Raw genomic sequence first — 72,089 nt, forward strand, 5'->3', positions numbered from 1 at the left:
TAGTTGGTGGTGTTTAATAGTGGTATAGAGGTGGAGGGTTAGTTGGTGGTGTTTAATAGTGGTATAGAGGTGGAGGGTTAGTTGGTGGTGTTTAATAGTGGTATAGAGGGGAGGGTTAGTTGGTATGAAATAGTGGCATAGAGGTGGAGGGTTAGTTGGTGGTGTTTAATAGTGGTATAGAGGTGGAGGGTTAGTTGGTGGTATAGTGTTTAATAGTGGTATAGAGGTGGAGGGTTAGTTGGTGGTGTTTAATAGTGGTATAGAGGTGGAGGGTTAGTTGGTGGTGTTTAATACTGGTATAGAGGTGGAGGGTTAGTTGGTGGTGTTTAATAGTGGTATAGAGGTGGAGGGTTAGTAGAGGTGGTGTTGGTGTGTTTAATAGTGGTATAGAGGTGGAGGGTTAGTTGGTGGTGTTTAATAGTGGTATAGAGGTGGAGGGTTAGGGTGGTGTTTAATACTGGTATAGAGGTGGAGGGTTAGTTGGTGGTGTTTAATACTGGTATAGAGGTGGAGGGTTAGTTGGTGGTGTTTAATAGTGGTATAGAGGTGGAGGGTTAGTTGGTGGTGTTTAATAGTGGTATAGAGGTTAGTTGGTAGTTAGTTGGTGGTTAGTTGGTTTTTAATAGTGGTATAGAGGTGGAGGGTTAGTTGGTGGTGTTTAATAGTGGTATAGGGGGAGGGTTATTGGTGGTGTTTAATAGAGGTGGAGGGTTAGTTGGTGGTGTTTAATACTGGGTATAGAGTGGAGGGTTAGTTGGTGGTGTTTAATACTGGTATAGAGGTGGAGGGTTAGTTGGTGGTGTTTAATAGTGGTATAGAGGTGGAGGGTTAGTTGGTGGTGTTTAATAGTGGTATAGAGGTGGAGGGTTAGTTGGTGGTGTTTAATAGTGGTATAGAGGTGGAGGGTTAGTTGGTGGTGTTTAATAGTGGTATAGAGGTGGAGGGTTAGTTGGTGGTGTTTAATAGTGGTATAGAGGTGGAGGGTTAGTTGGTGGTGTTTAATAGTGGTATAGAGGTGGAGGGTTAGTTGGTGGTGTTTAATAGTGGTATAGAGTGTGGAGTATAGAGGTTTAGTTGGTGGTGTTTAATAGGTATAGAGGTGGAGGTTAGTTGGTGGTGTTTAATAGTGGTATAGAGGTGGAGGGTTAGTTGGTGGTGTTTAATAGTGGTATAGAGGTGGAGGGTTAGTTGGTGGTGTTTAATAGTGGTATAGAGGTGGAGGGTTAGTTGGTGGTGTTTAATAGTGGTATAGAGGTGGAGGGTTAGTTAGTTGGTGGTGTTTAATACTGGTATAGAGGTGGAGGGTTAGTTGGTGGTGTTTAATAGTGGTATAGAGGTGGAGGGTTAGTTGGTGGTGTTTAATAGTGGTATAGAGGTGGAGGGTTAGTTGGTGGTGTTTAATACTGGTATAGTTTAGTTGGTGGTGTTTAATACTGGTATAGAGGTGGAGGGTTAGTTGGTGGTGTTTAATAGTGGTATAGAGGTGGAGGGTTAGTTGGTGGTGTTTAATAGTGGTATAGAGTAGAGGTGGAGGGTTGTTGGTGGTGTTTAATAGTGGTATAGAGGGGGAGGGTTAGTTGGTGGTGTTTAATAGTGGTATAGAGGTGGAGGGTTAGTTGGTGGTGTTTAATACTGGTATAGAGGTGGAGTCGTTAGTTGGTGGTGTTTAATAGTGATATAGAGTTGGAGGGTTAGTTGGTGGTGTTTAATAGTGGTATAGAGGTGGAGGGTTAGTTGGTGGTGTTTAATACTGGTATAGAGGTGGAGGGTTAGTTGGTGGTGTTTAATAGTGGTATAGAGGTGGAGGGTTAGTTGGTGGTGTTTAATAGTGGTATAGAGGTGGAGGGTTAGTTGGTGGTGTTTAATACTGGTATAGAGGTGGAGGGTTAGTTGGTGGTGTTTAATAGTGGTATAGAGGTGGAGTCGTTAGTTGGTGGTGTTTAATACTGGTATAGAGGTGGAGTCGTTAGTTGGTGGTGTTTAATACTGGTATAGAGGTGGAGTCGTTAGTTGGTGGTGTTTAATACTGGTATAGAGGTGGACGGTTAGTTGGTGGTATAGAGGTGGAGTCGTTAGTTGGTGGTGTTTAATACTGGTATAGAGGTGGACGGTTAGTTGGTGGTGTTTAATACTGGTATAGAGGTGGACGGTTAGTTGGTGGTGTTTAATACTGGTATAGAGGTGGAGGGTTAGTTGGTGGTGTTTAATAGTGGTATAGAGGTGGAGGGTTAGTTGGTGGTGTTTAATAGTGGTATAGAGGTGGAGGGTTAGTTGGTGGTGTTTAATAGTGGTATAGAGGTGGAGGGTTAGTTGGTGGTGTTTAATAGTGGTATAGAGGTGGAGGGTTAGTTGGTGGTGTTTAATAGTGGTATAGAGGTGGAGGGTTAGTTGGTGGTGTTTAATAGTGGTATAGAGGTGGAGGGTTAGTTGGTGGTGTTTAATACTGGTATAGAGGTGGAGTCGTTAGTTGGTGGTGTTTAATACTGGTATAGAGGTGGAGGGTTAGTTGGTGGTGTTTAATACTGGTATAGAGGTGGAGTCGTTAGTTGGTGGTGTTTAATACTGGTATAGAGGTGGACGGTTAGTTGGTGGTATAGAGGTGGAGTCGTTAGTTGGTGGTGTTTAATACTGGTATAGAGGTGGACGGTTAGTTGGTGGTGTTTAATACTGGTATAGAGGTGGACGGTTAGTTGGTGGTGTTTAATACTGGTATAGAGGTGGAGGGTTAGTTGGTGGTGTTTAATAGTGGTATAGAGGTGGAGGGTTAGTTGGTGGTGTTTAATAGTGGTATAGAGGTGGAGGGTTATTTGGTGGTGTTTAATAGTGGTATAGAGGTGGAGGGTTAGTTGGTGGTGTTTAATAGTGGTATAGAGGTGGAGGGTTAGTTGGTGGTGTTTAATAGTGGTATAGAGGTGGAGGGTTAGTTGGTGGTGTTTAATACTGGTATAGAGGTGGAGGGTTAGTTGGTGGTGTTTAATACTGGTATAGAGGTGGAGGGTTAGTTGGTGGTGTTTAATACTGGTATAGAGGTGGAGGGTTAGTTGGTGGTGTTTAATAGTGGTATAGAGGTGGAGGGTTAGTTGGTGGTATAGAGGTGGAGGGTTAGTTGGTGGTGTTTAATACTGGTATAGAGGTGGAGGGTTAGTTGGTGGTGTTTAATAGTGGTATAGAGGTGGAGGGTTAGTTGGTGGTGTTTAATACTGGTATAGAGGTGGAGGGTTAGTTGGTGGTGTTTAATACTGGTATAGAGGTGGAGGGTTAGTTGGTGGTGTTTAATACTGGTATAGAGGTGGAGGGTTAGTTGGTGGTGTTTAATAGTGGTATAGAGGTGGAGGGTTAGTTGGTGGTGTTTAATAGTGGTATAGAGGTGGAGGGTTAGTTGGTGGTGTTTAATAGTGGTATAGAGGTGGAGGGTTAGTTGGTGGTGTTTAATAGTGGTATAGAGGTGGAGGGTTAGTTGGTGGTGTTTAATACTGGTATAGAGGTGGAGGGTTAGTTGGTGGTGTTTAATACTGGTATAGAGGTGGAGGGTTAGTTGGTGGTGTTTAATACTGGTATAGAGGTGGAGGGTTAGTTGGTGGTGTTTAATAGGGGTATAGAGGGGGAGGGTTAGTTGGTATGAAATAGTGGCATAGAGGTGGAGGGTTAGTTGGTGGAGTTTAATAGGGGTATAGAGGTGGACGGTTAGTTGGTGGTATAGAGGTGGAGTCGTTAGTTGGTGGTGTTTAATAGTGGTATAGAGGTGGAGGGTTAGTTGGTGGTGTTTAATAGTGGTATAGAGGTGGAGTTTAATAGTGGTATAGAGGTGGAGGGTTAGTTGGTGGTGTTTAATAGTGGTATAGAGGTGGAGGGTTAGTTGGTGGTGTTTAATAGTGGTATAGAGGTGGAGGGTTAGTTGGTGGTGTTTAATACTGGTATAGAGGTGGAGGGTTAGTTGGTGGTGTTTAATACTGGTATAGAGGTGGAGGGTTAGTTGGTGGTGTTTAATAGTGGTATAGAGGTGGAGGGTTAGTTGGTGGTGTTTAATAGGGGTATAGAGGGGGAGGGTTAGTTGGTATGAAATAGTGGCATAGAGGTGGAGGGTTAGTTGGTGGAGTTTAATAGGGGTATAGAGGTGGACGGTTAGTTGGTGGTATAGAGGTGGAGTCGTTAGTTGGTGGTGTTTAATAGTGGTATAGAGGTGGAGGGTTAGTTGGTGGTGTTTAATAGTGGTATAGAGGTGGAGGGTTAGTTGGTGGAGTTTAATAGTGGTATAGAGGTGGAGGGTTAGTTGGTGGTGTTTAATAGTGGTATAGAGGTGGAGGGTTAGTTGGTGGTGTTTAATTTTTAATTTTTAATTTTTAATTTCACCTTTATTTAACCAGGTAGACTAGTTGAGAACAAGTTCTCATTTGCAACTGCGACCTGGCCAAGATAAAGCGTAGCAATTTCAAATCAAATCAAATCCAATTCATTTATATAGCCCTTCGTACATCAGCTGATATCTCAAAGTGCTGTACAGAAACCCAGCCTAAAACCCCAAACAGCAAGCAATGCAGGTGTAGAAGCACGGTGGCTAGGAAAAACTCCCTAGAAAGGTCAAAACCTAGGAAGAAACCTAGAGAGGAACCAGGCTATGTGGGGTGGCCAGTCCTCTTCTGGCTGTGCCGGGTGGAGATTATAACAGAACATGGCTAAGATGTTCAAATGTTCATAAATGACCAGCATGGTCCAATAATAATAAGGCAGAACAGTTGAAACTGGAGCAGCAGCACGGCCAGGTGGACTGGGGACAGCAAGGAGTCATCATGTCAGGTAGTCCTGAGGCATGGTCATAGGGCTCAGGTCCTCCGAGAGAGAGAAAGAAAGAGAGAAAGAGAGAATTAGAGAGAGCACACTTAAATTCACACAGGACACCGAATAGGACAGGAGAATTATTCCAGATATAACAAACTGACCCTAGCCCCCCGACACATAAACTACTGCAGCATTAAATACTGGAGGCTGAGACAGGAGGGGTCAGGAGATACTGTGGCCCCATCCGAGGACACCCCCCGACAGGGCCAAACAGGAAGGATATAACCCCACCCACTTTGCCAAAGCACAGACCCCACACCACTAGAGGGATATCTTCAACCACCAACTTACCATCCTGAGACAAGGCTGAGTATAGCCCACAAAGATCTCCCCCACGGCACAACCCAAGGGGGGGACACCAACCCAGACAGGATGATCACATCAGTGACTCAACCCACTCAGGTGACGCACCCCTCCCATGGACAGCAATTTGACACATACAACAACAGAGTTACACATGGAATAAACAAAACATACAGTCAATAATACAGTAGAACAAAATAAAACAAAAAAAGTATATATACAGTGAGTGCAAATGAGGTAAGTTAAGGAAATAAATAGGCCATGGTGGCGAAGTAATTACAATATAGCAATTAAACACTGGAATGGTAGATCGGCAGAAGATGAATGTGCAGGTAGAGATACTGGGGTGCAAAGGAGCAAAATAAATAAATAAATACCAGTATAGGGATGAGGTAGGTAGATAGATGGGCTGTTTACAGATAGGCTAAGTACAGGTGCAGTGATCTGTAAAATGCTCTGACAGCTGGTGCTTAAAGCTAGTGAGGGAGATGTGAGTCTCCAGCTTCAGAGATTTTTGCAATTCGTTCCAGTCATGGGCAGCAGAGAACTGTAAGGGAAGACGACCAAAGGAGGAATTGGCTTTGGGGGTGACCAGTGAGATATACCTGCTGGAGCGCGTGCTACGAGTGGGTGCTGCTATGGCGACCAGTGAGCTGAGATAAGGCGGGTCTTTACCTAGCAGAGACTTGTAGATAACCTGTAGCCAGTGGGTTTGGCAACGAGTATGAAGCAAGGGCCAACCAACGAGAGCATACAGGTCGCAATGGTGGGTAGTGTATGGTGCTTTGGTGACAAAACGGATGGCACTGTGATAGACTGCATCCAGTTTGTTGAGTAGAGTGTTGGAGGCTATTTTATAGATGACATCACCGAAGTCGAGGATCGGTAGGATGGTCAGTTTTACGAGGGTATGTTTGGCAGCATGAGTGAAGGATGCTTTGTTGCGATATAGGAAGCCGATTCTAGATTTAATTTTGGATTGGAGATGCTTAATGGTTCATTGGTGGTGCAATTGTTATCCTTTCCCCCCTTTGTTTTTGCATCACAAAATGTAACATGATCGACCAAGCACATTAGGTGGCGGTATGCACAAACAAAATGTGCAAGCGCCATAATACCAAAGAAGAAGAGGAAGCTCAAGAGTATCCTGTTGAGTCCTTCTCAGAAGAGTTTTGAAATCTGCCACACCTCCTTCGAATCAGCTGTTGTTTACTCGGAGAAGAAAAACATGCACATATTTAATAACGATGTGTTACTTTTAATTGTATCTATAAAATGTCTAGCACAACTATCTAAATGTCTTTTTACCTTGTTACATATTTAATTTGGGATTCCACCCTTGTAAACACAGTTTGCGTGATGGGAGAGAAGTGAATAAAGAGTAATTTCATACAAGCTTATTTGTTTCCACATTTCCTCTCCTCGGTTACCTTTGACCCTTTTCAAAAGATGTTGAGAGGACGGATGAGTTGGCAAACCAGTTGAGATTCTCCCTAAGTGTGACCACATAACAGTGACAGCAGCAAAGGGTTGTGCGCCCTAGTAGACAAGGCATTGGCTTTGGATGGACAGTTGAAAAACATATATTTCCATTTCTAAAATCCTGTTTTTGCTTTGTCATTATTGGGTATTGTGTGTAGATTGATGATTAAAAAAAATATTTAATCAATTTTAGAATAAGGGTGCTATGTAACAACATGTGGAAAAAGTCAAGGGGTCTGAATACTTTCTGAATGCACTGTAAAATGGATATTCGTGCTCCACTGGGTAGAAGTTAGGCCAAATGTAAGATTAAAGTCATTATGATAGATGGGACAGAGCCCTCCAAAGAAAGGTTGGTGGACCAAGATTCAATTTAGGAAGGAAGAGGTGGTGTTTGCTTTGTTGCATGTAGGACATTGTACATTGAACTGGTCATTGAATCTGGTTGACAAGCATGCAAATGGTTTCTGTCTGATTGATGAAACAGTGAAGAAATCATTTGTTGATGCGTTGTTGTAAGTACCGGTAGTGGGCTCACGAGTGGCGCAGCGGTCTAAGGCGCTACGTCTCAGTGCAAGATGCGTCACTATAGACCTTGGTTTGATTGAGGTTGAGTTTATTTTATTTTTACAGGGACAGTGCACATTAATCAACGTTTCAGTAAAAATGCCGGTTTTAGCCAGCCGGCTAATTTTCAACCGCAGTCCCTGGGCAGGTTATTAAAAATAATTACAATATAGACAATCATTGAGCAGTGAGCACACGCAGAGCAACATAGGACAAGCAAGACATAGCATACAGACAGAGCAACATAGGACAAAAAGCAGCAAGACAACATTCAGAAAAGCAACAAAGTGTTTCCACACCTCACAAGCTACAGACAACAGACAACATGGAAAGCGGCAATACACAGCTAGGGATTATGATCACAGATCTGATTGACCTTTAGCCATGTATTCATACATTTTGTGAAAGTGTGATAGGTGGTGCAGTTATGTGTGTCTGATGGCAGTGTATTCCAGACATGGGAAGCTCTCACAGAGAAAGCGGATTTACTAAAGGTGCTTTTCCTTAAGGGAACTATACAGTCACCTCTTATGGCAGACCTTGTGGATCTGCTGTCATATGTTTGGGTTTTCTGTTTAACAAAAACACTGAGTGGAGGGGGAGCCAGGCCATTTAGGATCTTGAATACAAGACATGCGTCGGTGTATTGCACAAGATTTTCCCAACTCAGGAGCTCATGCTTTCTGAGGATGTAACAGTGATGATGGCTATTGGGCTTCCTATCAAGCACTTGCTTCCAGGCTGTATCACAACCGGCCGTGATTGGGAGTCCCATAGGGTGGTGCGCAATTGGCCCAGCGTCGTCTGGGTAAGGGTTTGGCCGGGGTAGGCTGTCATTGTAAATACGAATTTGTTCTTATCTGACTTGCCTAGTTAAATAAAGGTACAATAAAAAAAAAAAGATGTGGAAGAGAGGGAAAGATTGATGTGTTGGGTTATTGAGGTTGGACAGGGATGGGGAGGTTTTGATAGAAGGGCTATTTTTTGTCTTAGTAGTACAGGATTAGATAGGAGGTTTTAGTTTCTCTCAATGTTTATTTTCTTTATATTCATTTAGTCTATAAACTGTGATTGACTACACGCCCCAATGCAGTAGGAAGCGCTGTGCACCGCTAACGTTTGTTTACGGCCCGCCATAATATTATAGTTTGAAGAAGAAACAAAGCAGTGCGCTGCTATTCTAGACATTATTGTAATCCTACTGAACTTCCTTAGCCGTCATCTGATTGTCGAGTTGGGAGAAAAAGACAACATAGCCATGGCGGCAGAGATTCATTCGAGGCCTCAAAGCTCAAGACCAGTTCTTCTAAATAAAATCGAAGGACACTCGGACGCGGTCAATGCTGCAGTTTTGATACCGAAAGAGGACGGAGTGATCACGGTTAGCGAGGACAGGTAGGTTGTCTGACTAAATTAGCTGTTTTCCAGACCATTATCTAGCTCTTAGCCAGATAACGGTAGCGTTAGCTAGCTAGCCTGCTTACTGTTATTTTTTTCCACCTTTATTTAATTTAACCAGGTAGGCCAGTTGAGAACAAGTTCTCATTTACAATCAAGATAAAGCTAAGCAGTGCGACAAAAACAACACAGAGTTACACACAAACAAACGTACAGTCAATAACACCATTTGCCATGGGGACCAGACGGTGTTATTCTAAATTCACCGTCTGGAACATCATGACAGTGTTTGATTCATGAAATGGTCCTCTACAAGCCGGAATGTTGAATACAGTTATATTTGAACAGCTACAGGAAAATATTTAGTCGACTTTTTAGAACACCGGTATGGAAGTTTAAATGTATATCACCTGGTACGTGCGCAAAACCATGTAAACACCTGCAAGACAATAGATATCCTATTAAACTAGAGGGGCTAGCTACAAAGATTTTTATAACTAACCCAGAGCTTGTCTTTCCAATGGGAACAAATTGATCATAGTGGACAGAACAAGCAAGGAGGTAGGCAGGGCCAAGCAGGAGCTAGTGTTTTAGCCTTTATTTTCATATTTCAATTAGGGAACGCGCACTTAACAGAGTATGCGTTCCCTAACGCAATTTTTTAGAAACTTTGGGAAAGTCTACAAAACGCAGTCCACTGTTTGGAGATGAAATGATTCATTGAATGTCGGGGAAAATCCATCTTGTTCCATCTTCTCCCACTGCCAGTCACTGGGCTTCCTCTCATCACCATATTTGGTAGTGAGTGGAAACGCCAACAGGATGCTTCACATTTATACGTCCAGTGAAATATCTGGCTCATTGTTCTGTGTTAGCTTTGTCATAAACCCTCAAATGTGGGAAATACACATGCGGAGATCATCCTTTCACCTACTATGCGTCTCATAAAGACAAGGCGATTGGAACCAAAAATCTCCAATTTGGACTCCAGACCAAAGGGCAAATTTCCACCAGTCTAATGCCCATTGCTTGTGTTTCTTGGCCCAAGCAAGTCGCTTCTTCTTATTGGTGTCCTTTTTGTAGTGATTTCTTTGCAGCAATTTGCCCACGAAGGCCTGATTCTCACAGTCTCCTCTGAACAGTTGATGTTGAGATGTCTGTTGCTTGAAATCTGAAGCATTTATTTGGGCTGCAATTTTTGGGGCTGGTAACTTGTCCTCTGCAGCAGAGGTAACCCTGGTTTTTCCTTTCCTGTGGCGGTTCTCATTAGAGCCAGTTTCATCATAGCTCTTGATGGTTTTTGCGACTGCACTTGAAGAAACTCTCAAAGTTTTTGAAGTGTTCCGGATTAACTGACCTTCATGTCTTACAGTAATGATGGACTGTGGTTTCTCTTTGCTTATTTGAGCTGTTCTTGGTATTTTACCAAATAGGGCTACTTTCTGTATGCCGTCTCTACCTTGTCACAACACAACTGACTGGCTCAAACGCATTAAGAAGGAAAGAAATTCCACAAATTAACTTTTAACAAGGCACACCTGTTAATTGAAATTAATTCATGAAGCTTGTTGAGAGAATGCCAAGAGTGTGCAAAGCTGTCAAGGAAAAGGGTGGCTATTTGAAGAATCTCAAATATAAAATATATTTTGAATGGTTTACACTTCTTTTTGGTTACTACATGATTCCATATGTGTTATTTCATAGTTTTGATAAACAATATAGAATAATATTATTCTACAATATAATAATATTCTACAATGTAGAATAATAGTAAAAATAAAGAAAAACCCTTAAATGAGTAGATGTTCTGAAACTTTTGACCGGTATTGTATTTTATATACATTTTCTGTATAAATGGCCTCTAAAATAAATGTAAACAGACCATACATGTCTTAGATGTATTTTTCTTGGAAAGCTTTTAGTGCTATTATATGATGGATACAATATCAGTTCAACTTGTCTATCATCATCTGATTTGAGCCATTGTATGACTGTATTCAAACAATGCAGTTAATCCACAATCATTCCTCTAAAATTGACTGGTTAGCTAGCTAACACACATATAGTGCAGATCAATTCTTATTAAGTTAGTGTAAAACACTGAAAGTTATCACAGCACTGTCAAACCATGACCAACTCCCTGAGCAATATGGCTGACCTTTGGACCATCATATGAAGGTTCATGTCCATTTTTGGTATTCTAAATCCTAATTCTATGTGCAAGACTTGGGTTAGTATGCATGGTTCGCATGCGTATACTTCCGTCTTGTGTGTGTGTGCCTTCAGTCATGAGCAAAATACATCTTGATTACCAAACACATAGACCCGCGTTTTGAAGTCTGTTTAAAAATATTTTGTCTCAAAATACCAACTGAGGGACCAACACCACAGACAGTCAGCAGAGTAAGTTTAAATAGAATTGTATTCTACATTCGTTACAGACTAGGGACATTTAGGATTTGTAAATGTTGTCTACATAATTTGAAGACATCGCCACGTTTCGTGACAAGGTTATCATCAAACTAACCAAACAGCTAACTGTCCTCTGCCTAAATAACCTGTAAACCAATGATTTATATGTACACTAAACAATGGCTCATTGTGTGACGAATCAACTTCGCTCCTAGAGGCAACTGCTTAAACAGTTTACTGCTTTTGTAGGTGTTAGCAATAGCAACTATTTATTTGATTGATTTGGCAAGTTAGCTAGTTAGTAGGTTTGGAATGCATATCCTCAGGGCATAACAATGTGTGTAACGCTAGCTAGCTGCACAATCCTGGCACTGACATCAGGATATTGTTGATTTGTGTGCTAGTTGGTATATATTTGGCTACCTGTTACCTTCGCTACATACTAGGACTGGGATTTGCCAGGGACCTCATGATACAATATTATCATGATTAGAGGTCGACCGATTAATCGGAATGGCCGATTAATTAGGGCCGATTTCAAGTTTTCATAACAATCGGAAATCTGTATTTTTGGACACCGATTTGGCCGTTACATTTTTTAAATTATTTATTTTTTACACCTTTTATTTAATCTTTTTAACTAGGCAAGTCAGTTAAGAACACATTCTTATTTTCAATGACGGCCTAGGAACGGTGGGTTAACTGCCTTGTTCAGGGGCAGAACGACAGATTTTTACCTTGTCAGCTCGGGGATTCAATCTTGCAACCTTACAGTTAACTAGTCCAACGTAAGTTGCTAGCTAGCATTAAACTTATCTTATAAAAAACAATCAATCATAATCACTAGTTAACTACACATGGTTGATGATATTACTAGTTTATCTAGCGTGTCCTGCGTTGTATATAATCGATGCAGTGCGTATTCGTGAAAAAGGACTGTAGGTGCTCCAATGTGTACCTAACCATATACATCAATGCCTTTTCTTAAAATCAATACACAGAAGTGTATATTTTTAAACCTGCATATTTAGCTAAAATAAATCCAGGTTAGCAGGCAATATTAACCAGATGAAATTGTGTCACTTCTCTTGCTTTCATTGCATGCAGAGTCAGTGTATATGCAACAGTTTGGGCCGCCTAATTTGCCAGAATTTTACGTAATTTTGACATAACATTGAAAGTTGTGCAATGTAACAGGAATATTTAAACTTATGGATGCCACTCGTTAGATAAAATACGTAACAGTTCTGTATTTCACTGAAAGAATAAACGTCTTGTTTTCGAGATGGTAGTTTCCGGATTCGACCATATTAATGACCTAAGGCTCATATTTCTGTGTGTTATGTTATAACTAAGTCTTTAATGAAATACAAATGGTATAGAGAGAAATAGTCATATAATTCCTATAATAACTACAACCTAAAATTTCTTACCTGGGAATATTGAAGACTCCTGTTAAAAGGAACCACCAGCTTTCATATGTTCTCATGTTCTGAGCAAGGAACTGAAACGTTAGCTTTCTTACATGGCACATATTGCACTTTTACTTTCTTCTCCAACACTTTGTTTTTGCATTATTTAAACCAAATTGAACATGTTTCATTATTTATTTGAGGCTAAATTGATTTTATTGATGTATTATATTAAGTTAAAATAAGTGTTCATTCAGTGTTGTTGTAATTGTCATTATTAAAAATAAATATAAGTATCGGCTTTTTTTGGTCCCCCAAATATCGGTATCGGCGTTGAAAAATCCTAATCGGTCGACCTCTAATCACGATACATGGGTTACGCGATTCTCACGATTCTATATGTATTTCGATTCGATGTTCCTAACATATTGCTCACCGTATGTCTGCTGCAGAGGGACGAGAGAGCCATGAGAGAATGAGTTTTGATCAGCTATGGGAATAAAAGTCCTGAAAACAAATTGGCTGCCTATTTAAAAAGATGGAGAGCAAGCTATGAAGGAAAAATACTAAAGTTTTGGTGCAGGTACAGCAAACTAGCATAAAAACACTACCTCATACCCAATGGTCACCATTATTTGAGACATTATCTTAGGGCTATGCCTTATGTGAATCAATTGACAAGTGTTACTGCAACCCCAATTGCAGTTAAATTTTTATTTTGTTTTCAGTCATTTTGTACACCTCCTAACCACACAATTTAGACACAAAAGAGATGTAGGCCATTAACACCCAACTCCAAAAAGTATTCATAAATGGTGAGGAAGAGTAGCATGGACACTTCTCTAAAACGGGAGGCCTTCTGCTTCTGGTCAACTTTAGGGCACCAGGCAGGTGTAGATCAGAGCAAATTAATGTGTCGGTCATGCTTGGTCAATTGTACATTGAGGAGCAATATCCTGAGCAAGGTATAGAGAGAATTTAAATCTCTGGAGCGATACCCTTCTTTGTCCCCAGTAGGATAAGCTTCTCATGGTTGACTAGAAAAGGAACATTTTTGAGGAAGGGAGAATCCAGTAGTATGAGAAGTTCTTTTTTTTTTATATATATATATATATATATATATATCTTGTGACTGGACTGTCGTAATGGCACTGTACTCTCCTTTTGTCTCACAATGATCTTGTGGCTTGAGAATTTCATGGTGTTCTAAAACTGTATTATATTGCAATAGAGGAGCTGACAGTCTTACAGACATTTTTCTCCCAAGTAGCCCAAGTTCTAGTACTGTAATCCTTATTCACATTTGAGACTATCATGCTGCACCTTCAGGAGCAGTGCCAAGAGGGGCACTTGAATATGACATTTCCTGTGTCCTATGTCCAGAACTATCCGGGTATGGCTGAAGAGAGACAGTGGACAGTACTGGCCCAGCATCTACCACACGGTCTCCTGTAAGTACCACAAGCGATTAGAAGTAGGCCTCAGCTGAAACATCCACTAACGTTAGATGCTAAAAAATACAGTGCCCTGCAAAAGTATTCATCCCCATTGCTGTTTTTCCTATTTTTGTTGCATTACAATCTGTAATTTGAATAGATTTTTATTTGGATTTCATGTAATGAACATACACACAATAGTCTAAATTGTTGAAGTGAATTGGGGAAAAAAATATCAACAAAATAAAAAAACGAAGTGTTGTGTACATATGTATTCACCCCCTTTGCTATGAAGCCCCTAAATAAGTTTAGTTAAAGAAAGTCCACCTGTGTGTAATCTAAGTGTCACATGATCTCAGTGTATATATACACCTGTTCTGAAAGGCCCCAGAGTCTCCAACACTACTAAGCAAGGGGCACCATGAAGACCAAGGAGCTCTCCAAACAGGTCAGGAACAAAATTGTGGAGAAGTACAGATCAGAGTTGGGTTATAAAAAAAATATCAGAAACTTTGAACATCCCACAGAGCACCATTAAATCCATTATTAAAAAATGGAAAGAATATGGCACCACAACAAACCTGCCAAGAGAGGGCCACCCACCAAAACTTACAGACCAGGCAAGGAGGGCATTAATCAGAGAGGCAACGAAGACACAAAAGATAACCCTGAAGGGGCTGAAAAGCTCCACAGTGGAGATTGGGGTATCTGTCCATAGGACCACTTTAAGCCATACACTCCACAGAGCTGGGCTTTACGGAAGAGTGGCCAGAAAAAAGCTAATTGTTTAAAGGAAAAAAGGGAGCCAACACATTTGGTGTTTGCCAAAAGGCATGTGGGAGACTACCCAAACTTATGGAAGAAGGTACTCTGGTCAGATGAGACTAAAATTGAGCTTTTTGGCCATCAAGGAAAACGCTATGTCTGGTGCAAACCCAACACCTCTCATCACCCCGAGAATACCATCCCCATAGTGAAGCATGGTGGTGGCAGCATCATGCTGTGGGGATGTTTTTCATCGGCAGGGACTGGGAAACTGGTCAGAATTGAAGGAATGACGGATGGCGCTAAATACGCGAAATTCTTCAGAGAAACCTGTTTCGGTCTTCGAGATTTGAGACTGGAACGGAGGTTCACCTTCCAGCAAAACAATGACCCTAAGCATACTGCTAAAGCAACAATTGAGTGGTTTAAGGGGAAACATTTAAATGTCATGGAATGGCCGAGTCAAAGCCCAGACCTCAATCCAATTGAGAATCTGTGGTGTGACTTAAAGATTGCTGTACACCAGCGGAACCCACCCAACTTGAAGGAGCTGGAGCAGTTTTGTCTTTAAGAATGGGCAAACAATCCCAGTGGCTAGATGTGCCATGCTTATAGAGACATACCCCAAGAGACTTATAGCTGTAATTGCTGCAAAAGGTGGCTCTACAAAGTATTGACTTTTTCTTTTGGGGGGGGGGGGGTGAATAGTTATGCATGCTCAAGTTTGAAGTTTTGTCTTATTTCTTGTTTGTTTCACAATAAAACATATTTTGCATCTTCAAAGTGGTAGGGATGTTGTGTAAATCAAATTATACAGGCCCCCCCAAAGATATATTTTATTTCCAGGTTGAATGGCAACAAAATAGGAAAAATGACAAGGGGGTGAATACTTTCGCAAGCCTCTGTAGCTGAAGCGTATACTATCGAATCAAAACATTGGCCATACACAAGACATATTTTTCACCTCTGTACTAGCGCCATGCTCCTGTATGTCATACCATCACGACAGCAGGCGCATCTTCATTGGGCAGGACAACGGAGCCATTGTGGTGAGTGAGATGAAGCCTTTAAGATGACCTCATGTGTAAACCCCAGTCTCTGTGTTTTGAGTGGACCCATAACATTCCAATCTGGTTCACACTGACCCCGTTTCTAATGTTTCCCTGCTTTGAATGAGAAACAAGCTACAAGTATGAAGTTACATGGAATAAGAGTGGGACGGGTAACTGATTTTTACTATTGTTTGGTGGTGCTAACAGGAATTCCTTCTGTCTGAAGATTTCAACAAGATGAACCATGTGAAGACCTATCCTGGTGAGATCTTAGTGGGGGTTTTCTGCCTTTACAAAGTCAATGAAAACTAAGAAGCTTTGGTGACGTAGACATGATATGATCTCTAGTGTTCAGTAATGGAGTCTTGTGTAACAGTATATATCAGTGATAATGGCTCTTTAGTGTACATTAGTGTGTATGTGTGTCTACTGAGCTGTGTTCTGAAGCACTGCCCAGTCCCATGAGAAATCATCTGGTCCCTACCCAGCATGCCTCTGGGGAAATGTCCGAACAGGAAATGGAGACCGACGTCATTGCTGCTTAGAATACATGCATGCACACACTCACAGACCCAGACCCACAGTGAAAGAGGATAAGTCATTATTGTTCAAGCAATCCCAACTTGATGATGATGATGATCCACCACCACCTCATATTGTCTGACTATTATTATGTTATTACAGTCACCTTCCCCCAGGCTCAGAGAATATATGGTCTCTGTGACTAACAGCCTAGCCATGCAGTCTGTACCCTTCTCTCATCACTGGAAAATCCCTGCTTAGAGAAACTTGAGTTTTTTTTTAAGCATTAAATGCCAAAAAACATGTCTCTGGAAGTTTGTAGCAGTTCTCATCCAGCAGTGAAAATGGGCCCAGAACAGAATATCTCCATTAAGTGATCTATAGTCTTTCTACTCGCTAAAACCTTTTGCAGAAAGAGAAAGTTGAGTGAAGAATGAATTCAACATTTGTGTGTATTTAACCCATTGTGGCTGTGTGTGTCCAGCCCATCAGAACCGCGTGTCAGACATGGTGTTTTCTCTGGAGAGCGAGTGGGTGGTGAGCACCGGACACGACAAGAGTGTGAGCTGGATGTGCACCCAGAGCGGCAGTATGCTGGGGCGCCACTACTTCGGCTCCTGGGCCTCCTGTCTACAGTATCCTTCTCTGTTTGCGTGAGAGCTGGACAGGGGTCAGTTTATTGTTAATGTTCATATTCCTAAGAATGACTTTGGTCGAAGGTAACTTCCTATCTGTCCTATGTGCTCTTCCTGTGTATCTTCCTTGACTCTGTGTCTAGGTATGACAACGACACCCAGCATGCCTTTGTAGGGGACTACTCAGGACAGATCACCTTGCTGAAACTGGAGAGACAGACCTACTCCACCATCACCACACTGAAGGGCCACGAAGGTAACGCACACACCACAGGAGGTTTGTGGCACCTTAATTGGGGAGGATGGGCTCGTTATAATGAGTGGAATGGTATCAAATACATCACATGCATGCTTTTCAGGCATTTGATGCCATTTGCTCCATTCCGGACATTATTATGAGCCGTTTGCCACTCAGCAGCCTCCTGTGACACACAGGGACACACGGACAGCCTATGGACAATATGGAAACGGACGCTATAAATTGCTCGGATGCCATCTCTAACTGGCAATCATTTAAAAAGAGGAAATGTTGCTGGCAGATTGTATGGCGCTATACTGTATTGTCATACAGTGCGGTAACAGTTTTGTACTTGTATATACAGTGGGGCAAAAAAGTATTTAGTCAGCCACCAATTGCAAGTTCTCCCACTTAAAAAGATGAGAGGCCTGTAATTTTCATCATGGGTACACTTCAACTATGACAAACAAAATTATATATTTTTTTCTCCAGAAAATCACATTGTAGCACATCTGGGACATCATGTCTCGCTCCATCCACCAACGCAAAGTTGCACCACAGACTGTCCAGGAGTTGGCGGATGCTTTAGTCCAGGTCTGGGAGGAGATCCCTCAGGAGACCATCCGCCACCTCCTCAGAAGCATGCCCAGGCGTTGTAGGGAGGTCATACAGGCACGTGGAGGCCACACACACTACTGAGCCTCATTTTGACTTGTTATAATTAAGGACATTACATCAAAGTTGGATCAGCCTGTAGTGTGGTTTTCCACTTTAATTTTGAGTGTGACTTCAAATCCAGACCTCCATGGGTTGATAAATTTGATTTCCATTGATAATTTTTGTGTGATTTTGTTGTCAGCACATTCAAATATGTAAAGAAAAAAGTATTTAATAAGAATATTTCATTCATTCAGATCTAGGATGTGTTATTTTAGTGTTCCCTTTATTTTTTTTGAGCAGTGTATATATTGTGTGTGTGTGTGATTGCACATTGTTGTTTTATGAAAATTGTGTGTGTGTACCAGTCAGGTTTGGACACACCTGCTCATTCAAGGGTTTTTCTTTATTTTTACTATTTTCTACATTGTAGAATAATAGTGAAGACATCAAAACTATGAAATAACATGTAGTAATCAAAAAAGTGTTAAACAAATCAAAATAGATTTGAGATTCTTCAACGTAGCCACCCTTTGCCTTGACATTTTTTACATACTCTTGGCATTCTCTCAACCAGCCTCGCCTGGAATGCTTTTCCAACATTTGCTGAGAAGTTGTTGGCTGCTTTTCTTTCAATCTGTGGTCCAACTCACCCAAACCATCTCAATTGGGTTGAGGTCGGGTGATTGTGGAGGCCAGGTCATCTGATGCAGCACTCCATCACTCTCCTTCTTGGTCAAATAGCCCTTACACAGCCTGGAGGTGTGGGTCATTGTCTTGTTGAAAAACAAATGTTGGTCCCACTTAGCGCAAACCAGATGGGATGGTGTACCGCTGCAGAATGCTGTGGTAGCGATGCTGGTTTTAGTGTGCCTTGAATTCTAAATTACAGACAGTGTCACCAGCAAAGCACCATCACACCACCTCCTCCATGCTTCACGGAGGAGGGCCGTATTTGGTAAAAGACTAAGTCCATATAATGGCAAGAACAGCTCAAATAAGCAAAGAGAAACGACAGTACATTCCTTTTAAGACTTCAAGGTCAGTCAATATGGAACATTTCAAGAACTTTTAAAGTTTTTTTCAAGTGCAGTCGCAAAAACCATCAAGTGCGATGATGAAACTGGCTCTCATTTCCCTTTGACTCACTCCAACCTTCCAAAGTCAATCAAATTTTATTTGTCAAATGCTAATTCAGAAAGTTTTCAGATCCCTTCCCCCTTTCCACATTTTGTTACAGCCTTATTCTAAAATGGATTAAATAACATTTTCCCTGACAATACCCCATAATGACAAAGTGAAAACAGGTTTTTAGGAATGTTTTGCAAACGTATTTAAAAAATAAAAAACAGACCTTATGAGACTCGAAATGGAGCTCAGGTGCATCCTGTTTCCATTTCTCATCCTTAATGTTTCTACAACTTGATTGGAGTCCACCTGTGGTAAATTGAATTGATTGGACATGATTTGGAAAGGCACACGTCTCACAGTTGACAGTGCATGTCAGAGTAAAAACTAAGCCTTGAGGTCGAAGGAATTGTCTGTAGAGCTCCAAGACAGGATTGTGTCGAGGCACAAATCTGGGGAAGGATACCAACAAATGTATAGTATTGATGGACCCCAAGAACACTGTGGCCTCCATCACTCTTAAATGGAAGACGTTTGGAACCACAAAGACTCTTCTGAGAGTTGACCGCCCGGCCAAACTGAGCAATCGGGTGAGAAGGTCCTTGGTCAGAGAGCTAACCAAGAATCCGATGATCACTCTGACAGCGCTCCATAGTTCCTCTCTGGCAATGGGAGAACCTTCCAGAAGGACAAACGTCTTTGCTGCACTCCACCAGTCAGGCAGACCTTTATGGTAGAGTGGCCAGTTGGAAGCCACTCTTCAGTAAAAGGCACATGACAGGAAATTGGCACCATTCCTACAGTGAAGCATGGTGGTGTTTTTCAGCGGAAGGGACCCGGAGACAGGATCAAGGGAAAGATGAAGGGAGCAAAGTACAGAGATTCTTGATGAAAACCTTCTCAGGACCTCAGACTGGGGCAAAGGTGAGCCCGATCGAACATCTCTGGAGAGACCTGAAAATAGCTGTGCAATGGCGCGCCCCATCCAACCTGACAGAGCTTGAGAGGAATGGGAGAAACTCCCCAAATACAGGTGTGTCTTGCATGTGGAGTCATACCCAAGAAGACTCAACGCTGTAATCACTGTCAAAGGTGCTTCAACAAAGTACTGAGTAAAGGGTCTGCATACTTATGTAAATGTCTTTTCTTTTTTTTTTGCAACAAAAAAAAGTAAACACGTTTTTGCTTTGTCATTGTGGGATATTGTGTGTAGATTGAGGGGGGAAAACTATTTAATCCATTTTAGAATAAAGCTGTAATGTAACAAAATGTGGAACAAGTCAAAGGGTCTGAGTACTTTCTGAATGCACTGTATGTGACTGGGTACCTGTACTGATTCGATATGCAGGGGTATGAGGTAATTGATGTAGATATGTACATATAGGTAAGGATAAAGTAACTAGGCAACAGGATAGATAATTAAGCAAAGGGGTATGAAGGGCTGTTTATATATGGTCAATATACCACGGCTAAGGGTTGTTCTTATGCACAACACTGAGTGCCTGGATACAGCCCTTAGCTGTGGTAGTGTATTGGCCAACAATCCCCAGAGGTGCCTTATTGCTGCTATTATTATTATTATTATTACCAAAGTAATTAGAAGAGTAAAAAAATATGTTTTGTCATACCCATGGTATACAGTCTGATATATCACTGCTTTCAGCATCCAGGAGCCAAACTACTTGGTTTATAATAAACATTATACCATGGCATTGTTGAATACTCATTTCTGATTGGCTTGAAGGGCATTCTTTGTAGCGTGCATTATTTCTCTATAATGCACATGTTCTATGTTTGAGCTGCTTTAGAAAGCAAAAGTCGAACTGAACATTTATTGGTGTTGTTGAATTTGATTTTCATACTAGCAGTAGGGCTGATAGTTGCATGTTTCGCTAACCAAACCATGTTTGTTTGGTCACCAAGGCAACTAGCTACTGTACTAAACTTGCTAGCTACTTAGTGGATGTTGAACACATTTCTAGTGGCAGATGTGTTAAATTATTTATATTTTTATTGAACCTTTATTTAACTAGTCAGTTAACAAATTGTAAATTCTTATTTACAATGACGGCCTACCCCTGCCAAACCCGGACGATGCTGGGCCAATTGTACATCGCCCTATGGGACCACCAATCACGGCCGGATGTGACACAGCCTGGATTCGAACCAGGGACCGTAGTGATGCCTCTTGCATTGAGATGGAGTGCTTTAGACCGATGCTCCAGTCGGGAACCCAAAGGGTCCATGCAGATAGTAGCAATTGGTTAACTTTTTAGCAATCTTATGCCGTTGGGTTAGAAACTGTTAAGGGTCCTGTTGGTTCCTGACTTGGTGCATCGGTAGAGTTTTTCTGTGCGATAGCAGTGGCTCAGTCTTATGACTTGGGTGGTTGGCATTTTAGAACATTTTTAGGGTTTTCATCAGACACCACCTGGTGTAGAGGGCCTGGATGGCAGGAAGCTCAGTGATGTACTGGGCTGTACGCACTACCCTCTGTAGCGTCTTGCGGTTGGATGCCAAGCAGTTATCATACCAAGCGGTCACACTACCAACCACCCGTCTGTTGTCATAACTTCCTGGTCTCTCTCTCTCCCCCCCCAGGTAGTATTGGAGCTCTGTGGTGGGATCCTGTTCAGAGGCTTTTGTTCTCAGGAGCGTCTGACCACAGTGTCATCATGTGGGATATCGGGGGCCGCAAGGGACGAACACTACTGCTCCAGGGACACCAGTAAGAGGGAGGGAGTGTGTATGTGTGTGTGTCAGCCAGTGCATATGTTTATCAGTAGCAGGGCTCTGTAGGTCAGTACCAGTTGTCGCAGGGAGCTGTTCACTTCCTAATGTTTTATTTTGATGTTTTACCATCTGAGAGCTCCTCAGATGGCGTAACTATCAGACCAATTTACGCCTGGAATTCTTTGGAAGATCACTCTATTTTCCACCCCCCCAGTGAACGAGTGCAGGCGGTGCGATACCTGCAGCTGACCAGACAGCTGGTGTCCTGTTCTGCAGATGGCGGCGTCACAGTGTGGAACATGGACACTCCCAGGGAAGAGGTAGGTACAGTGCATTCGGAAAGTATTCAGACCCCTTGACTTTTTCAACATTTTGTAAAGTTACAGCCTTATTCTAAAATTGATTGAAGTTTTTTTTTCCACTTATCAATTTAAACACTACTCCATAATGACAAAGGGAAAAACAGGTTTTTAGAAATGTTTGCAAATTTATTCTAAATACAAAACTCATATCACTTTTACGTAAGTATTCAGGCTCTTTACTTACTTTACAAGCTTGGCACACCTGTATTTGGGGAGTTTATCCCATTCGTCTCTGCAGATCCTCTCAAACTCTGTCAGGTTGGATGAACAATGTCACTGCACAGCTATTTTCAGGTCTCTCCGGAGATGTTCGATCGGATTCAAGTCCGGGCTCTGGCTGGGGCTCTCAAGGACATTCAGAGACTTGTCCCGAAGCAAGTCCTGCGTTGTCAAGGCTGTGCTTTGGGTCGTTGTCCTGTTGGAAGGTGACCCTTCACTCCAGTCTGAGGTCCTGAGCATTCTGGAGCAGGTTTTCATCAAGGAGCTCTCTACTTTGCTCCGTACATCTTTCCCTTGACCCTGGCTAGTCTCCCAGTCCCTGCCACTGAAAAACTTCCTCACAGTATGATGCTGCCACCACCACATTTCTCCGTAGGGATGGTGCCAGGTTTCCTCCAGACCTGATGCTTGGCATTCAGGCCAAATAGTTTAATCTTGGTTTCATCAGACCAGAGAATCTTGTTTCTCATGGTCTGAACTCCAAGTAGGCTGTCTTGCCTTTTACTGAGGATTAGCTTCCGTCTGGCCAGTACCATAAAGGCCTGATTGGTGGAATGCTGCAGAGATGGTTCTACTTCTGGAAGGTTTTCCCATCTCCCCAGAGGAACTCTGGAGCTATTTCGGAGTGACCTTCGGGTTCTTGTTCACCTCCCTGACCAAGGCCCTTCCCCCCCCGATTGCTCAGTTTGGCCGGGCAGGCCAGCTCTAGGAAGAGTCTTGGTGTTTCCAAACGTCTTTCATTTAAGAGAGATTGAGGCCACTGTTCTTGGGGTACTTCAGTACTGTATCATTTTTTTGGTACCCTTCCCCAGATCTGTCTCGACACAATCCTGTCTTGGAGCTCTACGGACAATTCCTTCGACCTCATGGCTTGGTTTTTGCTCTGACATGCACTGTCAACTGTGAGACCTTATATAGACAAATATGTGCCTTTCCAAATCATGTCCAATTAACTCAATTTACCACAGGTGGACTCCAATCAAGTTGTAGTAACATCTCAAGGATTATCAATGGAAACAGGATGCACCTGAGCTCAATTTCAAGTCTCACAGCAAAGGGTCTGAATCCTTATGTAAATAAGGTATCTCTGTTTTTATTTTCAATTTAAAAAAATTTGCTTTGTCATTATGGCGTATTATGTGTCGATTGAGGGGGGGGGGGGACAATTACATTTTTAGAATAAGGCTGTAACGTAACAATGCAGGAAAAAGTAAAGGGGTCTGAACTTTCAGAATGCACTGTAAATCAGGAGCCAGGAATACATCTCAATGCCTCACTTCACCTTTTCCTTAAAAAATAGAGGTGGGTAACCTTTTTGGCACATGTTGTAGTTTTCCCACCCCTGCCTTAGATGCTGCTGAACTCACAATCTCCTTGTTAAGGAGCGACGTCAACTCTCTACTGCCCTTTGGTGTTGAAAGTTGAACATTGCTACAAAGTAACATCACTCCCCCTCTACTCTGTAACTTTCTCTTCCTGCTTGACTCTCTACAGGCTCCTCAGTGGTTGGACAGTGACTCATGTCAGAAGTGTGAGCAGCCTTTTTTCTGGAACGTCAAACAGATGTGGGACTCAAAGACCATTGGGCTTAGGCAGGTGAGAGGGCAGGCAGCCTCTGGTATAGTCCAGAGCCTTGTATTGAGAATATAATACAAGGCTCTGGCATAGCCATTACTGTTGTAAGAATAACCTTGTAACTGTATAATAGTAATGGTAGAAATATAGAAACTAGGGAGTGATCAGTTAATTTTCTTTGACCCTTGGCTAATGCTGATGTGGGACTCTAAGACCATTGGGCTTCGGCAGGTGAGAGGGCAGGCAGCCCCTGGTGTAGCCATTACTGTAATACAAATATCCTTGTGACTATTGTAATAGTAGTGGTAGAAATATAGATATAGGCACATAGAAATACAGGAACTAGGAGTGATCGGTCTTTATTATTTGACCCTTGACGAACCCTCGTGTTTCCTGTTTTAGCACCACTGCAGGAAGTGTGGCAAAGCGGTGTGTGGGAAGTGTAGTTCCAAGAGCACTACATACCCTGTGATGGGCTTTGAGTTCCAGGTGCGCGTGTGTGACACCTGCTACGACACCGTCAAGGACGAGGAGTGAGTATGATCGACGAGTAATAGAACATAATTGTGATAAAACATCTCAAAACAATCTGAGTCGCTCTCATCCAGAGCGACTGTCTGCTAGATGACTTAAATGTAATGTCACTATAATAATACTGTAATGGAGTATAATAAAAATGTGACTCAGATTTACATTTGTCTTCTTCATCCCACCCCCTCATTTCCTCACGTACCACGTTGTCTCATCTTCCAGTCGTACTGCATTAGCAACGTTCCATGAGGGGAAGCACAACATAGCCTTTATGGACATGGACCCTTCCAGAGGCCTGATGGTGACCTGTGGCAGCGACCGTGTCGTCAAGGTCAGACATACTATCAGCCTTGATCAGTAACTAGTGGTCAGATACCGTCCCTGATGAGTGTGTTTTAGACTCAATACTACTGAATGTTTTTTAAAAATATGCTTGGAAAGCGGAAAGAACGTTCTAGAACGTCAAAGTTAACATTACTGGAGACCTTGCAGTTTTGGAGACAGCATCGCCTTTGATAGCAAAGAGATTTACAGTGGCTAATTGAACAGTAAGTAAGTGAATTGTTTCGCCCCAAAGTTAGCCAAGAATATTAGCTTGTCAGAATTTTTTTTGCAGTTAGTTAGCAATCGCCTCTACACTATTTTGCTTGCTACAGTAGCACTGACATGTCAATAACCTGCCTCCAAAAATGTTGAGGTGATGGTTGTTCACATTTTACCATTGTGATGTGCATCAATGCGTGTCTACTTTCTATGCGAATGACTCATCTTTACATATTCATCTTACTTTACTGAATCCCTGATTGGCTCTTTCTTTCCACAGATATGGGACATGACGCAAGTGGTTGGCTGCAGCATAGCAACAGGCTTCTCCCCACGTTGATTAACCCCATCGGCCCTCAAACTCTGTCCTCTACTCTACTGACAGGTGTCTCTGTCATTGGGACCTCCTGTCTCCTCATCTTTCTGGCTCCTTTTCTGTCCGGCTGCTTCTGTTCACTCATCTCCCACTGGTCGTTTGGATGAAGATACGAATGCGTGTGTTGTGTTGTGTAAGTGGGTGGGTACTAGTGTTGGTAACCCTTTGCTTGATTTGGTGTCAGTTTTGTACGTGAGAATTTGAGTCTCAAATGTGTCTCAGGTCTAACTTCCAGTGTGTACCCGTTCTGCGGAGTGCCAAGCACAATGTTCTGTTCTAATGTGTGAATGGAAGGGAGCAGTGTTTGTGTTTACGTGTGTTCCACCTCTGTCTGGTTTCTTTGACATAGTGGGTCAGCTCTAATTCCTTTTGCACTGTAACATTGGACTGCTAGACCCGATAATCCACAAAGCCCTGCCCAACAGACACACACAGGGCTCTCCTATTGGCTGCTTACTTCAACTTTCTACATTTTAAATATTGCAAATGCTAACCATGACAACATAGCTTTTGTATACCCATATGCATAGTGTGTACAGTATGAGATGCAGTGTGCTTATCGCTCTATATCCCTCACTGATCATGAGGTCAGTTTCTCTCTTTCCTCGCTAGTTGTTCTTTCCCTCTCTCTTTCTTTCTCTTCACTAGTTGGCCTTAAACTCACTCGTTTGTCTCAGGAGGAGGAGATGGAAGAGTCATTAGAGGGCATGGCTGTATGTGCCGTCACCATGGCAACCCTGGCCGAGCTGTAGCCACAGCTGTTCTCCCACAGACCTTGTCCAACTTCATCTCAGACACCTAAAACATCTTTCATCAATTTACACAACTGTACAGATATCACTTCTAGTCCTGATAACCAAGACCCCATACTCTGTTGCCTTTGCGATTAGTTAAGATGAATTTGCGTATAATGAAAAACAAGTGTAAGCTTTTGAACAAGAGGTTTTTATTTGGCTTTTGCTCTCTTTACAGGCACATAGGTATTGCAATGGTACTGAATTAAAGTCAATGTAGCGCTAAAGTTCCCATGCACTGATGTTTTACGCTGTTTAATCTCTCACTGTGGGATTGTGGGTAAAATTAGAAGCTGCTTGTGTTTCCTCTAAGGCCTTAAGAGAGCGGGATGGACCAAGCCTTCTAGAACCTTCAAAACTCTCACGACTGTTCTTACACACACTACTTTGTAGCATAGTTGCATTTTTCTCTCAACACTCACCCATGAATACTAAGCATTCAACACTATTTACTAGTTCCTCTGTCACTCTCCCTCTCTGTTTTGTTTCCAGAGCCCTGTAAGGTTCTCAACTGCACTGATTTGCTTCGTTACGGCTTGAGTTGCATAATGTCCTTAAACTGGTATATATTTGGCTAATTTTATGCTAGGTTAGACTAACGCTTGCCTTAAGGTAAAACGGAACATGACGTTGGAGTAACGTATGTAGTCCCATTCCAGTTTTGATCACCTACTGTATAATATTTCTATTTGTAGCAAAGTGTTTGATTGTTTCTTGATGTTTACTTCATGTATAGGTAGGATGGTGGTGAGGTCACACAGACAGGATGATGTTTTGATGTCACTGAGAAATCTTTCACAGATGTGCTTGCAATGTTATATGAGAAACGTGATGACATCTCTGGGAGACCTGTTTATGTCACAGATAGGTGTTGACATAAATTCATATTGTGGACATCACAGAGATACAGGGGTGTGCATGTTTCAGAGAGGAGTTAATATCACACAGAGCATGCTAATGTCTCAGAGGGACATGGCGAGGTCACAGAAGCTGCAGGCAGCCTAGCGGTTAAGAGCATTGGGCCAGTAACCGGGAAGTTGCTGGTTCGAATCCCTGATTCGACTAGGTGAACAAAGCACATAACCCTAATTGCTCCTGTAAGTTGCTCTGGGTGAGAGCGTCTGCTAAATGTAAAGTACAGTCATCAGGGATGTGCAGTGTTCTTGGGAAGCACTTTTGCTACAGCACAATCAAGGCTCAAGATCAGCTTTTTAAAAATTGTGTTCGATCGAAAGAAATCTCTCTGTAAGAGAATATCTGTGACCGTTAACTGGAGTCCCAGTGATTTCTGTTCCCAACTATAGATGAATTCCAACTAGATCGATTCCTTTGAGTAATCGAGAGCCACTAACGTTTAGAGGCTAACATTTGTGATTCCCTCCACAAATGATTGTTCCCACCACAATTGTGATCAATACAATTCTATAGTTATGTTGGTTTGTAATAAGTCCGTTTTATGGGGTCGATCCCATGAAGAAGAATTTATATACTTTTTACTGGTTCTTATATGTAATTTGACTAAACTCTATCCACGTTTTCACACATGTATAAAATAGTAAGATCTCAAACTGGAGCCATATCTAGCAGAGGGGTCTAGTGGGAGGAGCTATAGGAGGACCGGTTCAAGGGATGGATGGAACGGAGTCGCATCGTGGTTTCCATATCTTTGTTTGATACCGTTCCATTTATGCCATTACATTGAACCCTTCATCCTATAGCTCCTCCCACCAGCAGCCTCTGAATTCTACAGTATACATTCTCTACTACTTTGTTAACCTCTTTGTTGCTGTCTGTCATTTTATCATGTCATACTGCTTGTAAAATAATCTTGTTCCGACATTGTTGTATATCTCTAATAATTGTATTTTTAAAGAGAAACTCCTGTTGATAATGTTGACCGTACTGACTTTAGTCTCCCTGTGGCACTCTGTTCTGTCACGGTGAGGAAATAAATAAAAGCTTAATAAAGATATCCATTCAGACATGTTATTAAGTCTAACGCTTGTGTTGGATGCCTCCCCCATCTGCAATATAGTAACACTCAGAAAATACTTTACATCAGTTGGGTTTTACATCAGTGTATTTTTTTTATTCAAGGATGAAATCACAAAATACATGACTGCCTCATCAATAAGCATATTTATATCTCATTACTTCCTCAAAGTGTTAAGTGCCCCTTAAACATCAAGTGTTACTTAAATATATCTTCGCTGTATTGGCCATGTCCGGTACAGCGGTGGGAACCTCTGGTCTGAATAGGTCAAATCTCCATCTACCTGCTGATAGTGAGAGTTTTCTTCACGCCTGGGCTCAGTATAACCACCCAGAGGGGTCTATTATAATGCAAGTTCAATGATTTAAACAGCTAACTTGCCAAAATATTCAGACTATTATACTTTTGTAGATAAGCATGAAATGAGGATGGTGTAATTGACTGAACAACCAAAATCACATATCTAAGTTTACCTTTTAATTTATGTTTCTGGTTGTTAATCAAAGTTAGCTGGCTAACTCATGAATCCTGCTCTGTCGTTTTACCCTCATGATGTGATTTTGATAATGCACACCAATGCATTTAATCAGTTATGTACACAAGCGCTGTAGACTTTTCATGGATCAACAGACAACTTCATGAGGTTGTAATACTGAAGAAGCACTTGGGTAAAATAGTTTGAACATTTTCAAAGCAGAGCAAACCAACAAACCCTGTGTTGTTAGGCTGGGCCCATAACAACAGGCTGTGATGTGATTGGTGGATGGATAAGGGAGTGACTTTGGTCACATCAGATTCCCATCTGATTGACAGCTTTCATTGAGTCACTGCTTGAAGTGGTAGAAAAACAACATACTGTGTTTGTTGGGTTAAATGTATAAAGAACTTAAAAATGCTTTCCCTATCAGCAGCTCAAAGGCTACAAGGTAAAGAACTCTTTTCAGGGAACCCCAAATCAGCATCATCAAACACTGTTCTGTTTTAGCTTAAAATATTAAGTGTTTTAAGCCATGTAGAGGTTACATATTTAAAAAGTGTTAGGGGTCAATAAATATCTAAACTGTTAAAGTAGTGCAAATCAAATATAGTAGGACCCCCCTCTCCTGACAGGTATGTGTAGACTGTTAGCTATGCTGAACTGGTTACCAGTATACAGCACTGGTTCCAGTGTGTACTGTAGTACTGGTATGGTACTTGTGTGTGGTAGTGGTCTCAGTGGGGCTGGAAGGTCTTGGCCAGATCCTCCATCACACTCATAAACTTCTGCTGCTCCAACTGGGAACTGTGGGTCCAGGCCAGGGGCAGGTGGGCCGACACCATCCTCCGATCTGACACACACAATACAATCTGTTTTACAACCTGGTTGGTTAAACGATAAGCATTTACTATTCACATTGTGATTGATCCATCCTATAGCCATGTCAATGAAGTTAGCTAGAACATAGAGTTCAACCAAAATGTAGGCCTAGCTGTTGACCCTAGATCCCCTGACATGTAATGTGTACATGCAGGCACAGAGATGAGAGGAGGTGTCTGTGACTCTATTGAAGTGTTTCTTTTCTATCCTGCTGTGCTGGGGAAGGTCACTGAGGTCGCCGCATTGGAGGGAGAGGGCATGTGTCAGAGGGGGGTTCCACTGTACTCTCTGGCAGTATCTGGTACCGAGAGCTCCAGCTGCAGTGGACCAATGCCAGAAACCCAGCCCAACCCACCGCCCGCCTGCTATCTCCAACCTTCCCCATCCTCTCATGCCCTCAGTCCAACCCACACAGACAAACACTGCATTCAGACAGCACTCGTCTTCTTTCTCTCCTTCTTCCCCACTCTAAACCCCTACCATATGCTCCAAATATCCTCTCTCATCTCTTTCTCTCTCTGTCACTATTCTTCTCTCTCTCTCTCTCTCTCTCTCTCCCCTTTCCCTCTCCTTCGACCTCTTTTCTCCAATTCTGACTGAGGTCCACTGTACCGAGAAGCCTGGCTGTTTTAAAGAGCTCTTGTTTTCTCCAGAAGCACATATTGAGAACGGGTTGTGAGGAGAGAGAGAGTGTGTGGATCTGACAGTTAACCCATGACACTCTACGCTAGACCTCACTTTGCTTTCTTACTGTAGCTTTCTCTCTCGCTCGCTCTTCTGGTCATGACCTCAGATACTTTACCATATAACACATATTAAATTGTTACCTGTAATTGCTAAACAAATGGGACGATCCCATTCTTCAGAAAATGCTTCACTTTGTTTGTGATACTTGTGTGTTCTGTGTCTCTTACTGCCTACCCTGGAAGAAGCTTCCGCTGGGCTTGGTGGCGGCGGCCTCTGAGATGGCCAACCACACCGTGGTGTCAGCCCCCTGCTCCGGGGTCCTCATACTGCCCTTCATAGACTGGTGGAAGTCAGGCATGGCATTGGCCACCGCTACAACTCCAGAGAGAGACGGGTCAGTAACACAGTTATTTTAGTGTATTATGTTCAAAACTGTTTTAGACGATATTAAAACAGCATTGGATTTATGTATTGAAATAGTAATTCTCATTTGAAAATGTCAACCTCCAAATGTGGATATGTGTTTACAATGTTGTCATACTTAGAACCAAAGCTGTTTGCTGTTGGTGATTATGTAGTTGTGGTGTATTGATACAGTACCCGGCGTGTCCACCCAGCCAGGGTGCATCACTGAGAAGTGGACGTTACTATGTGTCTTGGCCCACTGCTCTGTCATCACCACCTGTTGCCTCTGAAACACACACAATACATACACACACACCAGTAGCTGGGACCAGTTCAAGCACAAATCTCAAATGTGTCATGACTGTCCTGATCAGGTCAGGTTACAGGAGACCACAACCCTACAGATTATCTCTCAACCCCAACAGAGGAGGAGATATCTAGGGGTCTGAAGATGTGGGGGTTTTATGACCCCTCACGCCCCTGGTAAATCTCAGGCCACAGACAAATTCCTTTGTCCTGTTACTATGGAGAACCAGCCTCAGAACATTAAACATGAAATAAAGGGACTTTGGAACAATGGTTTTCGTCAGCCACAATGGTGGTCATGACGATAGATGGAATATGAAAATGTATGTCATTTTTGTTTTGTTATTAAAGGTTAATAGATGACGTTATTACGAAAACATTGTAACGTGTAGAGTTTTCCTAGTATATGTTTGATGTTTATACATTGTACGTTGTATGGAAAATGCCCAAATCAAAGAGAATGTTTTGGGAAAGATGAAATGTGAAGTTAGTTGTCTAAAATTGGATTTGAGTCAAATCTAGACCTTGCCCTCATAACTTGGTACGCCCAGAGAATTGCCCTAAAGGCGGTTACGCCCACTTCTGACCCAAGGGTATAAAACCTGTGAGTAAAGAATTTACAGACAAGACTACGTGACCCAAGCTGCAGCCAAGGTCTAAAAAGTCAACAAACCAAAAACGCAACCCAAGTTTGAAGACAAAGAAATCTTTTTCTACCCAAGCTACGGATGAGTAGCTGTGTCTAAGCGGGTGAATTCAAGTCGAACCACCTAGCCTCCATCTCCCATCGAATCGTGGTATCTACACTGTTTCATTCCAACGCTGTGAGCTCTGAGCTACAGAGTTGTCTGTCCTCAGAAGACCCCTTCCAGAGCAAGGGTGAGGGAACAGACTCCTAAGCAATTAGAAACTTTTAATCATTCGGTGAACAACAGTCGTCACATCAACAAATACAACGTCATGACAAACGCAACATTAAAATCGGACCTAGACCATGTCACACAAGCACAGACCAGCAAGAGACCACCACATTATGCATTTAATGGAATTGTCTCCAACCTTGTATGGCTCACTGGGGCCAAGGTTCCTCCTGCCATCCAGAACCTCTATACTAGGCGGTGTCAGATGAAGGCCCAAAAATGTGTCAAGGACTCCAGCCACCCAAGTCATAGACTGTTCTCTCTGCCACCTCACGGCAAGCGGTACCAGAGTACCAAGTCTAGGTCAAAAAGACTCCTTAACAGCTTCTTCTCCCAAGACATAAGACTGCTGAACAATTAATCAAATGGCTACCTGGACTATTTACATTCCCCCCCCCCCCTTAATGACCTTAATTACCTCAACTAACCTGTAACCCCACATATTGACTCGATACTCCCCTGTATATAGCCTCGTTATTGCTATTCTATTGTGTTACTATTGGTTGTTTTCTTAACTCTTATTTTCTTAAATAAGCATTTCACGGTAAGGTCTACACCCTCTGTATTTGGCGCATGTGACAAATAGCATTTGATTTGATGTCTGACGCAACACAATGTGACATGTGAGTCCCCGCTCCCCCGCCCCCTGCTCCCCTGTTCTCCCGCTCCCCCGCCCTCCCGCACTACTGCTCCCCCGCCCTCCCACTTCACTGCTCCCCCCACCCTCCCGCTCCCCTGCTCCCCCGCCCCCTGCTCCCCTGCCCACCTGCTCCCCCGCCCTTCCGCTCCCCTGCTCCCCTGACCTTGTGCTGTGCGTAGACCATGGTGCCATCATAGCGACCTATTTCTGTCTGCAGGTTCCCTGTCCTCAGCTTCTGGACCAGCATCCCTCCAGATGAAACTGTGATCTGAGGAGGAGGATTTAGTCAAATGACATCTAAGGACAATAACCATCAGTGGTGGTGCCAGTGGGTTGTGGGTTTCAAACTCACCACTCTTGGCTCTGCACTCTTCTCCAGTAAGGGAATCAGGCCCTTGGTCAGGATATACACACCTAGAGATAGAGAGAGATGTGTCTTTAAAAGGGTATTGAGACTGAAGTATTCACATTCACCTCTCTCATTGACTCACCCATGACGTTACTGGCAAAGCTCTTCTCCAGCCCCTCAGCGTTCACATCCCTCTCACTCATGATGCAGCCTGCATTATTTATCTGTTCACACCAATCAGTCAGTAAATAATCCTACATTATGAATACTGTACACATGTAATAATACATCAAACATGGGAATAAGCCCTACATTACGGGAAGGATGAAAGACAGAGGGAGCGAGAGACAGAGAAAGAACGAGATACAGAGAAAGAGCGAGAGACAGAGAGGATGATGATGAAAGGCAGGGTGATGAATAGAGGGAGAAAAATATATGTTACAAGGTTATCACTTTGAGTCAAACATATGTTCATCACTCACCAGTACATTCAAGGCTTTGTACTTCCTCTTGAAGGCCTCTGCAAACTCCCAAACCTTCCGTGTCTCAGACAGGTCCAGAATGTGGACATATATTTCCTGAAATTACATGATTATTACACTCTGGTTTATAATATCCAAACAGTGTAAAAAGTCCCCCACACAAACAATTTGAAGGTGAGTGAGAGGCCCAAACTCATTCACTTTATTTCCTGACTCCTTGACAATGTCAGCCCTGGCCTCCTCTGCTTTGTCCTTGTTCCTGCACACCATGTGGACTGTACCACCTGTAGACGGAATGGGGGGATAACAGTAGAGCAAGAGTGGCTGAACCAGCGGTGTATTCAGTGCGGTGAAACGTGATGATTCTCTTCCTCCAAAGACACACATGCATACACTCACACACACACTCTCTCTCCTCTACAGACACACACCGTACCTCTCTTGGCGATGGCCATGGCTGTAGCTCTCCCTATGCCACTGTTGGCTCCGGTGATCATGAAGACCCTGCCTGCCATGGACACCTCCAGGTCCTTTTCCACAAAGTGTTTGGCGGCAGAGAGGAACGCACTCCTGCAACACACACAGTTAGACAGACAGCGGTTAGGTGGAGAATATCAATCCACTGCTCCACTCCACAGGGAGGTAGAGGGGGACTGAGGAGCTCAGTAACAATACACCCTTTTCCACTTGAAATGATTGAATGATCGATTGAAAACAGATTATAAGAAAGTAGTTCAGTGCCAGCGCACATAGATGTCCTGGGGTCAGATAGATGCTGTCTCCCGCTCCAAACCTAAAATGAAGCAAATTCCAAACAGTTTAGATATTCAATCAGCAAGACAAAGGTCTAACAAAGGGAAAGTCTGTCGCATCATCTCTTAGGTAATGTGAGAAGGAGAGAGGAGGCGGTTCTGAGGCCACCGCTGGTGACACCGACAGTGGCCTGTGTGCCGCGTCAAGGGGTTCAATGGCAGCCATTGTTCCCAATGGGTGATTAAGGGAGCAAGGCGGTGCTGTGCTTAGGGATTTTTTTTGGCTAAATGCATGCTCTGTTTGGTGGTGTCATGCAGTGTAAACACTAGTGGAGTCCAGAGTCAGGGAGACTGGTTGGTCTCTGCAAGAAAACACAACATTGAACAAAGGAAGTGCTGAATAAATGTCAAAGACACCTCTTCAGTTGGATTTGATTGCTTTGTTTTAGAATGAGGAAAGGCAGTGTGTGGTCTGATGCTATGTTTTGTATTTAAAAATAAAATAATGTTTTAGTCTGATGCTATTGATAAGCCATTTATCAACAGTTCCACATGACGGCCTTGACTTGAGCTGGTGGATTTCCAAATAAGATTGCAAGCTTTATAGTAAACATTGATAACCCAATTTATTTAGTAATATGATGGCAAAAAGTTAACAGTTCTTCAACAGTTTTGTCCATTTAGCGGTTTTGACAGCAACACATCAGTAAAGTCTCAGGCCTATCCTGATTCTTAATCAATGAGGGTAAAACAAATCTAGAATCTATCTGAAACACTGTGATTAATTTAACACTATCATGCCAAAGGATGAAGACACATACAAACAAAAAGAGAGAATATACACATTGTTCTGGAAATAGGATGGATGTATTTTGTATTATTCAGTTTTATACATTTTATGGATTTAGTTTATATTTGTGACATTTGTAACCAGGGATTTAATTCCATGAAATAACCTGAATCAACAATAACAAATGTGTGCGTATGGACCCAAAAGATGTAGGACCAGTTATCAGTTGCCTACTGTTCTCCAGAGTAAATGTAAAAGCATGAAAGATGATGATGACAGACACACCATAGCAAAGCAAATCTTACCTGGTGAATTCAGTCATTCCTTTCAGAAACCAAGCAGAGTTGCGGTAAAGAGACATCGTTGTATTACCCATGGAATCCTCTCGTCCCGTCGTCTGTTATTGCACTCTCTCCTCCGGTTTTATCTTGGGCCAAACCCACGTGTTTGAATTTACATTGGATGACACCTTCGGCCACTCAGCGGCGACTAGGGAACAATAACTGAAGCACAATGAAATTCAGTGTCAACTGGTGTCAGCTCGACACTGTCCTTGATGTCTATAGGCTTGAATGAATGAAATAAAATATATTTCCTACTGAATCTTCAATAGGTGTACATGGCAAATTAATTATTCGCTTGCACAGCATTTCAAATGTAAATTAAATGTTTTTCAACAACCGCATATTTCAGTAACAGAATAACATTTTATCAGGGAATTATTGATAACGCTTCTGGGGGAAATTAAGCTATTGTCGGTTTTTATAGGCATGTAGGCTACAATAGAAAAAGCTCAAATAACACTCAATGTGTCTGGATATGAAAGAATAGACACACAAACACATCATTTGATTTGACAAGCAGGATGGTTTCTATATTTTATCCCAAACCAGTGTGTACAGTACACTGCAATCCACCTTTCCCAGGAAAGCTCCTGCGACAGGTGTGAACCAATCTCGACCAAGCAAAGCGAAAAACGGGGCGCGGCACAGTCTAGAGAAGGTGTGGTTTCGCAATTTAACCCACAGCATTGTGGGAAGGTTAACGATGCCTCTTCCATATGAATCATTTTTACGCAAGAATTTAGATAACATATTTTTCCTCAAGATTCGGCCTTAGCCTCACATTGCAGCTTCACGATGGTGAGTCAAATGTCGTCATTTGGTTCCAAGTTTTGACATATTTTACAGGGCAAGTATGGGGGCAAGCTCTCTTTATAGCATGCACCTGTCCAAAAGGTGAGTAGCCTACTGTAACTAACTGTGTGGTCAATGGCGCTCCAGCACACTTAGTTTCTTTGGCTGATCGTTGAACTTGAGTCTTGTCGCCTGAACCTGTTTGCCCAGAGGCTACATTAGCCTAAAGAAGCGTTGCTGTCATGTTTTTATAGTAGAACGTCTTGAAAGTCAAACTGGCCTTAAACTGGCCATTATAAGGCTGTCCGTGGAGAATTGTGAAATATTGTTTATGTCTGGCACAACAACCACTTATCAGTTAGAAGTGTTGTTTGGATTGCAACACATCTAGGCATAATGAGTATAATTGTGGGGTGTGTTCAAAGTGTCTGATTATGTGTGAGTGAGTAGCCTTCATGAATATGTCAATTTGTCTGTTACATGAGCATACTATGTATCATTCTGTGTATGTGAATAAGTATTAATGCAGTTACTGATTAACTAGGTCGTTAACAACATGGTTTGACCTGAGTGACACCAGATAACTTAAAGAACAAGAGGAACTATTCTGCTTCAATCTGTTGCCTGCAATAATACCCATTCTAGTCATTCTATTTCTATGATTTGGGTCCAAGTGGGTCAACTACCTGCCCCCTCTTCCCACAGTTGCGCTTCCTGCTGCTGTTCAGCCGGCAGGGGAAGCTGCGACTGCAGAAGTGGTTCACTCCGGTGACTGAGAGAGAGAAGAAGAAGGTGATCAGGGAAATGACTCTGATGGTGCTGGCTCGCCCTCCCCACTCCTGTAACTTCCTCCACTGGAGGGACCTCAAGATTGTTTACAAGAGGTGACTGAGGAAGTAGATTCTCTGTTTGGGGCTGGATCTGTCTGTGGTTTACCTTTGATCTCTTATACCCCCTTCTCTCGCTCTTTGATTTGGTTTATTTGGCAGATTATTTGTTTTCCTATTTTTGACTTCTGTCTTTTCTTTTGTCTGTTTCTCTGTTGACCCCTATTGCTGTCTGTTTCTCCGTTGACCCCTATTGCTGTCTGTTTCTCTGTTGACCCCTATTGCTGTCTGTTTCTCCGTTGACCCCTATTGCTGTCTGTTTCTCCGTTGACCCCTATTGCTGTCTGTTTCTCCTTTGACCCCTATTGCTGTCTGTTTCTCTGCCCTATTGCTGTCTGTTTCTCTGTGGACCCCTATTGCTGTCTGTTTCTCTGTGGACCCCTATTGCTGTCTGTTTCTCTGTGGACCCCTATTGCTGTCTGTTTCTCTGTGGACCCCTATTGCTGTCTGTTTCTCTGTGGACCCCTATTGCTGTCTGTTTCTCTGTGGACCCCTATTGCTGTCTGTTTCTCCGTTGACCCCTATTGCTGTCTGTTTCTCCGTTGACCCCTATTGCTGTCTGTTTCTCCTTTGACCCCTATTGCTCTCTGTTTCTCTGTGGACCCCTATTGCTGTCTGTTTCTCTGTTGAACCCTATTGCTGTCTGTTTCTCCTTTGACCCCTATTGCTGTCTGTTTCTCTGTGGACCCCTATTGCTGTCTGTGTTTCTCTGTGGACCCCTATTGCTGTCTGTGTTTCTCTGTGGACCCCTATTGCTGTCTGTGTTTCTCTGTGGACCCCTATTGCTGTCTGTTTCTCCTTTGACCCCTATTGCTGTCTGTTTCTCTGTGGACCCCTATTGCTGTCTGTGTTTCTCCCCTCTCACTATTGTCTCTGGGCTGGAACAGACTATGGTGCCTGTGTACTGTAGGGGTGTGGAGGGAGGGAGGAAGGGGGTAGACTGGAACCATCCTTGGCCCTTTTTATTAGTGGTTAATGTTTAACCTCTTAAAATCCTTCCTCCTTACCCACAAAAACAAACAGATGCACAAGTTAAATAATCACATTTTATTGGTCACATACACATGGTTAGCAGATGTTAATGCGAGTGTAGCAAAATGCTTGTGCTTCTAGTTCCGACCATGCAGTAACACGTGATCTAACAATTTCACAACAACTACCTTATACACACAAGTGTAAAGGAATTAATAAGAATATGTACATAAAAATATATGGATGAGCGATGGCCGAACGGCATAGGCAAGAAGCAGTAGATGGTATAGAGTACAGAATATACAAGGAAGGAAGTCTGGGACCCAGTTGCACAGGGCAGGGTCGAGAACCAGGGTCTCGCGCTTAATGATGAGTTTGGAGAGTACTAGGGTGTTAAATGGTGAGCTGTAATCGATGAACAGCATTCTTACATAGGTATTCCTCTTGTCCAGATGTTTTAGGGCAGTGTGATTGCGATTGTGTCTGTGGACCTAACAATCATTTTCCCACCTCTCCCACACTAACTTTACAAAATTCAAACTTGTACTGCTTTTCTTTCATTATTTGTGTTTTATGCATGAATATAATTGCTCACTGTTTGTTGTGGGCATTTCCTGCCCAAGTTTGCCCACTTTGCCAATGAAATAATTGGCAACATCAAATGGTTTTGTGATGAATAAGCCATCTGATTCGATGAAAGATGCAGTTGAATTTGTCTTTCTGCCCGTAATTTCATTTAAAGTACTCAAGTTTTTTTCCCATCATTCTTTATATCATTGATCTTTGCTTCATAATGAAGTTTATTTTTGTTGAGTTTAGTCACATCATTTCTCAATTTGCAGTAAGTCAGCCAGTCAGATGTACAGACAGACTTATTAGCTACTCCTTTTGCCCCATCTCTTTCAACCATACAGTTTTTCAATTCCTCATCAATCCATGGAGCCTTAACAGTTCTAGCTGTCAGTCAGTACTTTGGGTGGTGGACCATTCTTAATACACACCGGAAACTGTTGAGCGTGAAAAACCTAGCAGCGTTGCGGTTCTTGACACACTCAAACCGGTGCGCCTGGCGCCTACTACCATACCCAGTTCAAAGGCATTTAAATCTTTTGTCTTGCTCATTCACCCTCTGAATGGAACACATTCACAATCCATGTCTCAATTATATCAAGGCTTCAAAAACCTTCTTTATCCGGTCTCCTCCCCTTCATCTACACTGATTGAAGTGGATTTAACAAGTGACATCAATAAGGGATCATAGACTGACCAGGTAAAAGCTATCATGGAAACGGCAGGTGTTCTTAATGTTTTGTACACTCACTGTACAAGTTAAACACATAACAGACTAGAGCAGTATGTTCTACCCTAAGTCACTATTTGGCTTAAGCATGAACCTCTATAGTAAAGTGACTCTTGCATATAAACATAACAACCATAACCCTGTTCCTTGACCTCTAACCCCCTTGCAGGTATGCCAGCCTCTATTTCTGCTGTGGTCTGGAGGACCAGGACAATGAACTGTTGACCTTGGAGGTGCTGCACCGATATGTCGAGCTGCTGGACAAATACTTTGGCAACGTAAGCATGATGTACAGGCAATGCAAGGGCTGTTCATTGGCAGGTTAAGGTCTCTTTGGGGGACAATTGTTCAATGTAACACAGGGAAAGTTCAGATTCAATTGGTGAATAGCAACTAAATGTGCTTTAAAAAAAAAGTATGATCTTAATGGTGTCTAATTCCTCTCATTGATGTGCTGTTGTCGGCCTGTCTGCTCTGCTGCAGGTCTGTGGGTTGGATAACATCTTTTACTTTGACAAGGCCTACGTCATCGTGTGTGTGTACACGTTTTAGTTTACTATTCCCAAGAATACTAAACAAACAAAAATTCTGATAAGTGAGGAAATTTTGCTGGTCCTCAGTAGGAAAAAAGGCAATTTCAGGATTAGGGTTAAGGTTGGGGGTTAGGGAAAATAGTATTTTGAATGGGAATCAATTAATGGTCCTCACAAGTATAGTAAGACATGGCTGTGTCTGTGCTTGTGCATGTGTGTGGTTATTAGAGAATTACATGAAAAGTGGAGGCTTGTGCTGAGAGTAAAAATGAGTCAGTCAAATACATCAACAGAAGCATACAGACAAACAGACACTAGTTCAATCTAATTGTTACACTGACAAAACAGAAGTGATCTGAAACATAGGAAATGCAGCTGGCTACATTATTTCTATCATAAACGGAGCTGTGAGGGGAACGGCACCTCAGTACCTCCAGGCTCTGATCAGGCCCTACACCCAAACAAGGGCACTGCGTTCATCCACCTCTGGCCTGCTCGCCTCCCTACCACTGAGGAAGTACAGTTCCCGCGCAGCCCAGTCAGAACTGTTCGCTGCTCTGGCCCCCCAATGGTGGAACAAACTCCCTCACGACGCCAGGACAGCGGAGTCAATCACCACCTTCCGGAGACACCTGAAACCCCACCTCTTTCAGGAATACCTAGGATAGGATAAAGTAATCCTTCTCCCCCCCCCCCCCCCTTACTAGATTTAGATGCACTATTGTAAAGTGGCTGTTCCACTGGATGTCTTAAGGTGAACGCACCAATTTGTAAGTCGCTCTGGATAAGAGCGTCTGCTAAATGACGTAAATGTAAGTGTATCAGGAATCAGGATCCATAGTAAACAAATCATACTCATCCTGAGTGCTGCCTCCTGACATAAATGCAAGTGACTGCATCACCCTGATGTGCGACAGACAGGACTTGACAGGCAACCAAAAGAAAAGACCACTGGCTGACGATAGCCCCGTCATAGGCACCTCCCATAGCGCACGGTCTCTTTCTGAAGTCCCCTACAACCCTGCCTCGTTCTTTGGTCGATCTTGGGCGTGAGTCATCGATGGACTTTAACTGTGTACATGTGCATGCACACTGCAGGTGTGTGAGCTGGACATCATCTTTAACTTTGAGAAGGCCTACTTCATCCTTGATGAGTTCCTGATGGGAGGAGAGATCCTGGAGACCTCCAAGACAGCTGTGGGCATTGCTATGGAGGAGGCAGAGACACTACAAGAGGTGACCCCCCCCCCCCCCCCCCCCTCACACACACACACACGGTCACTTAAGTCTGACACACTTGGCAAAATATGTAAATATGTTTATTCTTTTCTCTTTACAGACAATGGAGGAGTATATGAGTAAACCGACCTACTGAACCAATAACAAGGACATGAGTCGAACCTTAAGACTGAAGAATCCTTTCCTCAGTTGCCATAAGTGCCACAACATTTAACATATTAAACTGTAATACACTCTTCCATTCAGACATCACACATAGTAATACACTCTTCCACTCAGACATCACACATAGTAATACACTCTTCCATTCAGACATCACACATAGTAATACACTCTTCCACTCAGACATCACACATAGTAATACACTCTTCCATTCAGACATCACACATAGTAATACACTCTTCCACTCAGACATCACACATAGTAATACACTCTTCCACTCAGACATCACACATAGTAATACACTCTTCCATTCAGACATCACACATAGTAATACACTCTTCCACTCAGACATCACACATAGTAATACACTCTTCCACTCAGACATCACACTCTTCCAGTAATACACTCTTCCATTCAGACATCACACATAGTAATACACTCTTCCACTCAGACATCACACATAGTAATACACTCTTCCACTCAGACATCACACATAGTAATACACTCTTCCACTCAGACATCACACATAGTAATACACTCTTCCAGACATCAGAATACATCAGACATCACACATAGTAATACACTCTTCCATTCAGACATCACACATAGTAATACACTCTTCCATTCAGACATCACACATAGTAATACACTCTTCCACAGACATCACATAGTAATACACTCTTCCATTCAGACATCACACATAGTAATACACTCTTCCACTCAGACATCACACATAGTAATACACTCTTCCATTCAGACATCACACATAGTAATACACTCTTCCACTCAGACATCACACATAGTAATAGACATCTCTTCCTCTTCAGACATCACACAGTAGTAATACACTCTTCCATTCAGACATCACACATAGTAATACACTCTTCCATTCAGACATCACACATAGTAATACACTCTTCCATTCAGACATCACACATAGTAATACACTCTTCCATTCAGACATCACACATAGTAATACACTCTTCCATTCAGACATCACACATAGTAATACACTCTTCCACTCAGACATCACACATAGTAATACACTCTTCCATTCAGACAGACATCACACATAGTAATACACTCTTCCAGACATCACACAGACATCACAGACATCACACATAGTAATACACTCTTCCATTCAGACATCACACATAGTAATACACTCTTCCACTCAGACATCACACATAGTAATACACTCTTCCATTCAGACATCACACATAGTAATACACTCTTCCACTCAGACATCACACATAGTAATACACTCTTCCATTCAGACATCACACATAGTAATACACTCTTCCATCAGACATCACACATAGTAATACACTCTTCCATTCAGACATCACACATAGTAATACACTCTTCCACTTCAGACATCACACATAGTAATACACTCTTCCATTCAGACATCACACATAGTAATACACTCTTCCATTCAGACATCACACATAGTAATACACTCTTCCATTCAGACATCACACATAGTAATACACTCTTCCATTCAGACATCACACATAGTAATACACTCTTCCATTCAGACATCAGACATCACACATAGTAATACACTCTTCCACTCAGACATCACACATAGTAATACACTCTTCCATTCAGACATCACACATAGTAATACACTCTTCCAATACACTCTTCCATTCAGACATCACACATAGTAATACACTTCTTCAGACATCACACATAGTAATACACTCTTCCATTCAGACATCACACATAGTAATACACTCTTCCATTCAGACATCACACATAGTAATACACTCTTCCATTCAGACATCACACATAGTAATACACTCTTCCATTCAGACATCACACATAGTAATACACTCTTCCATTCAGACATCACACATAGTAATACACTCTTCCATTCAGACATCACACATAGTAATACACTCTTCCACATCAGACATCAGACATCACACATAGTAATACACTCTTCCATTCAGACATCACACATAGTAATACACTCTTCCACTCAGACATCACACATAGTAATACACTCTTCCACTCAGACATCACACATAGTAATACACTCTTCCATTCAGACATCACACATAGTAATACACTCTTCCACTCAGACATCACACATAGTAATACACTCTTCCACTCAGACATCACACATAGTAATACACTCTTCCATTCAGACATCACACATAGTAATACACTCTTCCATTCAGACATCACACATAGTAATACACTCTTCCACTCAGACATCACACATAGTAATACACTCTTCCATTCAGACATCACACATAGTAATACACTCTTCCATTCAGACATCACACATAGTAATACACTCTTCCATTCAGACATCACACATCAGACATCACACATAGTAATACACTCTTCCATTCAGACATCACACATAGTAATACACTCTTCCATTCAGACATCACACATAGTAATACACTCTTCCATCACACATAGTAATACAGACATCACACATAGTAATACACTCTTCCACTCAGACATCACACATAGTAATACACTCTTCCACTCAGACATCACACATAGTAATACACTCTTCCATTCAGACATCACACATAGTAATACACTCTTCCACTCCATCACACATCAGACATCACATCACACATAGTAATACACTCTTCCATTCAGACATCACACATAATACACTCTTCCATTCAGACATAATACACTCTTCCACTCAGACATCACACATAGTAATACACTCTTCCACTCAGACATCACACATAGTAATACACTCTTCCACTCAGACATCACACATAGTAATACACTCTTCCATTCAGACATCACACATAGTAATACACTCTTCCATTCAGACATCACACATAGTAATACACTCTTCCACACATCACTCTTCAGACATCACACATAGTAATACACTCTTCCACTCAGACATCACAGACATCACACATAGTAATACACTCTTCCACTCAGACATCACACATAGTAATACACTCTTCCACTCAGACATCACACATAGTAATACACTCTTCCATTCAGACATCACACATAGTAATACACTCTTCCATTCAGACATCACACATAGTAATACACTCTTCCATTCAGACATCACACATAGTAATACACTCTTCCATAGACATCACACATAGTAATACACTCTTCCATTCAGACATCACACATCCTTCCATTCAGACATCACACATAGTAATACACTCTTCCACTCAGACATCACACATAGTAATACACTCTTCCACTCAGACATCACACATAGTAATACACTCTTCCACTCAGACATCACACATAGTAATACACTCTTCCATTCAGACATCACACATCTTCCACTCAGACATAATAGTAATACACTCTTCCACTCAGACATCACACATAGTAATACACTCTTCCACTCAGACATCACACATAGTAATACACTCTTCCACTCAGACATCACACATAGTAATACACTCTTCCACTCAGACATCACACATAGTAATACACTCTTCCATTCAGACATCACACATAGTAATACACTCTTCCATTCAGACATCACACATAGTAATACACTCTTCCACAGACATCAGACATCACACATCACACATAGTAATACACTCTTCCACAGACATCAGACATCACAGACATCACACATAGTAATACACTCTTCCACTCAGACATCACACATAGTAGACATCACACTCTTCCATTCAGACATCACACATAGTAATACACTCTTCCATTCAGACATCACACATAGTAATACACTCTTCCACTCAGACATCACACATAGTAATACACTCTTCCACTCAGACATCACATCACATAGTAATACACTCTTCCACTCAGACATCACACATAGTAATACACTCTTCCACTCAGACATCACACATAGTAATACACTCTTCCATTCAGACATCACACATAGTAATACACTCTTCCACTCAGACATCACACATAGTAATACACTCTTCCACTCAGACATCACACATAGTAATACACTCTTCCACTCAGACATCACACATAGTAATACACTCTTCCATTCAGACATCACACATAGTAATACACTCTTCCATTCAGACATCAGACACACACATAGTAATACACTCTTCCATTCAGACATCACACATAGTAATACACTCTTCCATTCAGACATCACACATAGTAATACACTCTTCCATTCAGACATCACACATAGTAATACACTCTTCCACTCAGACATCACACATAGTAATACACTCTTCCACTCAGACATCACACATAGTAATACACTCTTCCACTCAGACATCACACATAGTAATACACTCTTCCATTCAGACATCACACATAGTAATACACTCTTCCATTCAGACATCACACATAGTAATACACTCTTCCATTCAGACATCACACATAGTAATACACTTCCATTCACATTAATACACTCTTCCATTCAGACATCACACATAGTAATACACTCTTCCACTCAGACATCACACATAGTCAATACACTCTTCCATCACACATAGTAATACTCTTCCAGACACTCTTCCCTCATCACACATAGTAATACACTCTTCCACTCAGACATCACACATAATACACTACACATCTTCCATTTCCACTCAGACATCACACATAGTAACATCACACTCTTTCCATTCAGACATCACACATAGTAATACACTCTTCCACTCAGACATCACACATAGTAATACACTCTTCCACTCAGACATCACACATAGTAATACACTCTTCCATTCAGACATCACATAGTAATACACTCTTCCACTCAGACATCACACATTCCATTCAGACATCACACATAGTAATACACTCTTCCATTCAGACATCACACATAGTAATACACTCTTCCATTCAGACATCACACATAGTAATACACTCTTCCACTCAGACATCACACATAGTAATACACTCTTCAGACATCACACATAGTAATACACTCAGACATCACACATAGTAATACACTCTTCCACTCAGACATCACACATAGTAATACACTCTTCCATTCAGACATCACACATAGTAATACACTCTTCCATTCAGACATCACTCTTCCATTCAGACATCACACATAGTAATACACTCTTCCACCATCATCACACATAGTAATACACTCTTCCACTCAGACATCACACATAGTAATACACTCTTCCACTCAGACATCAGACATCACAGACATCACACATAGTAATACACTCTTCCATTCAGACATCACACATAGTAATACACTCTTCCATTCAGACATCACACATAGTAATACACTCTTCCACTCAGACATCACACATAGTAATACACTCTTCCACTCAGACATCACACATAGTAATACACATCTTCCACTCAGACATCACAGACATCAGTAATACACTCTTCCACTCAGACATCACACATAGTAATACACTCTTCCACTCAGACATCACACATAGTAATACACTCTTCCATTCAGACATCACACATAGTAATACACTCTTCCATTCAGACATCACACATAGTAATACACTCCACTTCACACATAGTAATACACTCTTCCACTCAGACATCACACATCACACATAGTAATACACTCTTCCACTCAGACATCACACATAGTAATACACTCTTCCACTCAGACATCACACATAGTAATACACTCTTCCACTCAGACATCACACATAGTAATACACTCTTCCACTCAGACATCACACATAGTAATACACTCTTCCAATACACTCTTCCACTCAGACATCACACATAGTAATACACTCTTCCATTCAGACATCACACATAGTAATACACTCTTCCATTCAGACATCACACATAGTAATACACTCTTCCATTCAGACATCACACATAGTAATACACTCTTCCACTCAGACATCACACATAGTAATACACTCTTCCACTCAGACATCACACATAGTAATACACTCTTCCACTCAGACATCACACATAGTAATACACTCTTCCACTCAGACATCACACATAGTAATACACTCTTCCACATCAGACATCACACATCACACATAGTAATACACTCTTCCACTCTTCCATTCAGACATCACACAGACATAGTAATACACTCTTCCACTCAGACATCACACATAGTAATACACTCTTCCACTCAGACATCACACATAGTAATACACTCTTCCACTCAGACATCACACATAGTAATACACTCTTCCACTCAGACATCACACATAGTAATACACTCTTCCATTCAGACATCACACATAGTAATACACTCTTCCATTCAGACATCACACATAGTCTGTTTTATATAAGCACTTTCTAAAAGATGCATTAGGAGTTTTAGAATTCAGGAGTTTGTTTTAAAACACAGTTTTACTTTTTTTACTTTGAGATATTCTTTTGTGTTTTTAGTTTAAACTATTTTATAATGACATTATATTTGATAGGATCATACAGGTTTTAAAAAATTGTAGCCTACTTTGCCTTATGTGATTTTCAAGCAAATCAATGTTATTTTAGAATATTGCAGCTGCTTTTTCAAATGTTTTAATTCAGTTGTGAGTTGATACAAACATTAGCATTTTGAAAGTCACATTTATTATTTGAATTCTATGTTGGCTAACGTAGCCATTGCCTACACAAGCATAGTGCCTTATTGTAATATTTATCAGTAGTCAACCTCTAGCCAGAGGGTTCTAAGGCTGAAGTTAAAGGTGGACATTTTGGAAAGTGTTGCAATACCGTTAAAGTTGTACTGTCTGAGTAGTTTTGTTTCCAGAATAGTCTTTTAAATGTTAGTTGGAGTACGTTGTTTCCAACTTTTGAAAATGGATTATTGCTACTTTATTAGACAATATCTTGGTTTTATAGCTGGAATTGACTAGAACTACCCTGCTTGCCCCAGGCTAAGTTCGTTGCAACATGAGTTGACCCATGGTGCTAAAATCATAGAAATAGAATCTCATTCTGTGTGTCAGAAATGCCCAATTTCATATTTGCTCATTATTGTAGCTCCAAATGGATTACAATATACTACTAGCTTACCTGTCAAACTAAGATATTTGCTTGATCGAGGCTACATGTTGTTGCTGACACATTGAGGCAGATGGTGTTTTGAATGTGATATTCTGCAGCCTGTTCACCATCTCTGTTCACCATCTCTGTGAGGTCCAAATGAGTAAACACTACACAGTAAGGAAAAAATAAAGTCAATGCTTTATTCATCTCATACGTCACACATTACCGAACACATGTACGAAATATAATTTACGAGGAAGAACACAAGTGGATGTGAAGAATCCAACACTGATTCGGCTGTATGTGCACTGAAATGTATGGCTAGTTTGAAGTGGTGTGTTGTTTTATCTAGCCTATCAAAAACATTGAATATTATGCCACACACCCAGTTACAACCATCAATAGGCACTCCCTTATAGCTACACCAGATCAAGTTCATGTATAAATTGGCTATTAAAGCATGAGCTGTAGTAAATCTACTGAAGAGACTAAACTCCATTGCATGTATTTATTTTTCAAAATACTTTATTATGATTCCCCCCCCCATCAAAAACAATGATATAATATGTAGCTACATCTCCCCCATCTACATTCCTTTGACAGTTTTGGCGTAAAGGTCCTTATCTTCGCCCTCTTCGGTCTCTGGGTTCAGAAAGCCTAGAACTTTCAGAAGCATGTCGTCATCCAAGCCATGCATTTGCAAAGCACCGCCTGTGTCCTCGGGGTCTGACTGCCTTTTCTGAGGCTGGCTTTTGTCTGAGTCCATTTGGTCAAAGTAGTCCTGTACTGCCTGCTCGAACTTTCCTAGCACATTATCGTCTTGTGAGGGAGGCTGCGATGCGCGCTTTTTTTGGTCTGCCTTGTTTGCTGCCTGCGGGTACTGCACCAACATCTGGGCAGCCAGATACGTCTCCAGCTCGTCTTCGTCGACAGCGTTGTCATAGTCGCCCTTTCCTTTCTCTGGGACGTTTGGCTCAGAGAACATGTAGTCTTTCTGCCTTCCAACTGGTGCGTAAAACCTTAACGGTGGGCTTGTATGCTGTTTCTGCTTCTTGAGTGCGGGTGCGTTCTGATTTGCCACACTTCCCAGACCGAGGATTTTTTGAATGTCTTCTGTGTTTATTTCGTATGGGACGTTGCTTGTTTGGGTCTCAGGCAGCCGTCTGTTGAAGAATGTCTCTAGAGGGATCTTTTTTTTCTTAGGGTAGATCTGAGTTAGTTTGTCCTCTACCCTGGCGAGATCGTTGGGTGTCCGAGAATGTGCTTGTGTCCTCAGTGGTGTCCTGTCCTGTTTTGTCATCTCCCCACTCTTCAGCATGTCCATCAGGTCTTCTGGTGGGATCTGTAGTTTCTGGGAGATTTGGATGAGCTGGTAAATGGCTTGTGGATCTACCGGCTTGTCGCTGTACAGAGTTTGAGTTGCCCTCCTCTCTTCCCTCTCCTCTTCTTCTAGCTCTCTCTTCCGCTCCTCCTGCTCTGTTTTCTCTAACACTTTCAGAAGGTAGTAGTCGACCAGTTTGGTGATGTCATCTGCGTCATGTTCTCCCGGACCCGGGTGGCTCGATCGCTTGACCTCCTCAATCTCCTCATCTTCATTGTCATCATCCTCTTCATCATCCTCCAAGCCTCTGTCAAACTCCTGCCTGTTGTCACTCTCCTCGTCCTCCGTCTCCACCTGCTCCTCTAAGGGTGCCCAGTCCTCTCCCCCCATCACATCCTCATAGGCCAGATTCCTTACCCGGAACATGTCGTCATCATCATCCTCTTCATCATCCTCAGTCTGGCGTTTGTGCCCAGCCTTGGCGTTGGCTATCCTCCCCAGTTCCTCAAACACAGACTGCAGGTTGGCCAGGTTCTGGGGTGTGTACTTCCCTTCCATGTTCTCATTGGTGCGTTTGAAGGGGCTCTCGCGGCCTGGGGCTCTGCTTTCTTCCTCACCGCCCTCATCTTCAAACATCAGTGGGTACTTCCTGTGAGGCCGGTTGGTATGCTGCTGCTGTGACCATGGATATGCCACGCCCTCTCCCAACTGGCTCTCCTCATTCCACGGTCTCTGCCCTTTGCCCAGAGTGTGGCGGGCTACACTGGGCCTCACAGGGGCTGGCTTGGGGCCCTTCTCGGTCTGCTCGAGGGTACTCAGCACCGCCTGCAGCCACTCCTGGGTCTTTTCCTCCTTGTTGTGCTCCCCTTCCTCATCCTCCTCATCCTGGTCCTGGCCGATATTACGCTGACTGGTCTGGGCAGGAGAGGCTAGCCTCAACATGGAGCGGAGTTTCTCTGAGTCTGTGTCCATGTTGGTGGTGTCGTAGTCTGGTTTGAGTGGAGCCTGCTCCTGGGGGGCTGGCGCCCCTCCCCCGGTACGCTGGCGGAGGCTCTCAATGTACTCCAAGGCCTTGAGCATGTCTGCGTTGGTGGGGAGGTAGGGGGTGTCTACTTGCTGGGGGTCCAGCTCACTGCCTTTCAGTCTGTGTTCTCTGAGAGAGGCCCCCTGGACACTGCCAGAGCCCAGGAGGAAGAGGAGGAGCAGGGAGAAGAGGAAGGCCATCCCTACCGAGGAGAGCGTGGGGAGTGATGGCATGGGTTCTTCAGCCTGGAGACGACAGACACAACAGGGAGAGAAGTGTCAATGCTGACCTTTAGGTTTAGGATAAGATTTGTTTCACTGGTCAGACCATTATGTACATATTTCTTTCAAACAAGAATATGTTAAAGGACTGTGCAGCCAATCGTGATTTTCTTGTGTTTTTATATATATTTCCACACTGAGGTTGGAATAATATTGAAAATTCATGCTGGAGAAATTGCTCTTTAATTTAACATAATCCCAGTAAAATACTTAACTGTTACCCAGAAATGATTTGATATTGAGATAAAATGGCTGCAATGGACCTTTTGTAATGATAAGACCAGTTTAAATGCTTTTGTAATGATCAGCTCTCATGATCCTCATTTAAATTCTGAAACCTTTCATTTTCAGACGTGCCATTTTATTCCCGTTTGACGCTTCAGATATATTGCTATAGTTTACCAGTGATGGTGATATGCAATGCGATTTTAAATCTCTGGATAAAAACTAATCTGTTGAATGCCCAAATTATTGTTTGCGGGGCAGTAATAGTATGGGTATTCAACTCGCCTGTAAATCTCATTCGTTTTCAAATTGCTGCCTTCCGGAATGAGTCACAATCTAGTTGTCTAGGTAACCCTTCGGCTGATGCTGGCTGCTGTCGAAACACACTACCTACACACAAGACATCTCTAGCGCACTAAAACGCTGTTGTATTTGTTGCACGAGCTTTTTACTGATAAAATGCAATGGAACTTTATAATCATACACCTAATTTAGATAAAGATATTGAACACGGCTACTTATAAACCAACTAGTGGATTAATTGGTTTTGAAATCAAATTATTGCTTAATTTAGGCAACTTATCAGTTTAGCCTACATAATTACTGAAAACAAACTATAATAAACTTTAGTTAGTCTAAGAATGACAGAACAGATTATGTATCTCTTCACTGCGGCAGACCTGTTTGCAATGCATCAGGTTGGTTGCAAAGCTAAACGGATTTTAAAATGGACAAACATATTAAACGAACTGAAAATAGTCTAATTAAAATCCATTTTCTCAAAATAATAATAATTTCGATGTAGGCCCTGTGTAAAGTCTTACCTCTGCAAAATAGTTTCAATTGATCGTCGTGAGTGAATTTAGCATCTCTTTCTCAGTGTGAGCGCGAGCAGGGATTCTGTGTTCAGCACCAGGGACAGCTCCTCCCATTATATGAGGCGCCACTTGACTCGTGCGTCACTGCGACATACGCAATACTAGATCCAAAGAAACATCCAAACCCAATTAGAACTGGCTCACATTCGTTCAATTATTTTATAATCTCTTAACCTCAACTTTCAATTGGAAATGCTGTCATTGTCTAATTGTATTGGTTAACCAATAGTGATGAATATCTGGACATTAAGGACGTGATTAATTAGCCCACAGCACAATGTCTATTTAGATGGTCATAGACCTATACAACCATGCCCACGAGTTCGCCAGTGTATAGGCTAATTATAGATTACAGGCCCAGCTATAATAATTTGTACAGGGACATGAGACTACGTTAAGTATTTCGTATGCTACATACTGCTGCATTATTTGTGTTTACAACTAAACAGTTGTGTAGGCTATTACATAAACGCTACACAACATTTTGGATAATAATCCTGGCCAAGCAAGGAGAAATGAAACATCTATTGATTTAAAACATATTGGTAGAGATCACTTCCTGTTCCCATATTGCGCCTCATCTCCTCCTAATCAGGTAGCCTACCATAACGGCTGATGTTCGCAGTAAATTGTGATTTGTACCTATGCGTCAACAAAAAGGCGTTCGCGGGCGTCCCTCGTGACAGAGAGTAAAGTCCATCGATGACTCACTCACGCCCAAGATCGGCCAAAGAATGATGCGGGGTGATGAGGACTGCAGAGAGACCGTGCGCTATGGGAGGTGCCTATGACGGTGCAATCGTCAGCCAGTGGTAATTTATTTTGGTTGCCTGTCAAGTCCTGTCTGGCGCAGGTCAGGGGGAAGCCGTCAGTTTCATTCATACATTTACGTCGGGAGTCGGCACTCAGATGTGTACGGTAGTATGATTTGTTCACCTGATTTCAGATATGCTTTCAGATATCACTTCTGTTTTGCCATTGTAACAATTAGATTAGACTGGTGTCTCAGTGTGTCTGTATGCTTCTGTTGATGTGTATGGCTAATAGACCAACCATATTTTACATTCAGCACAAGCCTCCACCTCATGTAATTCCCTATTTACCGCAAGCATGCACACACACACACACACACACACACACACACACACACACACACACACACACACACACACAAGCAGTAAAGGAAGTAAGGCTCAAGCAGCTTGGCTAATTGCTTGTGGGGATGCTCTGGGTAAACAGAAACCAATTACCACTCAGTTCCACCCTCTCCCTCCTACAGCCCATCCGCCCAAAACACTGGACTTTAAGGTCAAATAGAAACTTTCTTGCAGGCTTTTAATTAAGTCTCAAGTGTAATTACAGTGATATACATATTGTTGTAATATCTGCATATCTTGCACCATCTGTTTGATGTAATATCAAATTGTATCAGCCTATTAGAGAAACATAACCTGTTATCTCCAAGTGCCTCATACTAATCAACCTGCTTCATCCTAGGCCCTGGTTGTAGCCTGAAGACTGTCTGATTTCAATAAGATAACATCAGTGAAATTCAGGCCAATTGGTTATTAATGCTTGCTTGGCATCATATAGACATTGATCTGTAGTAGGCTATTGCTCTGTTCAGTAGCAGGAATACCCATACATCTGACACATCTGTACTAATTCTATTTGAATTGATCTAATCAATCAAATTGATTCCAATGCATACCAATTATCCATATGACATGCTGATCTCATATCATAGGGAAACTGCATCATGACCGATACTACTCCTTAACCCCACCTGTAAATGTCCTGACAGGGTGGAAGGAGGGAGAGAGAGGGATACATTGTATTGGTCTAGAAGCTTTGACTGCACTGTCTCAATTTTCAGGTGGGCCATGTCCCTCTTTGTGTATGTATGATATGGGCTGGTTGTCTCAACTGTTGTCTGTATGTGTTTGCATATATCTCTGTCTGTGTTGTGACTCATGTTCATGCCCCACTGAATTCTGTACATTTGTGGCAATGGCATTTTGCTTCAGATATACATTTGTGTGTGGGAAGACTATGAAATTATTTCAATATACTCCAGCCTCCAGAGCCCCAGAACGCCATATGAATACTCATCAATGTGGCATAGGCCTTGTTATTGTGAGGGGATTTACAGGTAGATTACAAAGGCGTCAGTATTATCAAATACGTTTTAATGTCACGTGCACAAGTACAGGGAAATGCCTTCCTTGCAAGCTCTAAACCCAACAATGCAGTAATCAATAACAATGTAATACTAAAAATAGCATAAGGTAGAACAGAAACACGAGAAATAAAAATAGGAAGAACATGAGAAATGATAGAGTAGATATGTATAGGGGGAACATGTCTAACCTTGTGTAATTTGTGAGGCATCTGTGTGTGGTTGTAATTGTAGCTCGACATACGACTCTTACATAAATGTGCCCTTTTTGATTTTTCTGTTTTCATCTCCAGCTAAAAAAGGAACACTATTTGTTTATTTCAACAAGAGGATGAGTCAGACGTAGCTTTTCTACTGACAGATTGTGCTCAGAGCGAGAAATCGTAGACGAACACAAACATCCTCTGCTGTTGGTGGATGTGAGATGAAAAGCAGCTTTATTTTCAAACTATAATTATGATGTAAATGTTGAAAAAAGTGCATTCGTTTGGAAGTTTTTTTATTTTGTATGAAAGGATTGACGAGGGTGATGCAGCGATTGAGAGGACAATGAGGGAAGTACAGTACAGAGCCCCGAGGAACACCACCAATTCAAATATGTTCTTTCAAAAATATAGATGTCTCTGCTTTTTGTTGTTGAGTGCTCCTTTCTACCTCAAATGAGTCCTTTTTGGAGGTTTTTCTTGGTAAACCCGTCTCAATCTAGATGTCTTAACCTGCATTTCATGTTGATCAGTGATGACCCATCATTCAGGGCAGGTGGAGCCCCACCTGTTTTGAACCCCACATATCAGTTAGATTGCAATATAAAAAACATTTTGTTTAATAAAGCCACATTAAAACATGGTCTCTTTTTTTGCTTTCTCGAGTAAGGCAGCTCCAAACTGTAGGTCTTTCAGCCTTGCTCAGTCCTTTTTGTGGTGGTGGGGCAGCCAGCGGAAAATACAGATTGGCTCAGTGTTCTGTCACTCATGGGGACACTACATTCCCACCAAATCTAACGGTAGAGCTCGAGAATTCAAGCCCCTTGGGTGCTGCCATAGAGTTACATGAGAAGTGCCCATCCAAGAAGGTGCAAGGTCATTGGCTACAGATTGAATTATGTAAAATCACCTTATATCTACAATAGCTTTGATTGGACTGACTTCATACTTTCAGTCTTAGCTAGCAGTCATCATCGTGAATCAAGTCTACAATCTACTGGCAAATCCTTTTTAAAGCTTGTCATATGCAGAGAAATTATGAAGAGGAATGATAGATAAAACATATTGGTGCTCATCGGCCATAAACATTACACAACAAGTTGGAAATCGCCAATTCAACAATGAGTGGTTTGGAAGGAATCAGTGGCTAACTGCAAGCATTGCAGAGCAATCACTAGCCTGCTATTCAGTGGAGTGGGTTTGTGTTCCCAAATATGGGTTTAAGCGTATCTTTTCCAAGGTTAAAATGATAAACATTCAACATTGGCCATGCTGTCAATCCAGCATGATTTATGCGCGCTCAAAACAACTAACTCTGAACTGGGAAACCTGACTTCAGTGAGTTCAAGACAACTGGGACCTCAGGAAAAAAACTAGCTCCGACTGGGAAAATACTTTTTGAATGGTTATCCAACTTGGAATTGTAAATCAGGAACTCGGGCCTCTTTCTAGACCTATGACCAGAAGATCACTGACGTCATCATGATTCAACCTTGTTTTTTTTTGTTCCCAGTTGTCTTGAAAGCACCATAAATCCAGAGAATGCCTGACATTGACAACATTTCCCTACGAAGGACCGCATCACCACCTTTCTGTTCAAGTGAGTACAGAACAACAAGGTGAATCCAAAAATCTATTTCAGTTGAAGTCGGAAGTTTACATACACTTAGGTTGGAGTCATTAAAACTCGTTTTTCAACCAATCCACACATTTTTGTTAACAAACTATATGTTTGGCATGTCGGTTAGGACATCTACTTATGTAAGACACAAGTCATTTCTCCAACAATTGTTTACAGACAGATTATTTCACTTATTCACTGTATCACAATTCCAGTGGGTCAGAAGTTTAGATACACTAAGTTGACTGCCTTTAAACAGCTTGGAAAATTCCAGAAAATGATGTCATGGCTTTAAAAGCTTCTGATAGGCTAATTTGACATCATTGGAGTCAATTGGAGGTGTACCTGTGGATGTATTTCAAGGCCTACCTTCAAACTCAGTACCTCTTTGCTTGATGTCATGAGAAAATCCAAATAAATTGAATACCTCCACAAGTCTGGTACATCCGTGGGAGCAATTTCCAAACGCCTGAAGGTACCACGTTCATCTGTACAAACAATAGTACGCAAGTAATAACACCATGGGACCACGCAGCCGTCATACCACTCAGGAAGGAGACGCCTTCTGTCTCCTAGAGATGAACGTACTTTGGGGCGAAAAGTGCAAATCAATCCCAGAGCAGCAGCAAAGAAACTTGTGAAGATGCTGGAGGACAGGTACAAAAGTATCTATATCCACAGTAAAACGTATATAAACATAAATGAAAGAAAGGCCACACAGCAAGGAAGAAGCCACTGCCTCAAGTCTGCCATAAAAAAGCCAGACTACAGTTTGCAACTGCACATGGGGACAAAGATTGTACTTTTTGGAGAAATGTCCTCTGGTCTGATGAAACAAAAATAGAACTGTTTGGGCATAATGACCATCGTTATGATTGGAGGAAAAAGGGGGATGCTTGCAAGCTGAAGAACACCCTCCCAACCGTGAAGCACGGGGGTGGCAGCATCATGTTGTGGGGGTGCTTTGCTGCAGGAGGGACTGGTGCACTTCATAAAATAGATGGCATCATGAGGGAGGATAAGTATGTGGATATATTGAAGCAACATCTCAAGACATCAGTCAGGAAGTTAAAGCTTGGTCGCAAATGGGTCTTCCAAATGGACAATGACCCCAAGCATACTTCCAAAGTTGTGGCAAAATGGCTAAAGGACCACAAAGTCAAGGTATTGGAGTGGCCATCACAAAGCCCTGACCTCAATCCTATAGAACATTTGTGGGCAGAACTGAAAAAGCGTGTGCGAGCAAGGAGACCTACAAATCTGACTCAGTTACATGAGCTCGGTCAGAAGGAATGGGCCACAATTCACCCAACTTATTGTGGGAAGCTTGTGGAAGGCTACCTGCAACGTTTTACCCAAGTTAAACAATTTAAAGGCAATGCTACCAAATACTAATTGAGTGTATGTAAACTAGTGACCCACTGGGAATGTGATGAAAGAAATAAAAGCTGAAATAAACCATTCTCTCTACTATTATTCTGACATTTCACATTCTTAAAATAAAGTGGTGTTCCTAACTGACCTAAGACAGGGAATTGTTACTAGGATTAATTGTCAGGAATTGTGAAAGAGTTTAAATGTATTTGGTTGAGGTGTATTTAAACTTCCGACTTCAACTGTATGTATACTGTAGCTAAGAAAGTAATACTAAGCCTATTTTGTGTAGTAAGCTGTTAGTAGCCCACATGCTTCACCCTAATAATTTGGTCTAATTTTGCCTACTGTTCTGACTAGATGGTGCACATTTAGCCTATAACCTGTTTTAGAGAAATGTAATCATTGAATATTGTAAGAGCTTTCATTGGCTGCTTATATGCCCCCTTTATTTATCCTACAGTTCTGACTTGGTGTACAGGGAGAACACTGTAAGAACAGCCCATGTTCTGAATTATTTTGCTGTACATTTCAAACGTGCTGAACAAATAGTTATATAGACTACGTCTGTCCTAGCTCACTCATTAATGTCCTAATCGAAATTACGTATTGCCTCTTATCCGCTTGTTGTCCCCTTATGCCATAGTTTGTACATCTCAATTGTCAGTAGAAACCACATTTGTTTAATAAGCAAGTCAGCCATATCAGCTATGTTTTTTTAAAGGCAATAAATTAGGCTGAATGAACTGTTTTCACTGCCAGACAAGGCTCCGCTGATAGCCAGGCGTAGCTGTGGTAAGGTGTTGGGACTGTTGTTGAGAAGCTTTATGTAGGCCCTAACAGTTTGTGGGCACCATTTGTCACTGTTATAGTGCAATTAATGTATTGTTGTGTTGTGTAGTGGCTTTGTGGCATGCATCCCCAATAAATAAATAAATGTTTGCCACACCAAGATTTACATGCTAAAATTGCCACTGATGTTGATCCATAACAATTTTGAATATTTCTCAGAAGATGGCTTTGAGTTCAAATGCTGTGATCCACAGTGAGACAGAATTCTACTGGTTACCATGGTGCACACCTTTCTTTAGTATTTAGCATCATGTGATACAGAGCCCTCTAGGTAAAACTCACTGCATTTGGTAAGAAAGAACCCTTTTTATTTCTAAAGGAAACTATTGCTTGCATCATAAACTCATCAAAAAAAGAAATGTATGGCTGGTGGCATTGTCATGTCAGGATGAGCCTGCAGGAAGGGTACCACATGAGGGGAGGATGTCTTCCCTGTAATGCACAGCGTTGAGATTGCCTGCAATGACAACAAGCTCCACCTCCAAATCGATCCCGCTCCAGAGTACAGGCCTTGGTGTAACACTCATTCCTTCGATGATAAACACGAATCCGACCATCACAACTGGTGAGACAAAACCGCGACTTGTCAGTGAAGAGCACTTTTTGCCAGACCCGTCTGGTCCAGTGACGGTGGGTTTGTGCCCATGGGCGACGTTGTTGCCGGTGATGTCTGGTGAGGACCTGCCTTACAACAAGCCCTCAGCCAACAAGCCCTACAAGCCCTCAGTTCAGCCTCTCTCAGCCTATTGCAGACAGTCTTAGCACTGATGGGGGATTGTGCGTTCCTGGTGTAACTCAGGTAGTTGTTGTTGCCATCCTGTACCTGTCCCGCAGGTGTGATGTTCGGATGTACCGATCCTGTGCAGGTGTTGTGTGGTCTTCCACTGTGAGGACGATCAGCTGTCCGTCCTGTCTCCCTGTAGCGCTGTCTTAGTCTCACAGTATGGACATTGCATTTTATTGCGCTGGCCACATCTGCAGTCCTCATGCCTCCTTGCAGCATGCCTAAGGCACGTTCACGCATATGAGCAGGGACCCCGGGCATCTTTCTTTTGGTGTTTTTTAGAGTCAGTAGAAATGCCTCTTTATAGTGTCCTAAGTTTTCATAACTGTGACCTTAATTGTCCTACCATCTGTAAGCTGTTAGTGTCTTAATGACCGTTCCACAGGTGCATGTTCATGAATTGTTTATGGTTCATTGAACAAGCATGGGAACCAGTGTTTAAACCCTTTACAATGAAGATCTGTAAAGTTATTTAGATTTTTATTCATTATCTTTGAAAGACAGGGTCCTGAAAAAGGGACGTTTCTTTTTTTGCTGAGTTTATATGGAACCCCTAAAAGTTCTATTAAATAACCATTTTATATGGTTCTTTGATCAGAACCATAGAGGTTGTTCCATATAAAATGTGTTCCATAAAAAACTCCTGCTGCTGCCACTTATGAATTACTACTCTTAAATAGTCATATTTTTAGCTAAGAATATAATTTAATAAACAATTAAATATTGGCCAAATGAATACCAGCATTGTTGTTTTGTTCAATTTGTCATTATATGCAAACATGCACTGGTGGCCAGGGAGGCATCTTTTTGTTTGAGTGTTGGCCCATGTCAACTCTGACTTCTGACTTCTTTCACAATACAATACAACTTTGTCCAATAGTTACATTGAACAACAAAACATTTTATTCTGCTCCATTCTCAACCTCCCCAAACAGCAGACCTCACACACACAATTGAGACAAGCACAGGTTCAAGTTGCTGTGCAGCACCCCTGGATGGAGAGCATATTGTGGGGTTAAGGGCCTTGTTCAAGGGCCCAAATGTTGGGCACTGTTTTGAGGATATGAACCCAGCAGCCCTCCAGTTGTCAGATCAATTCCACCCATTTTTTTTTCCAGCACCAGGGATTTGAACCGGACACCTTTCGGCCACAGGTCAAACTCCTTGGCCACTGTGCAACCTACCGCCAGTACAGTAAGGGGTTGTTGTCTGACTGGTTCCAGAGAAGAAGGGGGAAAAAATGCAAAAACATGAGTTAATCTTCAGAAATAAGCACGTGTTAATCTGCCAAAATGAAGACAAAATGCTATGCAGATTTATAATTAAATTATAATGTAGAAGATCAATTTACATGCAGTTGTTGTCAGCAGCAGCGAAATAGAGATCCTCTGCCTTTGATAGTTCTGGGTTACTGTCAGACTGATCAAAACCTAGATGGTGTGTTAAAAGTCATGTAATGATTAAATAGGCTATTGAATTACCAATACTTACTATACATAATTTATTATAAGTCATTTATACTTACCTCCTCTCAATCAGAAACAGTCTTCTAATGGCTTCATGAAACAGTCCCCTCAATTGAAATAAAAGTAACAATTAGCTAATTGGCAATATCAGGCTGGCTCTGTAGCTCTATTTGGCATATCCCATAATAAAATATGTTTATTTGAAAGGGTTAGCTGGCTAGCTTCTAAAGAGGTGAATTAAAGTAGCCTATCTTTTTCTGTTTAGCTAGCTAGCTTACAAAAGTGCTCATATTCTAACATTTCAACTTTATTTATCTAGCCTATAGTTTATCATATGACTTTGGCTTCATATATTTGAAATAAATAATAGACTTTACCTTCATGTGAGTTGGCGCCGGAGAAGAAGGCAGACGTTTTACGTGCCCCTAGCCGATTGGGTTTTGTTGTTAGTTTATTTGCGTTGTTTGTAACTTATTTTTTAAACTTATTTTGTACGGCGCTCCTAGTAGCCGGAGACTTTAATGGAGGCAAACTTAAATCCGTTATACCAAATTTTTATCAGCATGTTAAATGTGCAACCAGAGGAAAAATAACTCTGGACCATTTATACTCCACACACAAAGACACATACAAAGCTCTCCCTCGCCCTCCATTTGGCAAATCTCACCATAATTCTATCCTCCTACTGTCTCTTACGACTGACAATAACTTCTAGACATCAGGCCTGCGATTAAGCACCTTTTTTTCCTTTCACTAATCTGACGAGCCCTATGCGAAGGATATACTGCTTCCCGGGAACATCCCGTGATATGCGTGAAGAGGAGGCGGAGAAAGAGGGGCCGAAGGGCGGGCTGCCTTCTGAGAATTTGTAGGCGCTTGAATACCCCCCATTTCCCTCCATTCTGCTAGCAAACGCACAATATTTAGAGAATAAAATCGGTGAGTTACGCAGAAGATTAAACTACCAACGGGACATTAAAAACTGTAACATCTTATGCTTCATGGAATCGTGGCTGAATGACGACAATATCAACATACCGCTTGCTGGTTATACGATGTACCGACAGGATTGAACAGCAGCGTCTGGTAAGATGAGGGGTGGCGGACTGTATTTTTGTAAACAACAGCTGGTGCACAATATCTTAGGAAGTCTCGAGCTATTGCTCGCCTGAGGTAGAGTATCTCATGATAAGCTGTAGACCACACTACCTACAGAGAGAGTTTTCATCTGTATTCTTTGTAGCTGTTTACATACCACCACAGTCAGAGGCTGGCACTAAGACAGCATTGAATGAGCTGTATTCCACCATAAGCAAACAAGTAAAACTTTCACCCAGAGAGGGGGCTCCTAGTAGCCGGGACTTTAATGCAGGGAAACTTAAATCCGTTATACCAAATTTTTATCAGCATGTTAAATGTGCAACCAGAGGAAAAATAACTCTGGACCACCTATACTCCACACACAAAGACTCATACCATGCCATCCCCACAGTGACTGTACCTACATACCCCAACCAGAAGCCATGGATTACAGGCAGCATCCGCACTGAGCTAAAGGACAGAGCTGCCGTTTTCAAGGAGCGGGACCCTCCAACGAACCATCAAACAGGCAAAGCGTTCAAACAGGATAAAGATTGAATCGTACTACACCAGCTCTGACGCTAGTCGGATGTGGCAGAGCTTGCAAGCCATTACAGACTACAAAGGGAAGCACAGCCGAAAGCTGCCCAGCGACACAAGCCTACAGACGAGCTAAACTACTTCTATGCTCGCTTCAAGGCAAATAACACTGAAACATGCATGAGAGCACCAGAGGTTCCGGAAGACTGTGTGATCACTCTCTCCGCAGCCAATGTGACTAAGACCTTTAAACAGGTCAACATTCACAAGGCCGCAGGGCCAGATGGATTACCAGGACATGTACTGCGAGCATGTGCTGACCAACTGGCAAGTGTCTTCACTGACATTATCAATCTCTCCCTGTCCGAGTCTGTAACACCAACATGTTTTAAGTAGACCACCATAGTGCCTGTGCCCAAGAACACAAAGGTAACCTGCCTAAATGACTACTGACCCGTAGCACTTATGTGTGTAGCAATGAAGTGCTTTGAAAGGCTGGTCATGGCTCACATCAACACCATCATCCCAAAAACCCTAGACCCACTCCAATTTGCATACCGGCCCAACAGATCCACAGATGAAGCAATCTCTTGCACTCCACGCTGCCCTTTCCCACCTGGACAAAAGGAACACCTATGTGAGAATGCTATTCATTGACTACAGCTAAAAGTTCAACACCATAGTGACCTCAAACTCATTAATAAGCTAAGGACCCTGGGACTAAACACCTCCCTCTGCAACTGGATCCTGGACTTCCCGATGGGCAGCCCCCAGGTGGTAAGAGTAGGTAACAACACATCCGCCACGCTGATCCTCAACACAGGGGCACCTCAGGGGTGCGTGCTCAGTCCCTTCCAGTACTCCCTGGTCAGTCATGACTGCACGGCCAGGCACAATTCCAACACCATCATTAAATTTGCTGATGACACAATAGTGGTAGGCCTGATCACCGACAATGACGAGACAGCCTATACGGATGAGGTCAGAGACCTGGCCCCTGGTGCCAGGACAACAACCTCTCCCTCAACGTGATCAAGACAAAGGAGATGATTGTCTACTACACGAAAAAGAGGACAGAGCACGCCCCCATTCTTATCGATGGGGCTGCAGTGGAGCAGGTTGAGAGCTTCAACAAACTAACATGGTCCAAGCACAACAAGACAGTCGTGAAGAGGGCACAACAAAACCTATTCCCCATCAGGAGACTGAAATGATTTGGCATGGGTCCTCAGATCCTCAAAAGGTTTGACAGCTGCACCATCAAGAGCATTGACTCCAAGCAAGAGCACTGGTTGCATCACTGCCTGGTATGGCAATTGCTCGGCCTCCGACCGCAAGGAACTACAGAGGGTAGTACAAACAACCCAGTACCTCACTGGGGCCAAGCTTTCTGCCATCCAGGACTTCTTCTCTGCTAACGCATGGCAAATGGCACCAGAGCGTCAAGTCTAGGTCCAAGAGGCTTCTAAACAGCTTCTACACCCAAGACATAAGACTCCTGAATATCTAGTAAAATGGCTACCCAGACTGCCCCCCCCCACCCCTTCTTTGCACCACTGCTACTCTCTGTTGTCATCTATGCATGGTCACTTGAATTACTCTACATACATGTACAGACTACCTCAACTGTATTTGTATTTATTATGGATCCCAATTAGCTGCTGCCAAAGCAGCAGCTACTCTTCCTGGGGTCCAGCAAAGTTAAGGCAGTTTTATACAATTTTAAAAACATTACTATACATTTACAGATTTCACAACACACTGTTTGCCCTCAGGCCCTTACTCCACCACTACCACATATCTACAGTACTATATCCATGTGATGTATTGTGCGTATGTTATCATGTGTGTATGCATGTGTCTGTGCCAATGCCTGTGTTGATTCACAGTCCCCACTGTTCCATAAGGTGTTTTTTTCATCTGTTTTTTAAATCTAATTTTACTGCTTGCGTCAATTACTTGATGTGGAATAGAGTTCCATGTAGTCATGGCTCTATGTAGTACTGTGTGCCTCCATAGTCTGTTCTGGACTTGGGTACTGTGAAGAGACCTCTTGTGGCATGTCTTGTGGGGTATGCATGGTTGTCCGAGCTGTGTGCCAGTAGTTTAGACAGGCAGCTTGGTGCATTCAACATGTCAATACCTCTCATAAATAAAAGTAGTGATGAAGTCAATCTCTCCTCCACTAAAATGACAGTTTACAATCTAGGGTTACTCCAAGCAAGTTTAGTCATCTCAACCTGCTCAATTTCCAAATTATTTATTACAAGATTTAGTTGAGGTTTAGGGTGTAGTGAGTGTTTTGTTCCAACTACAATGCTTTTAGTTTTAGAAATATTTATTAACTCATTCCTTGCCACCCACTCTGAAACTAACTGCAGCTCTTTGTTGAATATTGCAGTCATTTCAGTCGCTGTAGTAGCTGACGTGTATAGTGGTGAGTCATCCACATACATAGACATTCTGGCTTTACTCAAAGTCAGTGGCTTGTTGTTAGTAAAACTTTAAAAATGCAAGGTGCCTAAACAGATACCCTGGGGAATTCCTGAATCTAACTGGATTATATTTGAGAGGCTTCCATTAAAGAACACCCTCTGTGTTCTGTTAGACAAGTAACTCTTCATCCACATTAAAGCAGGGGGTGTAAAGCCATTACACATGTTGTTCAGGCAGCAGACTATGATTGATAATGTCAAAAGCTGCACTGAAGTCTAACAAGACAGCCCCCACAATAATTGTATCATCAATTTCTCTCAGCCATTCATCAGTCATTTGTATAAGTGCTATGCTTGTTGCGTGTCCTTCCCTATAAACTTGCTGAAATTCTTTTGTCAATTTGTTTACTGTGAAATAGCATTGTAATCTGGTCAAACACAATTTTTTCCAGAAGTTTACTAAGGGTTGGTAACAGGCTGATTGGTCTGCTATTTGAGCCAGTAAAGGGGACCTTACTATTCTTGGGTAGCGGAATTTACATTTTACATTTAAGTCATTTAGCAGACGCTCTTATCCAGAGCGACTTACAAATTGGTGCATTCACCTTATGACATCCAGTGGAACAGTAGTGCATCTAAATCTTTTAAGGGGGGTGAGAGGGATTACTTTATCCTATCCTAGGTATTCCTTAAAGAGGTGGGGTTTCAGGTGTCTCCGGAAGGTGGTGATTGACTCCGCTGTCCTGGCGTCGTGAGGGAGTTTGTTCCACCATTGGGGGGCCAGAGCAGCGAACAGTTTTGACTGGGCTGAGCGGGAACTGTACTTCCTCAGTGGTAGGGAGGCGAGCAGGCCAGAGGTGGATGAACGCAGTGCCCTTGTTTGGGTGTAGGGCCTGATCAGAGCCTGGAGGTACTGAGGTGCCGTTCCCCTCACAGCTCCGTAGGCAAGCACCATGGTCTTGTAGCGGATGCGAGCTTCAACTGGAAGCCAGTGGAGAGAGCGGAGGAGCGGGGTGACGTGAGAGAACTTGGGAAGGTTGAACACCAGACGGGCTGCGGCGTTCTGGATGAGTTGTAGGGGTTTAATGGCACAGGCAGGGAGCCCAGCCAACAGCGAGTTGCAGTAATCCAGACGGGAGATGACAAGTGCCTGGATTAGGACCTGCGCCGCTTCCTGTGTGAGGCAGGGTCGTACTCTGTGGATGTTGTAGAGCATGAACCTACAGGAACGGGCCACTGCCTTGATGTTAGTTGAGAACGACAGGGTGTTGTCCAGGATCACGCCAAGGTTCTTAGCGCTCTGGGAGGAGGACACAATGGAGTTGTCAACCATGATGGCGAGATCATGGAACGGGCAGTCCTTCCCGGGAGGAAGAGCAGCTCCGTCTTGCCGAGGTTCAGCTTGAGGTGGTGATCCGTCATCCACACTGATATGTCTGCCAGACATGCAGAGATGCGATTCGCCACCTGGTCATCAGAAGGGGGAAAGGAGAAGATTAATTGTGTGTCGTCTGCATAGCAATGATAGGAGAGACCATGTGAGGTTATGACAGAGCCAAGTGACTTGGTGTATAGCGAGAATAGGAGAGGGCCTAGAACAGAGCCCTGGGGGACACCAGTGGTGAGAGCACGTGGTGTGGAGACGGATTCTCGCCACGCCACCTGGTAGGAGCGACCTGTCAGGTAGGACGCAATCCAAGCGTGGGCCGCGCCGGAGATGCCCAACTCGGAGAGGGTGGAGAGGAGGATCTGATGGTTCACAGTATCGAAGGCAGCCGATAGGTCTAGAAGGATGAGAGCAGAGGAGAGAGAGTTAGCTTTAGCAGTGCGGAGCGCCTCCGTGATACAGAGAAGAGCAGTCTCAGTTGAATGACTAGTCTTGAAACCTGACTGATATGGATCAAGAAGGTCATTCTGAGAGAGATAGCGGGAGAGCTGGCCAAGGACGGCACGTTCAAGAGTTTTGGAGAGAAAAGAAAGAAGGGATACTGGTCTGTAGTTGTTGACATCGGAGGGATCGAGTGTAGGTTTTTTCAGAAGGGGTGCAACTCTCGCTCTCTTGAAGACGGAAGGGACGTAGCCAGCGGTCAGGGATGAGTTGATGAGCGAGGTGAGGTAAGGGAGAAGGTCTCCGGAAATGGTCTGGAGAAGAGAGGAGGGGATAGGGTCAAGCGGGCAGGTTGTTGGGCGGCCGGCCGTCACAAGATGCAAGATTTCATCTGGAGAGAGAGGGGAGAAAGAGGTCAGAGCACAGGGTAGGGCAGTGTGAGCAGAACCAGCGGTGTCGTTTGACTTAGCAAACGAGGATCGGATGTCGTCGACCTTCTTTTCAAAATGGTTGACGAAGTCATCTGCAGAGAGGGAGGAGGGGGAGGGGAGGAGGATTCAGGAGGGAGGAGAAGGTGGCAAAGAGCTTCCTAGGGTTAGAGGCAGATGCTTGGAATTTAGAGTGGTAGAAAGTGGCTTTAGCAGCAGAGAGAGAAGAGGAAAATGTAGAGAGGAGGGAGCGAAAGGATGCCAGGTCCGCAGGGAGGCGAGTTTTCCTCCATTTCCGCTCGGCAATGAGTCGTCGAGCCATGGAGCGGGAGGGGAGGACCGAGCCTGCCTGGAGGATAGGGGACATAGAGAGTCAAAGGATGCAGAAAGGGAGGAGAGGAGGGTTGAGGAGGCAGAATCAGGAGATAGGTTGGAGAAGGTTTGGGCAGAGGGAAGAGATGATAGGATGGAAGAGGAGAGAGTAGCGGGGGAGAGAGAGCGAAGGTTGGGACGGCGCGATACCATCCGAGTAGGGGCAGTGTGGGAAGTGTTGGATGAGAGCGAGAGGGAAAAGGATACAAGGTAGTGGTCGGAGACTTGGAGGGGAGTTGCAATGAGGTTAGTGGAAGAACAGCATCTAGTAAAGATGAGGTCGAGCGTATTTCCTGCCTTGTGAGTAGGGGGGAAGGTGAGAGGGTGAGGTCAAAAGAGGAGAGGAGTGGAAAGAAGGAGGCAGAGAGGAATGAGTCAAAGGTAGACGTGGGGAGGTTAAAGTCGCCCAGAACTGTGAGAGGTGAGCCGTCCTCAGGAAAGGAGCTTATCAAGGCATCAAGCTCATTGATGAACTCTCCGAGGGAACCTGGAGGGCGATAAATGATAAGGATGTTAAGCTTGAAAGGGCTGGTAACTGTGACAGCATGGAATTCAAAGGAGGCGATAGACAGATGGGTAAGGGGAGAAAGAGAGAATGACCACTTGGGAGAGATGAGGATCCCGGTGCCACCACCCCGCTGACCAGAAGCTCTCGGGTGTGCGAGAACACGTGGGCAGACGAAGAGAGAGCAGTAGGAGTAGCAGTGTTGTCTGTGGTGATCCATGTTTCCGTCAGTGCCAAGAAGTCGAGGGACTGGAGGGAGGCATATGCTGAGATGAACTCTGCCTTGTTGGCCGCAGATCGGCAGTTCCAGAGGCTACCGGAGACCTGGAACTCCACGTGGGTCGTGCGCGCTGGGACCACCAGATTAGGGTGGCCGCGGCCACGCGGTGTGGAGCGTTTGTATGGTCTGTGCAGAGAGGAGAGAACAGGGATAGACAGACACATAGTTGACAGGCTACACAAGAGGCTACGCTAATGCAAAGGAGATTGGAATGACAAGTGGACTACACGTCTCGAGTGTTCAGAAAGTTAAGCTTACGTAGCAAGAATCTTATTGACTAAAATGATTAAAATGATACAGTACTGCTGAAGTAGGCTAGCTGGCAGAGGCTGCGTTGTTGACTATGTAGGCTAGCTGGCAGTGGGTGCATTGTTGACACTACACTAATCAAGTCGTTCCGTTGAGTGTAATAGTTTCTACTGTGCTGCTATTCGGGGCTAGCTGGCTAGCTAGCAGTGTTGATTACGTTACGTTGCGTTAAAAGAACGACAATAGCTGGCTAGCTAACCTAGGAAATCGCTCTAGACTACACAATTATCTTTGATACAAAGACGGCTATGTAGCTAGCTATGTAGCTAGCTACGATCAAACAAATCAAGCCGTTGTACTGTAATGAAATTAAATGAAAAATGTGATACTACCTGTGGAGCGAAGCGAAATGCGACCAGATTATTGAGTGCGGAAGTTCTGTTCGGTAGACGTTGGCTAGCTGTTGGCTAGCTAGCAGTGTCTCCTACGTTAAGGACGACAAATAGCTGGCTAGCTAACCTCGGTAAATTAAGACTACACACTCTAAACTACACAATTATCTTGGATACGAAGACAGCAAAGACAACTATGTAGCTAGCTAACACTACACTAATCAAGTCGTTCAGTTGAGTGTAATAGTTGTGCTGCTAATCGGTAGACGGTGGACGTTAGCTAGCTGGCTAGCTGCAGGGCAGATAGCAGTGTAGACTGCGTTAGGACGACGAAATACGATAATTACGCAATTATCTATGATACAAAGACGGCTATGTAGCTAGCTAAGAAGAAATTGCTAAGATTAGACAAATCAAACCGTTGTACTATAATGAAATGTAATGAAATGTAATACTACCTGCGGACCGAGTGCGGATGCGACCGCTCGCTCCAACCCGGAAGTTAGTTTACCTTCCCTCCAGGCCTAAATTGAAGATGCGGCAAATAGGAGTGGCAATATCATCTGCTATTATCCACAGTAATTTTCCATCCAGATTGTCAGACCCTGGTGGCTTGTCATTGTTGATAGACAAAAAAACAAAAACAAACTTCCACACTGACTTTACGGAATTCAAAGGAAAATTCTAGAGTACAATTTGGTCCGATATACTTAGATGTGTAGTGTCAGCGTTTGTTGCTGGCATGTCATCCCTAAGTTTGCTTATCTTATCAATGAAAAAGTCATTAAAGTAGTTTTCAATATCAGTGGGTTTGTGATGAATGAGACATCTGATTCAATGAATGAAAGAGCTGAGTTGGCTTTTTTCCCAAAAATGTCATTTAAGGTGCCCCAAAGCTTTTTACTATCATTCTTTATATAATTTATCTTTGTTTCATAGTGTAGTTTCTTTTTATTTAGTTTAGTCACATGATTTCTTAATTTGCAGTACGTTTGCCAATCAGTTGGGCTGCCAGACTTAATTGCCATACCTTTTTGTTTCATCTATATCTCAACCATACAATTTTTCAATTCCCCATCAATCCAAGGGGATTTAACAGTTTTTACAGTCATTCTCTTAATGGGTGAGTGCTTATTAGTAACTGGAATAGGTAATTCCATAAATGCATGAAGTGCAACATCTGGTTGCTCCTCATTACACACCACACACCCGCAAATATATCAACATATGAATCACAACAAAGCTTCTTGTATGACCTCGTATACACTATATTAGGCCCAGCCATTGGAACTTTGGTTTTTCTAGATATGGCCGTTAAATTGTGATCACTACATCCTGTGGATTTGGATACTGCTTTTAAGCAAATATCTGCAGCGTTAGTAAAAATGTGATCAATACATGTTGCTGATTTAATTCCTGTGATGTTTGTAACTACCCTGGTAGGTTGACTGACAACCTGATCCAGTTTTGCAGCCACTGGTTACAGTTTGACATTTTTTCCTGAGTGGGCAGCTTGATGATAGCCAGTCAATATTTAAATCACCCTGAAAATATACTTCTCTGTTGATATCACATACATTATCAAGCATTTCACACATATTATCCAGATACTGACTGTTTGCTCTCGGTGGTCTATAGCAGCTTCCCACAAGAATGTGCTTTAGGTGAGGCAGATGAACCTGTAGCCATATTACTTCAACAGTATTTAACATTAGATCGTCTCTAAGCTTTACAGGAATGTGGTTCTGAATATAGACCACAACACCGCCTCCGTTGGCATTTCTGTCTTTTCGGTAGAGGTTATAACCATGTATTGCTACCACTGTATTATCTAAGTGAGTTTCAGAGATGGTCAGAATATGAATGTCATCTGTTACAAGCAAGTTATTGACTTCATGGACCCTGTTTCTTAGGCTAAATATGTTAATATGTGCTATTTTTTGCACTTTTCTGGGATGCTTGATTGTTTTTAATGCTTTACTGGGAAGCTTATCAGAGGTAGACTTACTCATGTTATTTACATTGGAGCTGATAGTGCAGGGTGAGCTGCATAAAGTAGTCTTCCTACTATTGCACACCGCCTCAGTGCTACTCAACTCTGGTTTATAGGCTCATGATTACTGCTTACAATAGCTGTAGGATAAACAGATGTATTCGATGCAATTAGGGTACATAAATTAAATTACTTACATTGTGTTTGCCAATGCCCCTAAGATCATGTACATTTGATGCAGCATTATGACGACTCATTGTCACAATGGTAGGGATTAACTGAGCTGGTCTTGGATCATTTACCAGTCATTATTTCAATGCAGACTTGACATGCGTGGGCCAGGAGCCAAGATGATTTGGATGGACTCCGTCATTCCTGTAGAGTATCTTCTGTTTCCATAAGGTGTCAAAAGTTATCAATAAAAGTGACTCCAGCAGAGCTACAGCAGTCTTTTATCCAGATGTGTAATGCCAGCAGTCTGCTGAATCTTTCACACCCGCGGCCCAACAATGGTACTGGACCTGAAATTAATGCTAAAATCAGTTCTTTAAAATCAATTTTCAAATCTTCCGAGCTAGCCCTGCTGATGTCGTTTGACCCCACATGGATTATGACAGTGTCAGCTCCTGTCATCTGTGGTAGAACAGTCGGAAGCAGCCTTGTACTCGTGCTCCTGGGTAGCACAGGGTTTTTGCCTTGGGGACCAAGATGTTTCTCACCATATGATGACAGCTGGTGATGTTGAATGGGCCGGTCTCTCAGGCAGCCTCACGGTCTGGTTCTTTGGATGAGAACCCTTTACAAAAAATGGTGAGGGTTCTATCCCTACCCCAGAGTGTAATGTAATACATTACCCCCCTGTATATAGTCCCACTATGGTTATTTTACTGCTGCTCTTTAATTACTTGTTACTTTTATCTCTTATTCTTATCCATATTTTTTTGAAACTGCATTGTTGGTTAGTGGCTCGTAGTAAGAATTTCACTGTAAGGTCTACACCTGTTGTATTTGGCACGTGACTAATAAAATTTGATTTGATATATTATATATTGCTTATTGGTAGGCTACTTGCAATTTGGTTCAACCACCATCTTCTTGCTTGGTCATTCTGGAATGGCAGTTAAAAAAAAAAATCAGAATGGCTGTTACATTTTGAATTGACCAAAATGTTCTAAACCCAGCAAAAAAAGAAACGTCCCTTTTTCAGGACCCTGTCTTTCAAAGATAATTCGTAAAAATCCTAATAACAGATCTTCATTGTAAAGGGTTTAAACACTGTTTCCCATGTTTGTTCAATGAACCATAAACAATTAATGAAAATGCACCAGTGGAAAGGTCGTTATAAGACACTAACAGTTTACAGGCGGTAGGCAATTAAGGTCACAGTTATGAAAACTTAGGACACTAAAGAGGCATTTCTACTGACTCTGAAAAACATCAAAAGAAAGATGGTCCCTGCTCATCTGCGTGAATGTGCCTTAGGCATGCTGCAAGGAGTCATGGGGACTGCAGATGTGGCCAGGGCAATAAAATGCGTACTGTGAGACACGTAAAACAGCGCTACAGGGAGACAGGACGGACAGCTAATCATACTCGCAGTGGCAGACCATGTGTAACAACCCCTGCACAGGATCGGTACATCCGAACATCACACCTGCGGGACAAGTTACAAGATGGCAACAACAACTGAGTTACACCAGGAAAGTGCAATCCTTCCATCAGTGCTCAGACTGTTCGCAATAGGTTGAGAGATGCTGCACTGAGGGCTTGTAGGCCAGTTGTAAGGCAGGTCCACACCAGACATCACCGGAAACAACATTGTCGGTGGACCAGACAGGACAACGGCAACAACCCACCGTTGCTGGACCAGACAGGACTGGCAAAAAGTGCTCTTCACTGACGAGTTGCGGTTTTGTCTCATCAGGGGTGATGGTCGGATTTGCGTTTATAGTCAAAGGAATGAGTGTTACACCGA

General features: G+C 42.6%; 4 protein-coding genes across 5 annotated transcripts; 2 read left to right on the plus strand and 2 right to left on the minus strand.

The window, feature by feature from the left end:
- The first annotated feature begins 8,392 nt into the window (after nt 1–8,392).
- LOC115122059 (WD repeat and FYVE domain-containing protein 1) lies at nt 8,393–27,965 on the plus strand. The gene is made up of 12 exons (XM_029651225.2): nt 8,393–8,583; nt 13,794–13,861; nt 15,587–15,660; nt 15,871–15,925; nt 16,670–16,820; nt 16,964–17,076; nt 21,445–21,571; nt 21,791–21,896; nt 23,652–23,753; nt 24,135–24,265; nt 24,486–24,594; nt 25,087–27,965. The coding sequence occupies exons 1-12, from the start codon at nt 8,447–8,449 to the stop codon at nt 25,144–25,146; spliced, it is 1,233 nt and encodes a 410-aa protein (XP_029507085.1). The 5' UTR covers nt 8,393–8,446; the 3' UTR covers nt 25,147–27,965.
- Nucleotides 27,966–28,044: 79 nt separating this feature from the next.
- LOC115122060 (dehydrogenase/reductase SDR family member 12-like) lies at nt 28,045–35,067 on the minus strand. Of its 2 annotated transcripts, none has more exons than XM_029651229.2 (10): nt 34,963–35,067; nt 33,552–33,685; nt 33,317–33,399; nt 33,116–33,211; nt 32,776–32,857; nt 32,637–32,698; nt 32,448–32,552; nt 30,614–30,704; nt 30,248–30,385; nt 28,045–29,297 (listed from the first exon to the last, which is right to left on the minus strand). In XM_029651229.2, the coding sequence occupies exons 1-10, from the start codon at nt 35,031–35,033 to the stop codon at nt 29,182–29,184; spliced, it is 978 nt and encodes a 325-aa protein (XP_029507089.1). In that variant the 5' UTR covers nt 35,034–35,067; the 3' UTR covers nt 28,045–29,181. The 2 variants fall into 2 exon arrangements, with proteins under 2 accessions (XP_029507089.1, XP_029507086.1); XM_029651226.2 differs by having other exon boundaries at nt 30,248–30,391.
- A 620-nt stretch (nt 35,068–35,687) lies between these two features.
- Nucleotides 35,688–41,268, plus strand: LOC115122061 (AP-1 complex subunit sigma-3-like). The gene is made up of 5 exons (XM_029651230.2): nt 35,688–35,799; nt 36,499–36,677; nt 39,122–39,230; nt 40,584–40,721; nt 40,825–41,268. Exons 1-5 carry the CDS (start codon nt 35,797–35,799, stop codon nt 40,858–40,860), a joined length of 465 nt encoding a protein of 154 aa, XP_029507090.1. The 5' UTR covers nt 35,688–35,796; the 3' UTR covers nt 40,861–41,268.
- A 6,644-nt stretch (nt 41,269–47,912) lies between these two features.
- On the minus strand, nt 47,913–51,697 carry LOC115122058 (secretogranin-2b). The gene is made up of 2 exons (XM_029651224.2): nt 51,480–51,697; nt 47,913–50,394 (listed from the first exon to the last, which is right to left on the minus strand). Exon 2 carries the CDS (start codon nt 50,380–50,382, stop codon nt 48,391–48,393), a length of 1,992 nt encoding a protein of 663 aa, XP_029507084.2. The 5' UTR covers nt 50,383–50,394; nt 51,480–51,697; the 3' UTR covers nt 47,913–48,390.
- Between the last annotated feature and the right edge of the window lie 20,392 nt (nt 51,698–72,089).

Source organism: Oncorhynchus nerka, linkage group LG14 (genome assembly GCF_034236695.1).
Source record: "Oncorhynchus nerka isolate Pitt River linkage group LG14, Oner_Uvic_2.0, whole genome shotgun sequence".
NCBI lineage: Eukaryota > Metazoa > Chordata > Actinopteri > Salmoniformes > Salmonidae > Oncorhynchus > Oncorhynchus nerka.

Excerpts from the sequence above, each read along its gene's own strand:
- LOC115122059 (XM_029651225.2), top strand. The coding sequence starts at position 8,447 with ATGGCGGCAGAGATTCATTCGAGGCCTCAAAGCTCAAGACCAGTTCTT. Across the intron at positions 17,077-21,444 it reads CACACTGAAGGGCCACGAAG|GTAGTATTGGAGCTCTGTGG; the intron begins GTAACGCACACA and ends CTCCCCCCCCAG. Across the intron at positions 24,595-25,086 it reads GCAGCGACCGTGTCGTCAAG|ATATGGGACATGACGCAAGT; the intron begins GTCAGACATACT and ends TTCTTTCCACAG.
- LOC115122060 (XM_029651226.2), bottom strand. The coding sequence starts at position 35,033 with ATGGGTAATACAACGATGTCTCTTTACCGCAACTCTGCTTGGTTTCTG. Across the intron at positions 33,212-33,316 it reads TCAAGGAGTCAGGAAATAAA|GAAATATATGTCCACATTCT; the intron begins GTGAATGAGTTT and ends ATGTAATTTCAG. Across the intron at positions 30,705-32,447 it reads TGGTCTACGCACAGCACAAG|AGGCAACAGGTGGTGATGAC; the intron begins GTCAGGGGAGCA and ends TGTGTGTTTCAG.
- LOC115122061 (XM_029651230.2), top strand. Across the intron at positions 39,231-40,583 it reads TGGACAAATACTTTGGCAAC|GTGTGTGAGCTGGACATCAT; the intron begins GTAAGCATGATG and ends TGCACACTGCAG. Across the intron at positions 40,722-40,824 it reads AGGCAGAGACACTACAAGAG|ACAATGGAGGAGTATATGAG; the intron begins GTGACCCCCCCC and ends TTCTCTTTACAG.
- LOC115122058 (XM_029651224.2), bottom strand. The coding sequence starts at position 50,382 with ATGCCATCACTCCCCACGCTCTCCTCGGTAGGGATGGCCTTCCTCTTC.